This window comes from Glycine soja, chromosome 5 (assembly GCF_004193775.1).
Source record: "Glycine soja cultivar W05 chromosome 5, ASM419377v2, whole genome shotgun sequence".
Classification (NCBI taxonomy): Eukaryota; Viridiplantae; Streptophyta; class Magnoliopsida; order Fabales; family Fabaceae; genus Glycine; species Glycine soja.
In genome coordinates this window covers 15,250,960-15,323,048 of record NC_041006.1, presented here as the reverse complement: position 1 = coordinate 15,323,048, position 72,089 = coordinate 15,250,960, and the positions used below count along the sequence as shown (strand labels likewise).

The following is a 72,089-nucleotide window of genomic DNA, read 5'->3' as shown; positions in this document are numbered from 1 at the left end:
TCCCTCCCTCCTCTCTCTTTTAAGTTTCTCTTCTTCTGCATGTATCACCGTCAACATCTGTCAAGCCCATTTTGAAATTTTTTAACTCATTTAATATATTGTATGTTGCTTCAATGACTTACAAAACTCAATTTTTTTATTTGTTTGTGTTTTTAACATTTGAAAGTATATATTAAACCTGTTTGTGTTTCAACACTTAAAAAAATAACCTTAGCAATTTCTACCAAGGCTTTTATCTACCCAAAAAAAAAAAATTTCCACACTCATTTTTTATAATTTTTTGAACCTAACTATTTTATTGTATGTTTGTGTTTCAAGTTCACTTGGTTGTGTTTTCCCTGTCGAAAAACTAATCTTTGGTTTCTAATTTTTCAAGAAAAAGCAATTTTTTTGGAGTTCTTGGCTCCTATCCCTTTGATTTTTAGTTCAGTTATTTTTCATCTTCAACGTTTGTCAAGACCAATTTCAAAATTAATTTAATTATTTTAATGATCAATGGCTCACAAAATCTAATTTTTTTTTTGTTCATGTTTCAACACTTGAAAGAAAATGTTGCACTATCTTGAATAATGGTTTGCAACCAATGAAGCTAGGCTTCTATTTCTTAACTTATTTCTTTCTCCCCCGACTATGGGTTAATCAATGAATGAGAAGGAATAATAAAATTTCCTAATTTCATGTCAATTTGTCAATGTTTAATCACATTAACAAAAAGTTTATATTTTATCTAAGCTATATATGTCAATTTTTTAATTAATATTAATGTTGCTTTAATTAAAAAAATGATCACATTTCCATGTTTAACGTAATATAATTTTTTTTTTCATATCTGATTCATTGTATCATACTTCAATGACTCATAAAATCCAATTTTTAATTTTAATTTTTTAACTTTATTTAATTCATTGTACATTACTCCAATGTCTCACAAAATCCAATTTTTTGTGTTTTAACATTTGAAAAGAGACACAAGAAGTGATTATTTTTCAGCATTTGAGAAGTGATTTTTGTTTCGTGAAACAAGACTTTTATATATAATTTTTTTACTGAGTTATTGCCTCCTATCTCTTTGTATTACGCTATTGGTTTTTTGAACCTACCTAATCTATTATATTTTTGTGTTTCAGGTTGTACATGTATGTGTTTATCAAATTCAATCTTTCTAACTCCTTTTTTCCCACTTAGAAATTGTTGGACCTTATGGCCTCAATAATCTTAAGAAGGGGTGAATTAATTTCCACTAACAATTTAATAGAAACAACAATCAATTTAATAATATTTTTTAAACATGCAAGGTAAAATTGATTGCAATAAAATAGATGAGATAAGGGAAGAGAGAATGCAAACACAGTTTTATACTGGTTCGGCAAATTCCGTGCCTACATCCAGTACTCAAGCAACCCACTTGAGATTTTCCACTCCCTTTGTAAAAATCCATTTACAAAGTTTGAACCACACAGGGACAACCCATCTCTTGTGTTCAGCATTCCTTACAACTTAAGAGACCCTCTGTCCCTTAATCAATCTCATTGAATAAGAAGAAAGAAAGAAGAATTCTCTCTTGAAGAGAAGGATATTACAATTGAAGTCCATGTAAGAATCCTTATAGATTTTGCAAGTGTTTGGCCAAGGATTTCTTTCGAGAGAGCATTTGACAATGAAGTTCTTTTGGAATCTCTCTCATTGTCTTTTGAGAGGATAAGACATTTTGGACCAGCAAAAACTCTCTCATAAAATTCGTGCCCAAGTCACCTATTTATAGGCCTTTGATGGCCATTCACAAATCCAATGAAAAGATGTGACTGTTGGAAGATTTTCTGAAAACTCTCCACTGGTAATCGATTACAATGTCTGTGTAATCGATTACACAATTATAATTTGAAGGGTCATGACTTTTGAATTTGAATTTTCAACATGTCATCGATTACCATATGTTTGTAATCGATTACCAGCAACGAAACTTCTGAAATTCAAATTCAAAAGTCATGACCCTTCAAATTATAACTGTGTAATCGATTATACAGACATTGTAATCGATTACCAGTGGAGAGTTTTTAGAAAATCTTCCAACAGTCACATCTTTTCATTGGATTTGTGAATGGCCATCAAAGGCCTATAAATAGGTGACTTAGGCACGAATTTTGTTGAGAGAGTTTTTCTGAACTGAAATGTCTTATCCTCTTAAAAAGATTCCTTGGTCAAACACTTGCATATTCAATAAAGAATCTTGATTGATCTTCATTGTACAATTTATCTCTTTCAAGAGAGATTTCTTCTTCTCTTCTTCTTACTTCTGAAAAGGGATTAAGAGACTAAGGGTCTCTTGTTGTAAAGGATTCCTTAACACAAGGGAAGGGTTGTCCCTATGTGGTTCAGACTTTGTAAAAGGAGTTTTACAAAGAGAGTGGAAAATCTCAAGTGGGTTGCTTGAAGACTGGACGTAGGCACGGGAAGTGGCCGAACCAGTATAAAACTGTGTTTGCATTCTCTCTTTCCTTATCTCATCTATTTTATTGCAATCAATTTTACCTTGCATGTTTAAAGAACATTATTAAATTGATTGCTGCTTCTACTTCTGTATTCTAAGCCTATCATTTAGAAGGGGGTTAAAAGGTTGTTAGTAGAAATTAATTCACCCCTTCTTAAGATTATTGAGGCCACAAATTTTCTGAAAAATCTCCACTGGTAATCGATTACAATGTCTGTGTAATCGATTACACAGTTATAATTTGAAGGGTCATGACTTTTGAATTTGAATTTCAGAAGTTTCGTTGCTGGTAATCGATTACAGACATATGGTAATTGCTTACATGTTGAAAATTCAAATTCAAAACCCTTTTCAACAGCTATTTCTCAACCCTGTCTTCTGGTAATTGATTACACTGCCTGGTAATCGATTACTAGAGCCTTGAATGTCTTGAAAGCACTTTGTTTTAAGGCAAGGCTTGATCTTGAGTTAATCTTGAAGCAAGGCTTTGTTTGTTGAAACAATCTTGTATTAATCTTGAAGTCATGCTTATATACCAGTATTAATCTTGTATTATCTCATCTATTTTATTGCAATCAATTTTACCTTGCATGTTTAAAGAACATTATTAAATTGATTGCTGCTTCTACTTCTGTATTCTAAGCCTATCATTTAGAAGGGGGTTAAAAGGTTGTTAGTAGAAATTAATTCACCCCTTCTTAAGATTATTGAGGCCACAAATTTTCTAAAAAATCTCCACTGGTAATCGATTACAATGTCTGTGTAATCTATTACACAGTTATAATTTGAAGGGTCATGACTTTTGAATTTGAATTTCAGAAGTTTTGTTGCTGGTAATCGATTACAGACATATGGTAATTGCTTACATGTTGAAAATTCAAATTCAAAACCCTTTTCAACAGCTATTTCTCAACCCTGTCTTCTGGTAATTGATTACACTGCCTGGTAATCGATTACTAGAGCCTTGAATGTCTTGGAAGCACTTTGTTTTAAGGCAAGGCTTGATCTTGAGTTAATCTTGAAGCAAGGCTTTGTTTGTTGAAGCAATCTTGTATTAATCTTGAAGTCATGCTTATCTTTTGAAGCAACTTTGTTTGATTCTTCTTTTGACATCATCAAAATCATGTATACATACATTCACAGAAATTAACCTTGTAGTTGGAACATTTTACATGAGTCATGACTTAGATTAAACAAGTGTCAAAACTATGTATGTTTATAATTATAAATGTCTTTTATTGTTACTAATTTGATAATTTTTATTAGAGCATGCAAAATATTATTGTGTATTCACGTTAGATCAATTGTTACTTATCTTAATTTGAGTATAACTTATACAATAATTTATAAATTGATAGAACCACATATATTTCTTGGTTTATTTAAGGTGAATGTTTTTCTGCTTTTATATGCAATGAAAATTAATTGTGTATATTAATTTAATAAAGTAAAATAAAATCTATAACCCATAAAGAGGTACGCATTTCATCTCACACATTTTTGCTGATTTTCTCCTTTTACCAAGCTTTTATAAATCTATATTTTGTTCCTAAATACTTAATTATTTGGCCAAGTAACTAATATTTTTTTAAAACTAGCTATCCAAATTTTGAATTTGTAAATTATATCATTAATAATAAACTAATTATTTAAAATGTTTGTAAAAACTAATTATTTCTTTTAAAAAAACAATCAACCAAATTTTTATTTATGGATCATACCTTTTCTTACACACAAACTATTCCTTTTCTTCTATAACCACATATTCCTGGCTCATTTGTTCTTAAGTTATACACTAAATTTTTTCCCATGAAATAACATGTATAACCTATAATTTATAAACTACAATTTATATCCACAACCTATCTATATAACAATATATAAAGGTACTTTTTTATTTTTGGTGTACACAATTGTTTTGTCTCATTTTGTGCCTTTAAAAAGAGGCATGTAACAAACATTTTTTTTATCTATATGTAATTCATGTTAAATATTTTTCAAGCCAAGTATCCAATGTTTTTGAAAGCTATCCATTTTTTAATTTTAAAAATATACCAATTAACAATAAATATTTTTAAAATCGACCATTTTTTTTAAAAAATATTTTCTTAATTATGGGTCCTATCTTTCCTAACACCCAAACTATCACTTTTCTTTTCTATCTACTAATTCCAAATTCTTATCTCATTTGTTCCATTTTGCGTTAACTTACCGGTTTGTAAAAAAAAAAGTTTAACTTATCCAAAAATATTTTCCATCCAATAAATTCAGATTATAAGTAATTCAATTATTCTAATTTTCAGTTTTTAATGATAGGCGCGATGATAATACCAAATATTTTATATAATTTTTGCCAATGCAACTGTTATTGTTAATTTAGTTTTAACAATATTTTTTGAAGGAAAATGTTCTAATTAACATATTGATTCAAATTTCATCATTTGTACACAAGAAAAAAAAGAATAGAATTCAACTGCTCGTCGATAAAAAAATGATATGTTAATTGAGTTTTAAGTAGAAAAAATAATATTTTACAAAAAAATCAGCATTGTTTATAAGTTTTGAAATCAAAAAAAAATCTTTTATACATTTTTTTTCTATTTGTATAAATTTTGAAGTACAAAATTAAATCTAACTTGTATGTAACTAGAAAAAGTTTCTTATGTTTTTATCTATAAAATTTAACAAGATTTTATGTATAAAACTAATGTTTTATCTCATCAAAATTGTTAAAATATGATTTATTTTACTTCAAATTCAAACCAAACTGATTATAATTATTCAATTATCATATTTTTATTTCTTCAACTTGAACTGATGACCTAATCAATTATTTTATATTAAAAAGGATAAATATTTCAACTTTAACAAAAAAAAAGAATGTATTAGCGAAATAGAAATATAATACATAAGTGGGATAAGACCTTTGTTTATGTTAGTAAAATATAATAGTATATATGGGGTGAACAAGAATGCAAACGGAAATATGTTTTCTTTGTCATTATACGCCCAACCCATTTATTCCTCCAGACAAGGGATTTTTTTCATGCACCAAAGAAATTTCTTCTACACTCAACGCTTTTATCTAAATTCCCAAACTAGCCCTACTAACTTTTTCTTCTTCCTTTTTCTTCTTCATACACCGTTCATTCTTTTCTTCATAACCATTCATTGTTGTGAGTTGTGGCCGAACTCCTCCTTCATTGTTGTGTCTAGTTTGGTCGAAGCACATTGTTATGGTGGTTCGTTGGCAAGTGGTGGTTGTGGTGGTGATTGGTGTTGCGGTGTAACGGCGGAGGTACATTTATTTTTTCTGCAACTTTGATCTTTATTCATACAGATTTGCAATCCTTATAAAATTTATGAATTTGCAATCTGTATAAAACTTACGGATTAGCAATTATTATATTTCTTACGAATTAGAAATCCGTATGTTTCTTACGAATTGACAATCCGTAAGGTTCATACTACAATCTGTATGAACCTTACGGATTGTCAATCTGTATGGTTCTTATGGATTGTCAATCTGTATGAAACTTACGGATTGCTATACGGATTAGCAATCCGTAAGTTTCATACGGATTGCAAATATGTATGAATAAAGATTGAAGTTGTAGAAAAAATAAGCGTACCTCTGCCGTTACACTGTAACACCAACCGCCACCACATATTGTCAATTCATATGATTCTTACAAATTGTCAATCTGTATGAATCCTACAGATCGCTAATATGTATGAAGTGTTATACGAATTGTCAATCCGTTAAACTTATACGAATGGTCAATCCGTATAACCTAAAAATATTTTTAATTTTTAAAAAAAGTAATTTTATTGTTTTTTTTTTATAAATTTAGTTATATTATTCATAATATGTTTAATTACCTATCTTTCATAATTTGTACCTTTTAGTCCTTATAGTTTGAAAGTGATATTTGTAGTTCCTATAATTTATATTTTAGTTCTATTTTAGTCATTTTTATTTTAAAAGTGATTTTTTAGTCTTTATAATATGTATTTTAATTATCTTTTAGTTCTTATAGTTTGAAAGAGACCTTTTTAATCCTATAGTTGATATTTTGATTCCCTTTTAGTCCTATTAATTAAAATATGACTAATATTATGAATTACAATTAACTACAAAAATATTAGCAAGTAATTCGTAAGTAATTTATTGCAACATAATTTATAATAAAAAAGTTGGTATTTTATAACTAATTTGTAGCTAATTATATATATATATATATATATATTATGTAGCAAGAACTAAAAGGTAATAAAAAAAGAATTGATATTTTTTTTGTAGCAAGGACCGGATGAGTAATTAAACCTTTATAATATTTGTGTAAATATTATTATGTTAACTACTTTATGCAAGTAAAAAAAAATTATCTTATACATTAGTTTATGCAAGTCTAAATTTTAATATATATGTTTATCAATTTCAATGTATTATATAATTAAATGCAATAAAAAATAATAAAATTGTGTGATAGTAAATGTTAAAAAACATTTATTGATATATCGGCATACTTGTGTAGTGTAGAAGACACAAGTTTAACATGGAAGTTTTTTAAAATAAATAGATTTATTTATAAATAATTATAATTATGTATGATGTCATTAAGGTTCGTTAGTTTGTCATTGAATTTTTTTAAATATTTTGTTAAGATAGACGAAGATCAGTGGATATATGACAGTATAATATCTGAAGAAGTTAATATGAATGAAGAAAATGAAGAGGAACCTGGTGTGTTTCAAAATATTGATTCTTCTGATGCCTTCAATACTTTTCAGGTATTGATATGATTTTGTATTTTGTTAAAGTAAATGAATGTCCCTTGAAGACTAAACATGTATTATCCCGTTTGTAAGCGTTTACTACCTGTGATGATGTTTTGCATTGGGTTCGCTCTATTGTGTATAATATTGGTTTTGTGGCAATGATTATGAGGTCAGACACAAATACATGAAATAGAGGAAGGACCTCATATGTTTTAATTGGTTGTGAAAGGAGTGGAAAATATAGGACACATAAGAAAGATCTAATACGAATGGTTACTGGCAATAGAAAATGTGGGTGTCCCTTTAAGCTGCGAGCGAAACTAGTGGTGAAAGGTGAAGGATGGATGGTGAAGTTAATATGTTGGAGTCATAATCATGCATTGGCTGAGTCATTAGTTGGACATCCATATGTTGGTCGACTAACTAAAGATGAGAAGATTATTATTGGTGATATGACAAAGTCAATGGCCAAACCAAAAAAGTATTCTTCTAACATTGAAGGAGCACAATGCCAATAATTCTACAACAATAAAGCAAGTATACAATGCAAGATATGCATACCATTCTTCTATAAGAGGCAATAATACTGAAATGCACCAACTATTGAAGCTTCTTGAACGAGATCAGTATATTCATTAGCATAGATTGAAGGATGTAGATGTTGCACATGATATATTTTGGATTCATCCTGATGCAGTGAAATTAACCAATGCATGTAATTTAGTATTTCTAATAGATAATACCTACAAAACAAACAGATACAGGCTGTCGTTACTTGATATTGTTACATTTGCCTATTTGGAGGGAGAATGCCTAAACAATGTTGCTTGGGCCTTGAAATGATTTCGAGGTATTTTTCTGAGACGTGATGCACTCCCTGGAGTTATTGTTACCAACAGAGATTTAATATTGATGAATACGGTGAAAATTATTTTTTCTGAGTCAACCAATTTGTTGTGTCGATTTCACATTGATAAGAATGTGAAGGAAAAATGTAAAACCCTTGTGGGTCATAAAAATGCACGACCTTATGTCATGGAAGCATGGGAGAGTCTTGTGGATTGTCCTTTTGAGCAACAGTTTGATGATTACCTTATGAAGTTTGAAATTGTTTGCTCACCATGACTAATGTTTGTTGACTATGTAAAACTAATATGGTTGATTCCCCATAAATGATCACTCTGCAACACACTGAAATTAAGGCATCTTTTGAGACAGATGCACATATGGTTGGACATGTTTTTAAAGTTACCTTATACAAGAAACTACTTGGCATGGTATCAAGGTATGCTTTAAACCAGATTACTGCTGAGTTTGAGCAAGTAAGTTATGTTGGCATTAACAGTTCTCGTTGTGGATGCATAATGAGAACTACTCATGGTCTTCTATGTGCATGTGAGCTAGCTAGATATGTTGTTGGTAGCCAACCACTTGACACAATCCATATGTTTTGGCAGAAGCTAAGTTTTTCATACCAAGGTTTATCTGAGCCCGAAGTCACCATAATTGAAGAGATGGAAGCCATATCCAAGCGGTTTGAAGAGCTTGGTGTATGTGGCAAAGTGACTCTAAAAAGTAAACTTTGGAAAATTGTCTACCTTGATCTAAACTCTATGTGTGCTCCTTCTGAAAAGGTAAAAACAAAAGGTGCTCAAAAGAAACAGATGACCAAACATCAAAGATCTACGAAGCGTGATCCATCTTACTAGGAGTATGTGGATGCATAACAATTTTGTGCAAAATAACAACTCTTCAGTGAAACGGGCTGCATCATCATCTGAACAACCAAAAAGGAACATGCCTATGTTGAAAACATTGTCAATGTCAAAACTGATGATAATTGGGGATATCGTGCAATTGCTGCCTTATTAGGTATGAGTGAAGATTCAAGGTCTTTGGTTCGTAACCATTTGCTGAAAGAACTTGCAAAATGGTTTGATAAGTATATGAACCTACTTGGTGACATAGACAGATTTGAGAAGTTAAAGCAATCGCTACTTGTTGATGGATTATTCATGGTATATAAGTTTTTTGTTACTTTTTGATGGATTAATTTTCTTTAAATAAATCTAATTAAAATTGTTACGTGTAGGTTACCATGGATAAGTGGATGAATATAACTGACATGAGTTATGTGATTGCATCAAGGTATAATGTCATCCTTGTTTCTCTTTCTCTCCAATGAAGTATGACATTTTTTTCTCTTAGAAGTCAACCACAAAGAGATTGTTCTGTACATCGCGTTATATGTATTGGTCATGTATATGACAATCGTTTTGTTTAGGTAAAAGCATGATCATCCTGTTTGTGTATTTTTTATTATAAAATGTGTTGTGATGATTTGAATGTGTATGTGCCTATGTAATAGGTATTTCTAAGAGACAGTTGTCCCTTACCGCCAGCAGCTTTGTTATGGTCAACACATTGTCATTATCATGCAAAACAGTGGCCTACACCTTATATTAGTAGAATGCAACATTATACCAATTTGATGAGGTTGACCACACACTTGTTGATTTAGGAGAAGATTGAACATTTAGTTATTGTTGAGGCAATGTTTGTAACTTACAGACTTGTGAAACAAACATGGATAAGTCATGTAATATGGTAATTAATGTGTCTTTCAATGGACGTTCATATAATTATTCCTTTTACATATTCATCAATTGTGCAAATATTCAGATTAGAAAAAAGGCAACTTTACCAAATATAAAATGAAGAAATAATTATGAGGTTTATGGTTTACGGGGTTTAGGGTTTACTTATTTTAGGGTTAAGGGTTGAGGGTTTAGTTTGTTTGTTGTAAGGGTTTAAAGCTTATGGCTTATGGTTTAGGGTTTAGGCTTTTGTGTTTAGGGTTTATGGTTATGTTTTAGGGTTTACAATTTAGGGTTTACGTAGTGTTGGGATTAGAGTTGACTTATTTTACTATTAGGTTTTAGGGGTTAGTGCTTACTGAATTTAGGGTTTATGGTTGGCTTAGTTTAGAGTTATTGTTTAGGGTTTATGCTTAGTTAGTTTAGGGTTTGTGCATTATGGTTTACATGATTAGGCATTCTATTTAACTAAGGGTTTAGGGTTTACTCATTTTAGGAATTAGGGTTTAACATAATCTATTTAGGTGAAGAACTTAATACTCAAATACTAGATAAACACAAATTAAAACCTTAGTGATAACATACTTGTTCGTCAAATAATAGTAAATATTAAACATTGTTTAGTCATATTGCATTCATATATGCTATACTACTTAATCAATCCTAGCTATCTTCATGTGTCTTGTGTATCCCTCCTTTGTCTCGATCGAACATAAACATTTTGTTATTCAGTGACACAGTTGACAAATCTCAAGCAGTGCTCGGTTAGAGTGTATGCTTTAGTTCTAGCAGTGATCATCCTCATGTTGATCATGTGTTCCAAATTTTCTGCTATCCATTAGCAAGCATCTTATGACGTTGACAACAAGGTAAAAAGTAATTATTGAAAGCATGACACAAAAAATGACTAACAGTGGATTGAAATTATATTATACCACTACATGTTGAGACATATCTACATCAGCAGTTGCAGGTGCAAGTGGTTCTGGTATAACTGCTGCATCGATGGCCTGCTGAGGAGGATCTAGTACAATAAATGTATCATCATGCACCATAGGTGGATGTCTAGGAGGCTCCCCAGGTTGTGTCAGACTCATAAAGGGGTGAGATGTCCTATAGAACTACTCCATGTAGTCTGTTGTACACTGTCCAAGAGCACTATAAATATGTCCAATCGGTGCAAGGTATTCTGAAAAATTGAAGCCATATATCGTCAATCTCCTCTATAGATAAGGATGGAGCAGCAGGGTGTGGAGGAATGATCTGCACATAACCAAATTGTCACACTACCCTCTCTAGTCGGTGTATGACAATAGATGAACCCCATTTGATATGTCCAGAAAATAATGAGATGAACTTAAATTCTCTAAATGAACAGTGGTCACCATAAGGAATCTAGCAGACAACATCTGACGTCAATCCATCCAAGTGCTTATGATACATTGACACTAGTAATGTCTTTCTAGACTTCCATCGACAATCAAGTGGTTTCCTCTCATGATAATCCTCGTCAACAACAATGGAAGCAATTGTAGGCAAATGCCCATAGATCCAACATCACACATATTTAAAAAAAGCAAAAAAATTCTAATCAATAGTAAATATAAGCTAAAAAAAATTAATAACTGGAGGTAAAAGAAATTATAATTACCTATAACAAAGTGATATATCCTGTAAGATGTTTTATCAAATTATTTGACACATCATTCAAATTGTCATACATATGGACCAGTGTAGCCGCTTCCCATGAATAACTTCCAGATTAGTTGAGGTCGCGAAATGCGTTCAAAAATACCACACTAATGTGTGTGACACTCTTGTTAGCAAAGAGTGTGCAACCTACTAGATGCAATAAATATGCTCGAGCTGCTAGGGTCCACTGTTTTGCGTCACATTTGCCATGATAAATGTCTTGCAGCCAGGCTAGGCGAACATATGTCCCTCTACATTGAAATGCCTCATCTCTTGCTTCTTGGGTTCTGACTTCAAGCAACTCAACTAACAAGTCCATGACTTGGTCTACATCAAGAGCATCGAAGGCATGAAAGGCGCTTGTAATGAGTAGATGTAAAAAGGATGCTACATTATCGAGGGTTATAGTCTCCTGTTACTAGTGTCCAGTGAACATGTAATTAGAGAACTTAATCTTGTAGCAACCAACATCCCTTCAATTTCACGTGCAAGCCTTCCAAATTTCTCTACCTTCCTCCCATGAGAGGCCAACTTTAACTCAATATGTTCCTAAAAACAAAATTAAAATTAATTAGTTCAGGTTAAATGATAAATAATAATTCAAATATTATATAATTCAATAAATATTTTATTACTTTTTAAATAACTATTTTAATACTTTTATATATTCATAAATTAATATAGAAATTCTTTTTTAAAATTTTTATACTTCACATCACTAATTCTAATAAACTAAAATATATCATCAAAATCTAAGTGCAATTTTCTTTTTTATTTCTAATAAATGACTACTTCATTATTTTACAAATAAGTATTTTAATACTTTTAGATATTTATAAATAAATGAAGAAATTCTTTATTTTTATACTTCCAAACACTTTTTATATAAATATTTAATATTATTAGTGTAATAATATTGATACGAGTATATCAATAAAAAAACATTTGCCATATACAATGTTATCTTTTCTTGTTTAACTAAATTCTATAATATATTGTTATAAAAAAATTGGAATTTTTGTTATTTCATAATTTTATAAATAACTATTTTAAATATAAAAATTAATTAAATTATTTATTTTGAAAATAATTAAATAAAAATAAAATTTTAAAATAAATTATAAAGTAATAAAAATAAAAAAATTATAAATTTATTTTTAAATAAATAAATTAATTCAAATAATAACTTATTATGAAACAATAAAATAAAAAAACAATTATACAAACTGGGAATCCATATAGATTAACAATCCGTATAATCCATACAGTTTGTCTATTCGTAGGGATTTTATAGATTGTCAATTCGTATGGATGGAAATCCGTAAGAATGTAACGGATTTCCATTTTTTTTTATCAACACATAAAAAATAAACTCAGACAAAGAGACTCATGATGACGACAATAATGGGAGGTGGGGACGGGCGATGCGATGCAAAGGGAGGGATGAACGGAGGAGACTTGACAACGTGGCACAAATGGAGGAAAAAAGAAGATTGAAACAGCAGCATAGACATGGGATGGGTTGGAGGCAGGGAGGAGGAGACTTTTTTAAAATTTTTAAGTAAATGGCAATTTCACCAATTCACTTGACATGTTGGACTTTTTTTTTTTTGGAAGGCAGAAAATATAGTATTATTAATAAGAGCAATAGTACCAGAGGTACTTAAAAGAGAATTACAACAGCAGCTATGCTGCCAGCCTCCCAAAAAGAAAAAACCCATCACAAGTCCCCCCAACAGACCAGACATTCCAAATTAACCAAAGGCCTCCACAAGATTGGAAGACCAATGGTTAAAAGGAATATTAAAATCTTTATCTCTAGCTTTATACCAGGACCAAGCTAGGAATAAGGTGTCCTCCATCACTTTGGAAGATACAAAAGGAATACCCTGAAAAATCAGTAAATTCCTATGCTTCCAAATAGCAAAAGTTAGAGCAATCCACCAACCACACCATCTAGAATGGTGTCTCCCTACATCTAAACCATCACAAAATAAGCTAAAATGGCTTGCTGGAGAAGCAGGGAAAACTCCAGAAACCTGAATCCACCGCAAGGATTCCCACCACAGGCCATTAGTTTGAGAGCAGTGGAAAAAAAGATGTCCTGCCTCCTCCTGCTCGACATGGCAAAGAGGGCAGGTAACTTCCTGCAGGCCCACGTTTCTCCTATGAAGATTAGCTCGAGTGGGGAGCCTATCCTTTAAAAGCCTCCAAGTGAAAATAGCAGCTTTTGGGGGGATATTTAATTTCCAAATAAGCTGAAAACTCCTCCCATCTGAGGCAGCACTATTTAGATTTGACAAAAGTCTATAAGCTGATCTAGTAGAGTACATCCCCGTAGGATCAGCTCTCCACAGTAAGCTATCTTTCAGATGACAGTGGATAGGATAAGCAGTGATCTGTTCCATGAAAACTACAGCTGCTCCCTCCTCATGTTCAAATAAGTGTCTCCTCCAGTTTAGATCCCATCTCCAATTGTTCTGGTAGAAGCTGCCCATGTTTGAAATTAGGTCATTCTATTGCTTACTAATAATGAAGAGCTGAGGATATTTCTGTTCCAAGCTGCAGTCCTCCCCCAACCAATTGTCTTTCCAAAAACGAATTTTATCCCACATCCTGCCTTCCAAGCCATGTTTTGATGAATAATCTTGAAGTCATTGTGCTGATATATCTTCCTGAGGTCCCTCCACCAATGGGAATCCCCACTATGAATTCTGCCATTTTGCAAAGCTGACCATCCTCCATATTTAGAATTTATAACCCTGACCCAGAACTGATTCTGATTAGAATATAAATCCCAAATCCATCTTCCCATAAGAGCTGCATTAAACTTAGACAGATTCTTGATTCCCAAACCCCCTTCCTTCTTGTGAAGACAAATTTCCTCCCATTTGACCCAAGGAATCTTCTTGTGATTATGCTCCCCCCCACATGAAATTCCTTTGCAGAGAAACCAATCTATCTGCTATTCTTTGAGGTAATTTGAAGAAGGATAATAGATAGATTGGTAAAGCATTCAAAACTGAATTTATCAAAGTGACCTTGCCAGCCATAGATAAACTTTTCTGGTTCCATTTAGTGAGTTTAGCTTCAAATTTGCTGATCAAAGGCTGCCAAACCACCTGACTTGAGGATTTGACCCCAATTGGGATGCCCAAGTAATGGAAGGGGATACCCATCTGCCTACAGTTCAGAAACTGAGCAGCTTCAAGATCCCAATTAACAGAATCCCCAAAGACCCCAAACTGGCTTTTAGCATAGTTAATTTTCAGACCAGAGGCCATCTCAAATCCTCTAAGCATTGCCTTCAAAACAAGAACATTTTCCAAGGAAGCTTGACCAATAAAGACAGTATCATCAGCATATTGAAGGATATTAATAGGCTCTTTCTGTTTTCCCACCAAGTAGCTTTTATACAGATTTTTCGAAATGGCCTCTCTCATCAATCCAGTGAGACCTTCACCCACTATATTAAAGAGCAAAGGGGCTAGAGGGTCCCCTTGTCTCAGTCCTCGAGTAGGGGCAAATTCATTAGTAGGGCTACCATTCACTAAAATGGAAATAGTTGCTGATTGAAGGTATGCAGCAATCCATTGCCTCCATTTAGTGCAGAAGCCTAATCTTGACAGCATATAGTCCAAGAAAGACCAAGATACAGAATCATAGGCCTTTTCAAAGTCCACTTTGAAGACCATGACTGGCTTCTTTCTCTTGATAGCTTCCTCCACCACCTCATTAAGTATCAGAATTCCATGAAGGATATGTCTATCCTTTATGAATGCTGATTGCCTTTCATCAACAATGCCGAAAATGACACTCCTCAGCCTATTTGCCAAAAGCTTGGCAATGACTTTGTAGATACACCCAATGAGAGAAATAGGCCTGTAATCGTTTAGAGATTGAGGATGATTTGATTTAGGAATAAGAGCCATGAAGGAAGCATTGCTGCCTCTAGGGAAGCTTCCATGATAGTGGAATTCATCCACAAATCTCTTGAATTCAGGTTTCAGAATATTCCAAAAAGCCTTAATAAAATGAAAATTAAAACCATCGGGACCTGGGCATTTATCTCCCCCACAACTCCAAACAGCTTCTTTAATCTCTTGGTCAGAAAAAGGGGCAATGAGTCCCTCTCTTTGATTCTGGTCAATGGACTGGAAGAATACCCCATCAAGAGTAGGTCTGAAACTCTTGTCTTCAGTAAATCTATGAAGAAAGAAATTAAGAACTTCATCTTTGACCCGGTCAGGCTGTTGGACCCAATTACCATCAATGAAGAGGCCCTGAATAGCATTGTAATTTCTTCTGCAGTTTAAAACTTTGTGAAAATAAGCTGTATTGCTGTCACCTTCCTTAATCCATCTCTCTCTAGACTTCTGTCTCAGCAAAGATTCATAAGCATTGGAAACCTCCCACAGCTTTTGTTGAAAAGATTTCTTGAGTTTAACTTCATCTTGAGATAAAGGTCTATTACCAGCTGTAGTTTCCAATTCATTAAGCTGCTGCCTCAAACTATGGATCTTACTAACATTAACATCAGAATTCACTTTACTCCATTGTTTGATGGTGATCTTAAGGTTTCTCAGCTTGTTTTTAAGAGCAATGCCCCCCCATCCTCCTTGCTGATCCTTAGACCAAGCCTCCTTCACCATCCTTTGATACCCTTTTTGATTAAGCCATGAGTCCAGCACCCTAAAGGGCTTAGGACCCCAATCAACCAGCTTGGTTTTCAAAATTACAGGGCAATGATCTGAGTAATCTCTGTGAAGAACATGCTGGGATGAGTCCGACCATTGGGTTAGCCATTGGTCTGAAACTAGGAATCTGTCAAGTCTACTTTTGGCAGATCCATTGGGCCTAAACCAAGTGAAATTGCCACCAAAACCTCTGATTTCATGAAGATCCATATCTGAGATCCAATCATTAAATTCTGAAATATCAGAAATATCAGCCCCCCTTTGAGAAGATCCAATACGTTCCTCCTGACTCCTAATGCTATTAAAATCCCCAAGGAAGCACCAAACACCATTCGGATTGGCCAACTTCAGCTGTCTTAGTTCCTCCCACAGAATTCTTTTCCCAGGAAGGTCACAAGGAGCTTACACATTGACTATATGAAGTCTCTGATTTTCAGTAACCCATGTTCCATCTAAAAATAAGAAGCTATGGCCTTTAATTGCCCTCTCTACTTGAAAAGCTGAGTTGTTCCATAGACAAAGAAGGCCCCCAGCAGCATGAACAGAGGGTATACTGTCCCAAGAGACACTGGAATCCCCCTACATTGACTGACAAATTATATTTTATCAAATTTGTCCCTTTTTGTTTCTTGAATACAAACAAGATCAATCTTATGAATTAGATTGATTCTCCTTATAGCAGCCCATTTGATCCCCCTTCCCAGCCCTCGACAATTGTATGATAGAATAATCATGAGTGATGGTTCATGATACCCCTCTCGACTGCCACAGCTTTGTCTCTCTGCTCCAACTGAACCATGAAGTCCCTGACCTTTTGAGTTTCCTGACCATAAGTGAGGCCCATATCACCAACTAAAGTCATTTGTTTTTCCAAAGGTGCCTGATTACATATGCTAGTATTCGGTTCCCTGGTGTACTCTTTAGAAGAGGCCTCATAAATTTGAGGAGCTACTTGTATAGGAGGTTCCAGAACAGTTTGGGCCTCATAAATTTGACATGTTGGACTTACAAGAAGTTTAGATGGTGCAGGAAGAAAGTGCCTCCACACAAAACGACCTGGCCCACTAAGGAAATTCACTTGACCCCAAAGAAAATCAAAATAACTTCGCTTCTCCCTCTTCTTCTCTGGTCTCCATCACTTCTACACGCCAGAGTTGTTCCCAACTTCACACCGTTCCGCGATCTCACAATCCCTCCCTCCCTGGATTCCACGCAATTTTTTTCAGATCGATAATCGCGTAAGCAGTAGCAGCAGCAGCAGAAAGCACAATTTCGCGTTTCCTCAAAAGCGCGACCAGGATCTGAATGCGGTGAAGTTGTTTCGGAACGCGATTCATGGAGTGGACGACGCTGCAGCACCTGGATCTTCGCCATGTGGGGCGCGGCGTGAGGCCTCTGCAGCCTCACGCTGCTTCCTTCCATCCTCACCAAGCTCTCGTCGCCGTCGCAATCGGAACCTACATCGTTGGTGTGCCAATTACTCTCTCTCTCTCTTTCTCACTTATTCGATTCCGTGAACTTAGTTCACTTTGCTAATTCGAAATTCGGTTCGTGTAATTGCGTTGTTTGTTATGCTTGTTCGATGCTACTTAACTTGCTCTTGAATTCTTAGTTTCTGAAGGCAATTTTCTGTGTTGATTTGATCCGTGAGATCTGAGCCGATGGTAGTTAACTAGGGTTTTTGCTGTGTTTTTACAAGCACCTAGTTATGAAACTCTCACTCACACATACATATATTACAGTATATATAAGCACCAAGTTATGAACTATGAAGCAGACACTCTCATATAGACATAGGTATATTGCTTGTATGTATAAGCTCTTTTATGATATATTGGTTTATGTCATATTTGCCAATCCTTGCTGTTGATCATCGCATGGATCACCATTGCTTTCAACAGTACGTACATGGATTATCATTAACTAGGGTGTTTGCTGTAGATTCACAATCATCTGGTTATGGACTATGAAGCAGACACTCTCACTCATACGTTTATTATTGTATACATAAGCTCCAAGATTTATAATTTATAATATCTTAGTATATGTCATATGTGCCAATTAAGGTTTTAGACTGCATTGTTTCGTCATGATCCTTGACATTGCAGCCTAAATTGTTGTTGAAGACCAATTTTAAAACCTTGTTGCCAATACTTGTTTGTTACTAAGCCCCTCTGGAACAACGCAGAGCATCATTTCTATTGACATTTTCCTAACAGTGTGTTTGGATAGAGGAATTTAAAATTCTGAGAAATTTTAAATTCTAAGAATTTCAAATACTTCAATTGAAATTCTTTTATTTTTAAAATTTTGTGTTTGGATAAAAAAAGTTAAAATTATGAGGGTGAAAAAAAAATGAAAGAAAAAGAAAGAAAAGATATGATTGTTCTGTTAGTTATGCGTGTTCCTCTATGCTCAGATCCGATCGATATTCCACAATCTCATACGCTGTTTCTTGGAGAAGACTTTAAGAAGAGAATTTCAATTTCTCACCTTTTAGAAGGAAATTGAAATTTCAGATTTTTAGTTGTTTAAAATTCTGTTTTAAAATTCCAAAATTTTAAATTCTTCACAAAAATACATCCAAACAATGAATTCTAAATTACAGAAATTCAAATTCTCTGATAAATTACTTTTCTCAGCTAAAATTCTCTATCCAAACATACTCTAAAAGAAATTGCCAAGGATGCAGTGAGGAGTGGTGGGTTTTGGAGGAAAAGGGGAGGGAGGGCAAATTTTTCATTTCTAATAAATAAATATATTTAGTAATTTTTCTAAAATCAATGAAATAAAATGATAGATTAGTATTTACTTGACGTCAACTAGTAGAACTAGCCATGTACATGTTCATAAAAAAATATTCAAGGACAAAAGCACCCCTGCCACATTCTGTTTTTATAAAAAAATGCTTAAAAGTGTGAGAAACAGGTTCGACCTCTATTTTTAAAATTTTAATGAACCAATGTGACTATGCTGTATCATAACCATGTAATAGTGGAAAGGATTTAAAATTAGGCATGTATGTATGTGTGTGGGAAGCATGTCACCAAAATGTTTTATTTTTAATAAACAAGGAACTAATTAAGAAAGAAGAGAAAGATACAAATGCAGAGGATAAAATATCCTCAAGGAAAAAAGATGTCACAAAAAAAAAATGAAAAATTGCAACATTGGATGCCAATCTCTCTGAGGATCCATCAAAGATACTCCCATATAAAGACTTTAATGGAACACCAAAAAGAAGCTAGAAAACTACTTGATTCGAAATGAACACAATAGAAGACCACTGTCCAGAGAAAATTCTTGAATTTCTTTTCAACAAAATACACCAATGTTCCATTAATCACAGAATTTGCTTAAGGTCCTTGGGACAAACCCAATGTTCACTTAAACACCACACCAAGTTTTCTAGAAAAGGGAAGCTACCAAACAATGCAAGAACGAATTGCAGTCTGCACATTACACAACAATCCGAAGTTAAAGTTAGGGGTCTTTGAATCTGAATTAAATCATTGGTTTTAATCCTATCAAGAACAACAGTCTGAACAAAGGATTCGACCTGGAGGGAGTGCAGGATTTCCTGAAGAACTTATCCAGAGGGAAGGAAGCATTGCTGTGAGATGAAGTGAGAAACTGAAAATAGGATTTGCAAGAAAATAAATCTTAAATGTCTAGAGACCAAATCCTCTTATCTGTTATTAGCAGCTACTGTTAGAAAATACGGGTTTAGTTATCTATCTGTTATTGTCCTTTTTTTTTGTTTAAATTTAGCTAGGGATTCTAATTGATCTATTGTCTATTTGTCTTATGTAAATAAAATGGTTCGCAACATTTAGAAGTCTTGTTTGAGTTTGAGTTGAGTGGACTTATTGTTGTTGCATGATGCATTTCTTTGTGTGTTGACTTGATTTGGGCTCAATTGTTTTACCTGATGGTTTGTTTCAATTTATTGCAGAATTTGATGCATTAACAGGTAGCAAGATTTCTGCTCTTGACATTGGAGCACCTGCAGTGCGAATGTCTTACAGTCCCACTAGTGGGCATACTGTGATTGCAATCCTCCAGGTTGACCATACCTGAACTTTTCACGTGCCATTTTCCTCCCCCCACCCTAAAATAATCCTTTTGCTGTATTTTAATTTTTCAAGACATTTTTCCATAATGAAGGATGTAGTTCTGCAAATGATTGTGGTTTGATCAGAAAACATTAATTTTTCTCGATGAACACAAATGTCTGGAAGATTTTTCTGTAGTTTTGGTACAGGTAGTAATATGCAAATAAAATCCCGAGGGATGTATTGTAGATGGTGCAGACAAACAACAATTTAGGAATTAGGATCTTGCTGAACTGCTGAAGTGTTTTACTTGATGAAGTCCGGAAAAAATATTAAAATTAGGAAGTTTAATTAGAAAAATGCTTATAATTGCTCTTTGATTCTATTATTCTTGTTCATTAAGATACAAAAATGTGTAAACATAAATTCTCTTGTTCAGTTGAACTTTTGTTTTGCTTATTTATTTATTTTTTGCTTGCTAGGTTTTTTCTTTTATAAATTTCATTTGTTTAATTTTCTGTCACTTAGGATATGTCAAGTATAGCTATTGGCTTGCTGTTTCTGTTTTTCTTTTTTAGTTATGCCCCTCAATTGTATTTTGTTTTAGTTTATTAGTTTATATATTATATATATTGTGATTGGGTAGTTCTTTTATCCTTATTATGCTTGTCGGTTGCTTTTACATGTAGGATTGTACAATTCGGTCTTGTGATTTTGACTTAGAGCAAACATGTGTATTGCATTCACCAGAGAAGAAGACAGAGCAAATTTCTTCTGATACAGAAGTTCATATGGCTTTGACCCCACTACAACCTGTTGTGTTTTTTGGGTTTCATAAACGAATGAGTGTGACAGGTTGGCTCTGGTTTATCATATGTGTAGATAAATGTGTTTGTTGTAGTTTGATTACTAATGGTGATGATTTGTGTTAAATATCTGTTTTTGCATAAATGAAGTTGTTGGAACTGTTGAAGGCGGTAGAGCACCCACGAAAATCAAGACAGACTTGAAGAAGCCTATTGTTAACCTTGCTTGTCATCCTCGCCTCCCTGTACTGGTAATGTTTTCAGTGTACTTTTTTTTTATCATGATTACATTTTCCAGTAAGTCCACAAGATGTGTATTTCTGCTGTAAGACATTTCTAGTGTTGAGTCTCTTATGTGAATGAGATACTTCAATCCTATCTTTCTTGAATTTGACTTAATTGTTTTTCCATTCCAGTATGTTGCTTATGCAGAAGGTTTGATTCGAGCATATAATATTCATACCTATGCTGTTCATTACACGCTACAACGTAAGGATGATTTCCTACATATTTTTTTCCTATTGATATGCTTTATATATTTCTTATAAGTACTATTAGTAGTATTATTTGTATTTATATTTAGTGTTTTCTATTCAGTTGACAATACTATAAAGCTTCTTGGTGCTGGTGCATTTGCATTTCATCCAACTCTGGAATGGATTTTTGTTGGGGATCGACAAGGTACACTGCTTGTATGGGATGTATCAACTGAGAGACCTATTATGGTTGGAATGTGAGTGTAATTTACTTATGATCTAGTTTTTTCTTGTATCAACTGAGAGACCTATTATGGTTGGAATGTGAGTGTAATTTACTTATGATCTAGTTTTTTCTTGTACCACGACTGAGACTTGGCATCATTGTCCCCCATGGTTTCTTATTTGTTACTGTACTGTATTTGAGTTTAGGCTTGTTAGTTTGGTTATGCCTGATCATTTATTGTTATTGAAATTTCAGAAAACAAGTTGGCTCACAACCGATAACATCAGTTGCTTGGCTCCCCATGTTGCGTTTACTTGTAACTCTATCTAAGGATGGAAATCTTCATGTTTGGGAAACGCGCGTTACGGTGAATCCTAATGGACCTCCCACACAGGCTAATTTTTTTGAGCCTGCAGGTAGCTATATTGACACTTTTTGTCTTTACCTGGAATACCTGATGACTTCCTGTTGATTTTGATTCTTTTGAATTTTGATAGCTTATGTTAATTATATTGCAGAACATTTCTGCTTCTACTTTTCCTCCCTCATAGTAGTTGTAGAATCTTTTAATAGATAGATAGAGAGGAAAAACTTAGTCATGCTTCATTCTTGTACTATTCTTTTCATAAGTATTTGGCTAATATGTATTACATTATGATGCAGCAATTGAATCAATTGATATCCCTCGCATCCTTTCTCAACAGGGTGGAGAAGCAGTTTATCCATTGCCGCGAATCAAAGCTTTAGAGTTTCATCCAAAATCTAATTTAGCAGCACTAGTGTTTGCAGTTACGTGCTACCTTACTTTGTTTATACCTTGCTTGTCAGTGAATACGGAAGATAATTTTTTTATTTTAACAGAATGCGACAATTGCCGACAATTCAAAAAATAAGGCCAGATACAGTAGAGAAGGGAGAAAGCAGCTTTTTGCAGTTTTACAAAGTGCACGAGGATCTTCAGGTAATTGTTTCATTTTACTAGAATCAACATTAAAGAGCCCTTATAGCATACAACTTATTTCGAAGAAATAATCTGTTTTTTTTTCTTGTGCAAAAAGCTCTCACAAAAAGCTGCCCAAACATTATTTTTGATCCCAAAATAAGCTAATACAAACTCATACTAAGTATGCTACTATATTTGCCATCTAAATAAGCTAAAATTCCGTTATTTGTGTCTGTACTTTGGCCACTATACATCCATCCATCAACACAAAAGCTTGTGTTGTATGAAAGATCTTGAGTTTTAATGTTTGGTATCATGGGGCAACTGATTAACTTCTCTGCTCATTGTCCAATCTAATGTAGAATTTATTACATTTTTTAACTCCACTTTTTGTGGGCATCTTTCATAATCCTCTGTCAATGTCTTTAATTGGTGATTTTGAACAACAACTTTGCAAAATATCTACATGATATTTTAAAGGGAGAGAATGATGAATAATTATGTTACCTAATTTGTAGGATTCTTATCTTGTAAGGAACCTTACTTTATTCTTGGGGATTTTATCTTTTTTTTTTCAGGTAGTTTTCTTGTTCCCGTATTTAATTTAATTAAGATTAGGAGTTAAGTTTCTTTTTTTGGATAGAATTTAGTAAGATAAAAAAGACAAGTGCAAGAGGATAAAAAATCCTTAAGAACTATATCAATCACTATGAAGGATTTGGAGTCTAGTATTAGTATAAATAGGACTTTTTGCTTAGTATTTTGTATCACACCATAATACAGTAATACACCATATCAAGTTAATATTTTTTATTATTCAGTCTCTATTCCCTCCGTTTCTTCCCTCGCTATGTAAATCCTATAATTTTAACATGGAATTATAAGAAAATAGAGAGGGAAAAACTGAGAAAGTAAGTGACAGATTCAGGCAAAATTCTTGAACTTCTGCCATCATTGTTACTCATTTGTTGTAGTTATTGTTGGGCATTGTATCTTCCGTTGTATTCTTTTTACTAGTGTCTCTTGTGTCGTATTTGCATATATTTCCTCTGCTTCCATCCAGCTCTTTAATCAGATATGCTGATGGTAGAGGTGCTATGCAGCATCTGTTTTAAAGGAAAAACTTTCTGCCTTGGGTTCATCTGGAGTGTTGGCGGACCATCAGCTTCAAGCTCAACTACAAGAGCATCATCTTAAAGGGTGAGTTAGAATTTGCAGCTATGTAGAAGAACAGTTGTCAATAGTATCTTATAGGAAACATGATGGTTAGAATCCATCAGGTTAATTATAGTATGCTGCTTGGACTAAGGATCTATTTGGTTTGCTTTTTAATTTTTTTTGGTTTCATGTTTTCATTAATAATTAAACAATGTGTTGCATGGTTTTCACTTTCCTGTTTTCAAAGTTCACTTTGTTTTGTCCATTTCCTCTTTGAAAATAGGAAATAAATTGAACATGGGAAATGAGAATGGAAAACATTTTCTTAAAACCTATTAGGCTTAAATCTCCTACTATTCATGTATCCAAAATGGTTCCTGATACCTATACCTGCATATAGGGTTTAGTTGCTAAATCTAGTAGTTTTAAAGTTGTTGAAATATTCTACAGTAATTAGTGAAATGTGAAATACTGTACTGTACATTAGGTTGATTTGTTTTCTGATTTTTAGAATTTCGGTTTGGCTCTAACTCAGTATCAAAAAGCTAGTTTATGGAGTGAGGGATGCCCCTTATATATGCTAATTTGGTCATATCACCAGTCAATGCGAGATCCTCCCCCTTCATGTCAAAGACTAGACGTCTTGAGCGGGAAGTCTGCAGGACTGAACATTTGTGGGTGGTTCAATATACAGATGACCTGATAGGCCCAATAACCACAAGGATATGCTTTTAGTATTTGGGTTTAGGCCTAACTCAACTTGAAAAGCTAGCTCATGGAGTGAGACTTGTCCCACTTATGTACACTAATTTGGCTATATCACTAGTCAATGTGGGATTTCTATCACCGATCATTTCCATAGATAGGTTGATCCTAAGGGATGATTTTGCTCACCCTACATAAATATTGTACTCATTGTCATGGAAAATCCAATTAGATTAGTTACCTTTCAGTTTAAATTTGGTAGCAGAGCTACTCTGGTTTGATCCTTTATTTCTAACAAGCTTGGTGCATATAATTTATATGCATACCTTTGTTGCATTGGGCCCATAAGTCAATTTTTGTAGACTGTTATTATATAGCTATACTTGTACTGTATTTTTTTTTTTTATTGAGATAGTAATACAATTTCAGTTTGTACAAGCATCTTATGTCATTGTTGACATCTGCACTATTTCTTGCAGCCATGGCCATCTTACAATATCAGACATTGCAAGGAAGGCTTTTCTTTATAGTGTATGTTTCTTGTTTTATTTATTTATTTATTGTTGTATACAAGTTTATTGTTGCATATGGAACTGATCTTCTGCTGATATCAGATTAAGTCTAAGGATAGAGAATAAAGTATCCTCTCAAGAAATAACAAAATAAACTTCTAAAAACTAAGATTGAGTAATTTAATAAGGCTTGCCAATCTCTCCACACGTGTAACATAGAAAACACTCCAAACGGTCCTTGAGCAGAACACCACAGACTCGCCAAGAAAGTAATCCTGTCCCAAATGTTGTGTTGAGATCACAAATTCCTTTGTAGCTATTGTTGAGAAGATATAGAGAGAGAATCAGGACTTGTATTATTGAAGGAAGAAGAAAATACAAAGCTACTGAAATCTCTTACAAGAGCAGTATTTATACTGCCGAGATTAAGTTATAACTGTCAACTGACTATGGCCACCGTCCCCCCCCTCGGAAACTCAATGGGGCTGTTCCAGTTATATGCTGAACCACCAGCTGCTTAGTAAGAACCTTTTCTCGGACAAAAAAGGCATCCAACTCCATATGTTTAGTTCTAGCATGGAGAACTGGATTGTGAGCTAGCTGCACCACACTGGAATCACAAAGCATGACAGGTGTAGAATGAGGAACTGCTAGTTCCTGGAGAAGAGTCTGAATGGACCTAGAAACCACTTTTTGCCTTCTAGACCACCAAGTTAGGACAAACAAAGACAGCTGCACCAGATGTAGATCTTCTGTCATCTGGGACTGAAGCCCGGTCAGAGTCACAAAAGCCTCTAAGAGAAAGATGGTTATTAAGAGAGGTAGGATACAGAATAAGACCAGAATGAAGTGCACCTCAAAATCCTTTTCACAACTGTCCAGTGAGACTCAAGAGGAGAAGCCATAAACTGACATACTTTGTTAACTGCAAAACTAAGTTCAGGGTGAGTGATTGTAACATACTGCAGGGCTCCAACAACAGATCTGTAAAAGGAGGGATCTTGCAGTAAATCAGAGCCATGTTAGAGAGTCTGCAGCTGGAGTTCATAGGAGAATGGGCTTTGCTTCTAGCATATTGGTTTTCTGCAACTGATCTCAAATGTACTTGGACTGAGTCATCAAAAGTGCTCCACTGGATAATGAATGAACCTCAATCCCCAAAAAATAACTTTTGCACCAGTCCAGATGTTGAAGAGCTTGTTTAACTTACTTGGGTTCAGTATGAACAAGAAGCAAGGAAGGATGAATTCTTGGCTGCACTATGCCAGCTTTGGCTCTTGTAACCATAGGATGTACATTGTCTTGTCTGACAGGGGCAGGTTGTGGGGGATTGGGATTTTCAGGTGCAGACAACTGAGGAGGGTCATCAAATGGCACTTTATCAGTATGAACAGAGTCAGAAGAAGCCAAATTGGGGAGACTGTGCAGGATCAAGAGGTTGGGGGAAAACATTATCAGACCTGGAAGCCTCAACAGAAGGTGAAGAGTGAGGAGCCTGAATAGAGGATGAGGAAGAAGGATTAGAATTGAGAGGAGGATGAGAAACTGACTCAATGACAAGTAAGGTGGTTGAAATGAACTCAGTAGATGTAGAACTGGAAGTAGGAGAGGAAAAAAGAGTAGGATAAGGAAACTGATTTTCATTGAAAATAACATCTTTTGAAATGAAAATTCTCCCAGAAGAGGACAAGCACTTATAACCCTTGTGACTGAGGGAATAACCCAAAAACACATTCAGAAGACCTGAACTCAAGTTTATGAGTATTATAAGGGCGCAAGAAGGGAAAACAAGAGCAACCAAACACTCTTAAAAACTGATAATCAGGTTCAGTTTGAAAAAGAATAGTGTAAGGAATGGCAAACTTAAGAGGAGCTGAAGGTAGCCTGTTTATGAGATGCACAGCAGTCTGAAAAGCATGATCCCAAAATGAGGCAGGGATGCATGACTAAGAAGGGAAAGACCCAATTCAACTATGTGATGAGAAGCCAAATTTCTGACTTTTTGATCCAATGAAACCTCCTTAAAGATAAGAGAGATGCTTGAATGCATTTTCCACACAGAAAAATGATCTATTTACATTCAAGAGTATTACAATGATGATTAATGCTGAAGAGCCGGGAGAGCTAAGTGATGAGAGAGAGAGAGAGAGAGACAGAGCGAGACAGTGAGAGAGACAGCGGGTGGGAAAGAGTGAGGTCGAGAAGGGAGAGAAGAGAGAATGAGAGGACGAGAGGTATGGAGGGTCCATGTCTGTTTATCGCCAGGGAAGGGAAAGGAGGTCAACAACGTCGCTTGCGAGTCAACTGGAGAGATCATCGGAATATATCATCGTTTTATTTCACACGTTTTCCTGAAGATACAACAGAAGATGAGCTATGGAAGATATTCAGAAGAGCGGGTGATGTCAGGGAGGTGTTTATTCCCAACAAGAGGAATAGGACCGGAAGAAGGTATGGATTTGTGAGATTCATCGGAGTGGATAACGTCCAACAGTTGGAAAGGCGTTTGGATAACATAGTCATGGGGGGATTAAAGTTATATGTTAACATCCCTAAATTTGAAAGAGGTAGGGGTCGAGTGCAACCACAATCAACAGGGGGACGAGAACACACCAGGCTTGTCGAACAGGGGCGCAGAGAAACTTACCAGGCACAGAAACACACAGCGACGCCGGGCCTGGTACGCGGGTCTTTTGCAGATGTGGTAGCTAGGAGAGAACCACGTATACAGCAGAGGAGGACATCGGCAGTTCAGAATGCTAAAACCAACACTTCGAGATCAGAAGTACATCTCGACAGACCTATGACAGCACCGAAATGGCTACAGGATGCATGGGTGGGAAGGCTAAAAAATCTTGCACTCCTTGACAGAGTAGAGGAGAATATGCTATGGGACTGGGGATTAGACGTAGTGCCGAAATACATCGGCGACGACATGGTACTTCTCCCCGGACTTACCGAAGACAAGGCAAAACAAATGATGGAGGAAGGGAATGCAGGAAGGGAGGTGATGTTCTACTCGGTAGAAAGGTGGAACAAGAAGATGCGTGCTGGGTCTAGACTTACATGGGTGCAATGTTGGGGAGTGCCGCTGGTAGCATGGGACCCAACACACTTAAGGGAGATCGTGACGGCCATAGGCGAGGTAGTGGAAGTAGACGAGGAGATGGAGGATTTGAGGAAGATGGACAGGGCAAGGCTCCTTGTAAGAACACCGTGGAAACCACTGATTCAGCACACGGTGAGCGTCCACATTGAAACGGAGGTGTTCCAGGTACACATAATAGAGGAAAGTGGAAGCAGTCCCAACTGGTGCCATTGCCGGCGGAGCACGATGCTTAGTTCATCGGAGGACATTTGCTCGGAGGAAAGCGAGATGGTTTCGTTATCGGAACTGATGACGGCGAAACCTCAAAGTGGGAGCCAGAAGGTTGAAATGGTGGAGGAGCGGAGGGTAACGTCGGAGGCGGACACAGCGCCGGAGGAGGATAACGGCATGCAAGGACCGACAGCAAGCACCTCCATCCAGTTATTATCCAATGGTCGCATCACAACCAGCGAACCACTGGATAATAACTTGGACTGGGGGATAGAGGAAGAAAGCCGTTGCAGGGTCGGTGGGGAAAGCAACGGGGCAACCAAAAGTCAAATGGGGACGTACGGTGAGGCCAGAGCAGCAGTGGGAGCAGTGACCAGGTGCGATTCAGGGGTAGAGCGGATTATAGGGGCCATAAATCCTGTCGGGAAGGGAAAAGCAAAGCATGAACAAGGAAATAAGAAGGAAGGAGGGTCCGGGACAGATGTAGAGCATATAAACATCCACTCAGCAGTGGCTTGTGACATGGCCCACTACAATTGTGGGCTGGACTTTACTACTCACACCCCCCCCAAATTTCTAACACATCAGGTAGACTATAACCTGAAGGCCCAATCTGCCCAAACACCCCCATTTAGTGTGTATTTTAGGAAAAAATGGCGCAAAAAGCAATCAAATGAAAATGGACCACAGATGACTTCGGGAGAGGTAGTGGAACAGGGGAAAAGAGTAACACAACAGGAAAGCAACAAAGAGGCCCACGAGCAGTCAAATAATTGGCAAGCTGACCCAGATAACATCGAGGTGAATAGGGAATGTATGAGCCAGCAAAATGAAATACAGGACACCAATATAACTAAGGAAGCAGAGACACTTTGGCAGATGACTAGAGAGCTTGGAGTGACGTGCCACAAAGAGAAAATGGATCAGGTTCAGCAGCTGATAGCAATGGAAGAAAGGGACATTAAAGAGTCAGAGAGTTTAGGGGGGATGAGGAAGAGTCAATGAATATTATCACTTACAATGCAAGGGGTCTAGGGAGAGGGGTAAAATGGCCAGCAATAAGAAGGTTGGTAAATAAACAGCATGTTGATATGTTATGCATTCAGGAGACAAAAAAGGAGTTGATAGACAGAGACATATGTCATGCGCTATGGGGGGATCCTGATGTACAATGGGCAGATCAACCAGCAACTCATACGGCTGGCGGCATTCTATGCCTATGGAGTGAAAAAGTTTTTAGGATGGAGAGGAAGATCATTGGGCCAGGATATGTAATGATGTCAGGAAAGTGGATACAAGAAGACCAATCAGTGAATATTGTTAGTGTTTATTCTCCTTGTGATATACAAGGCAAAAGGGTGCTATGGGAGGCAATTAAACAACTGAAATGTCAGCATCATGATGGTTTATGGTGCATTTTAGGGGATTTTAATTGTACCAGAAATCACACAGAGAGATTTGGAACATGCCACAGGAGTTTGGAGAATATTGGGTCTAGAGAATTTAATGGATGGATTGAAGACTTGGAGGTTGACGAACCACCTTGGGTGGGAAGTAAGTTCACCTGGGTACGACCCAATGGATCAGCTAGGAGCAAGTTAGATAGGTTCTTGGTATCTGCAGATTGGCTCACCAAATGGCCTGGAACAACCCAATTCACATTGGAGAGGAACTTTTCAGACCATTGTCCGTTACTACTCAGATCCAGAAATTCTGATTGGGGGCCAAAACCTTTCAGAATAATGGATTGTTGGTTATCGGATGCTTCTTTCAAGAAAACTGTGACGGAGAGCTGGACATCTAACCAGATAAGTGGCTGGGGTGGATACGTTCTAAAACAGAAAATAAAAGCACTCAAGAATAGTCTAAAGGCGTGGAATAGAGACCATTTCGGGGATACTTTCAAAAGATTTAAGAAGATTGAACAAGAACTAAATAAGCTGGAGGAGTCCACATCTGATAGGCACTTATCTCTTCAAGAGGAAGGCATAAGGAAGCAGCTTCAGGAGGACTTATGGGTGGCGGCTCAATCACACGAGTCACTATTAAGGCAGAAGGCAAGAGCTCGGTGGATAAGGGAAGGAGACTGTAATTCGAGGTATTTTCACCTGATGATTAATGCACGCAGAAGACATAACAGCTTGCAAGGGCTGATGATTGATGGGTCATGGATAGAAGAGCCAACAGCAGTTAAAGCTGCAGTAAGGTCGTTCTTTGAAAAGCGCTTCCAAGAATCAGAGTTCCAAAGATATACATTGGAGGGGATACTTTTCCAGTCTATCGATAGCCATCAAAATGATATCATGGTGGGACGTTTCCAGGAAAACGAGGTCAAGAAGGCAGTGTGGGAGTGTGGGTCTGACAAAAGCCCAGGGCCGGACGGGCTGACTTTCAAATTCATAAAGCAATTCTGGCCCATTATCAAGGCTGATTTCCTGCGTTTTTTGGACGAATTCCATGTAAATGGGGTGTTTCCAAAAGGGTTAAATGCATCTTTCATAGCTTTAATCCCCAAAGTCCTAGATCCACAGAGGCTAAATGAATATAGACCTATCTCATTGATAGGGTGCACCTACAAGATTGTTGCCAAGGTGTTGGCGAACAGGTTAAAGAAGGTTATGCCTTTCATCATACACGAAAGGCAATCAGCATTTATAGAAGGCCGGCACATGTTACATAGTGTGATGATTGCTAGTGAGGTGATGGATGAAGCTAAAAGATGTCATAAACCTTGCATAGTCTTCAAAGTGGACTATGAGAAGGCATACGACTCTGTACGGTGGGATTTCTTGTTCTATATGATGAATCGAATGGGTTTTTGCACTAAGTGGATTGCATGGATGGAGGGTTGCCTAAAGTCAGCATCAGTTTCGGTTCTGGTCAACGGTAGTCCTTCAGCCGAGTTTGTGCCTCAGAGGGGACTCAGACAAGGAGACCCATTGTCACCTCTCCTTTTTAATATGGTTGCGGAGGCTCTAAGTGGCATTATGTCACAAGCACTCGAGAAGGGGATGTTTAAGGGATTTATTTGTGGTAAAAACAACGTGGAAATTAGTCTCCTCCAGTATGCGGACGACACAATTTTCTTTGGCGAAGCATCCATGGAAAATGTCCGAGCTATTAAAGCAATGTTGAGGGCTTTTGAACTAGTGTCGGGCCTTAAGATAAACTTTGCTAAAAGCGGTTTTGGTGCTTTCGGAGTGACTGAAATGTGGAAAAGGGAGGCAGCTGAATACCTCAATTGTAGCCTGTTGACACTACCTTTCTCATACCTGGGTGTTCCTATTGGAGCAAATCCGAGAAGATATCAGACATGGGACCCTATCATATCTAAGTGTGAGAGAAAATTAGCGAAGTGGAAGCAAAGACATTTGTCTTTTGGGGGGAGAGTGACTCTCATAAACTCAGTGCTAACTTCTATTCCTATATATTTTCTTTCTTTTTTCAGGGTCCCGCAAAAGGTAGTGGATAAGCTAGTAAGATTGCAGAGAAACTTTTTATGGGGAGGCGATCAACAACAGCGCAAAATAGCATGGATAAAATGGGAAACAGTTTGTCTACCGAAGGAAGAGGGGGGATTGGGAGTAAAGGACATCAATTCTTTTAACGTGTCATTGCTGGGTAAGTGGAATTGGAACTTATTCCAATGTCCGGGGGAGTTGTGGGTTAGGGTGCTGGAGTCAAAGTATGGGGGATGGAGGGGCCTAAGTGAGGGATCGACACAAAGAAATGAATCTATTTGGTGGAGGGATCTAAAGCTCATGGTTCAACATTCGCCACAGGGTGAGTCACTGAAGAACACAATTACATGGAAGGTAGGATGTGGGGACAAGTTCAAGTTTTGGGAGGACAGCTGGATGGAAGGGGAGGTTCCGCTGATTACAAGGTATCCTAGGTTGTATGTGATATCTTCACAGCAAAATCAAAATATACAAAATATGGGGGCTGTTGGAGATAATGGGTGGGAATGGGATTTTAGATGGAGGAGGCCATTATTTGACAATGAAATAGACATGGCGGCAGCATTTTTAAGAGAGATTGAAGATTACAGAATCCAGCCTCAACATCAAGATCAATGGGTGTGGAAGGCGGATCCGAGCGGGCGGTACACAGCTAAATCTGCATATGACGTACTACGAGGGGAGGCGATTCATGAGCAGCAGGACGGAGCTTTTGAGGAGTTGTGGAAGCTTAAGCTTCCTTCAAAAATTACCATATTTGCGTGGAGACTACTAAGAGATAGGCTACCAACAAGATCAAATTTGAGGAGAAAGCAAATTGAGGTCGAAGATCCAATGTGTCCATTCTGCAGTTCAGCTGAGGAGAGCGCTGTCCACCTATTTTTTCATTGTAGAAGGATAATCCCGCTATGGTGGGAATCATTATCATGGGTGAAGTTAGTGGGGGCTTTCCCAAATCATCCAAGGCAACACTTCCTCCAACACATATATGGAGTGACAGAGGGAATGAGAGCAAGTAGATGGAAATGGTGGTGGCTAGCACTGACATGGAGTATTTGGAAGCAAAGGAATAATATGATCTTCTCCAATGGGACTTTTAATGCCAACAGAATACTAGATGAAGCTATTTTCTTAACATGGACATGGCTCATGCAGCTGGAGAAAGATTTTAGTATTCACTACAACCACTGGTCTTCTAATATTAGTGCAGCTTTTTCCAGCAGTCATGTATAGAATTTTTATTTAAGCATACGGATGTAGCATGTAACTCGTTATCAGTTACTGATTCAGACATCTATTTTAATCTCGAGCCTAACACTGATTATTATATTGTATCTTTTAGTACCCCTGGTACTCAATTAATATAATTACTATTTTTGCTGAAAAAAAAAAAACTATGTGATGATGCTTTCTTTCCACTACACCATTTTGGTGATGTGTATGTGAACAAGTCAGCCTATGAACAATCCCCAATTCTGACAAAAAAGAAGAGAAAACTCGAAATTCCCCTCCCCAATCTGTTTGAATGGCTTTAATCTTTTTGTTAAATTGCAATTCAACTAGAGATTTGAACTGTTTAAAGACAGACAAAGCATCAGATTTATTCTTTAAAAAATATATCCAAGTTAACCGTGAATAAGCATTTACAAAGGACGTATAATATCTAAATTGACAATGAGAATTCATAGGAGGAGGACCCCACAGATCACTGTATATTAATTCCAAAGGAGGATTATGCACAGTTTGAGAAAGCTTAGGAAGGAAATCTATGAATCTTGCCCATAAAACAAGAACAAAAGGGCAATTCATCTTTTACAGGAATCTTGAAATTACAATGATTCAGTACAAACTTTAAAGTCTGAGAATTGGGATGTCCTAGCCTAAGGGGCCAAATATACACAGAATTAGGCACAGTGCTATCACATGTAGCTGAAGAAACAGTATTAACACAAGCTGGAGAAGACACAGCAGAGCAGAATTGAAGATTTGGAAACTGATATAATCCATCTGGTCCAACATCTCCTTGTAGAAGGATCCTATTGGAATCCTGAGATTTAACAAAGCAACGATTGGCATGAAATTCAAAGAAAACATGATTATCCTTTGCAAACTTACACTAATCAAATTCTTAGTGATTTGAGGAACAAGAAGCATGTTTTTAAGAACAAGTTTGACATTAGGACTTAAAGGAGAAACAAACTTGGAGTGACCAGAGGCTGAGATATTCAGACCTTTTCCATTACCAATGAAGATCTGATCTGCACCCTCAAAGGGAGAGGTTTGCTGGATATTCTGTGAGTTATTGGTTACATGAAAAGAGGCTCCTGAATCTGGAAACCATGATGAAGAAGCATTGGAATCAGAATTTGCCACCATAGCTTGTGGAGGCCTTGAATTAGAACTCTGAGAATTATGTTTCTGATTTTGACTCTGCTGCGAACTCCAATTGGAGGAGGAATTGTTCCAGTTGCTGTTTTGATTCTGATTCTGACCCCAATTTTGATTGCTACTCCTGTTGTTCCAGTTGTTGTTTTGATTATGATTAGTATTATTTCCATAATTGTTGTTGTTATCACTATTTGCAACTTGATACTGAGGATTGAACCTGTTGTAATAGGTCAGAGCTGTGTGATTATACTTGAAACACACTTGACATTGAACTGAGCTCCGACCACCACGACCACTACCGTGTCCTCCACCGTAACCGCCTCCCCCACGGTTATTATGACCACTAGAACCTTGTGAATCTGAGGAATACTGATTTGTATACACAACATTGGTGTCTGAGTATGAATTCGAGTTGTCACTCTCAGTAGAATGTGACACACTCGTTTGAGTGAGATTAACCGGTTGTGTGAAGACTCAAGCCTTGTATATTTGCGAAGCTGCAGCTCCTGCACAAGAATAAATTCAGCCTCTTTAGTGGTGATTTGAGGGATGTGACTTTCGATCAAAGCAATAACAGAATCAAACTCTTGAGGAAGGCCCAAAATCCGACACAGGACAATTGTCAAGAGTGGTATGACAAAGAGCTGATTGCAGTTGACGAGCTTTCGTCTGAGTTTGATGATGAAAATAGGCATGGATCTTATCCCACTCCTGATATGAGTGAGTAGATCCAAGAACACGAGCAAGAATCGAGCTCGAAAGAGTCAATTGTAGCCAAACAAGCAGAAATTTATCTTGCTCCTGCCACAGCGAAAACGAAGGATTCACACGATCAAGATCACGATCGGCATCTGAAAGGTGTCAAGGAGGAATCCGAGGACTGGCGATGAAACGATTGAGACCAAGAGTGGAAATCGCTGGCTCAACTTGCTGTCGCCAGAGTAGGAAATTCTTATAATTCAACTTTTTGATGATTTGATGCGAAAAATTTGTGGTGACTGAAGAAACAGGAATGTCTTGATTCATCAGAAAGGAGTGAACTGGAATCGTGCTGGAATTATCTCAGAGTAGAACGGAAAATTAGAACTGACTGGAATCTCAGCGGCCGGAGCTTCGCCGGTCGGAACAGCACCTGTGCCGGTGTTAACCGGAGTAGCACCAGGATTTGCGGAAGCCATGAAAAAGGATCAAAAAGCAGGACTGAAATCTCTTACAAGAGCAGTATTTATACTGCTGAGATTCAGTTATAACTGTCAACTGACTAAGGTTAACAGTTAACTAACTATTGTAGAAAAACCAAGGTTAGTTATTCTTATACACTTACAGCTATAGACACTAGAGAGCCACAAAGACAAGCACTACCATAGAAGTTTAGCTTCTTTACAAAAGTCAGATCCTCTAAATTGACGAAGGAGAAAAAAAATTGAAGTCCTTAGGGAAGACCCAATTTTTATAAAAAACCTATTCCAGAGAAAATTTGCTGCAGAACAATGCCAAAAAAAAAAAAACAATAGTTTCGTGTTTCCAAACTAGAACAGCACATTAAACACATTAGGAGACAGAGAAATGAGAGGTCTGCACTTTTGTTTCTTATTAATTCTTTCTGAATGGTACCTTTACATGTTTTTGTAGCATTTTATGGAAGGCCATGCAAAAATTTCTCCTATATCACGCTTGCCTCTTATCACTGTTCTAGATAACAAGCATCATCTGAAGGACTTTCCAGTTTGTGAGGTATGATTCATCTGACAATTTGTTTTGAAACATTTCTTTTTGTTATATTTTCTGTTCAATCAACTGACACCACTTATGTGCCAGCCATTTCATTTGGAGCTAAATTTCTTTAATAAAGCGAACAGAGTTCTTCATTATCCAGTCCGGGCATACTATATGGATGGACTGAACCTTATGGCACATAATCTTTCATCTGGATCTGACAGTATCTACAGGAAGCTATATAATTCGGTAACATAGAGAGTAGTATATTTTTCCAAATATCATGTATTTATTATTTTTGTTGAGACTCTCATTTTACATAATATTAATATGCTGGAGGTATTTATTCATTGTTTGTGAGAATTATGCAAAATTGGAAAATTCAACCTAGTAATGTTTTTCATTAATTTTCTATAGATTCCTGGAAATGTGGAGTACCGTGCAAAATACTTGATACACAGTAAAAAGCAGTGTTTGTTTCTTGTAGTGTATGAATTTAGTGGTGCTACAAATGAAGTTGTGCTTTACTGGGAAAATAGTGATGCACAGGTAGCAAACAGTAAAAGCAGCACAGTAAAAGGTATTTCTATCTGGTGTATATTTTTTTCAGTCAGGTTTCAGTCATGTGTTGTGTTAACAACTCAAGTAACTGTCTTGTAGGTCGAGATGCAGCATTTATTGGCCCCAATGAAAATCAGTTTGCTATACTTGATGATGACAAAACAGGATTGGGTGTGTATACTCTACCAGGAGGGGCCTCTCAAGAAGCTAAGGACAACGATAAAGTTTTTGAAGAAAATCCAACTGCTACTGCAGAGACTAGTGTTGGTTCAATTCGTGGCCCGATGCCATTTATGTTTGAAACTGAAGTTGATCGCATCTTTTCTACTCCATTAGGTGATTAAATATATGAATTCACATGTGTATATATTTATCTATTTATTTGCAGACACACACTAGTCACTTCTTAAGATTAGCATTATTTTGTCAGTAGCATAAAGTATTGAAAATGGTTTCTCTGAATGTAGATTCATCTTTGATGTTTGCTTCTCATGGGAACCAAATTGGAATAGTAAAGTTCATACAAGGGTACCGCCTATCAACTTCAACTGCCAATGGCCATTACATATCAACCAATAGTGAGGGGAAAAAGTCAATTAAGTTGAAAAGAAACGAGATTGTACTTCAGGTATCATTTAGAAGTGTGCTTTTTAATTATTAGAAAATTGCACACTTCTGCATCTGCGAAGTTAAATGAAATAGTTGGAAGATGAGTAAAAGAAAGAGGGAAATGGATTGTTTGGTGTTCTTCATGTTGGTGAAGATTGGTTTGCCCCAAGGATATTCAGAAAAAGTGTTAATTTTATAACTTTTTGGCTCCAATAGAGATGCTAAAAGGCTTTCCTGTTGTGCTCAATTTGTAGTTGTGCTGGGTATTTGGTTGGAAAAAAGTGGTAGAATTTTCACTGGTTGATTGTGTACCTTTGGAAATCACTTGGGGTAGAACATTGCACTTAACTTCTTTTTGTGTTATGCTAAAGGACTTTTTAAGGTGGGTGTCTTTGATAGATCTTTAGAGAGATTGGTGTGCAATGTTACATGTTTCCTATTCCCCCCCCCCCCGGTTTTATCCGAACAAATTTGGAGGGTTGTTGTGTGTGTATAATTTTTTTGACAATTTATATATATAACCATGTTAGAAAGCTGCTTTAATTGTGATCACCCATAGGTTGGAAAGGGCTACTTACGGAGGGGCTGACTAGAAAGGCAAGTTGAGCGTCGTAGAGTGTAGTCACCAAGATGCGGCTCTTAGGTGTGTTTAGTCCCACATCGACTATAGATATACTTAAATAGAGCTTATAAAGCTTGGGCAATCCCTCACCTTATAAGCCGATTTGTGTGGGGTTGAATTAGGCTCTAAACCCAAAATTCTAAGATGGTATCAAAGTCTAATGTTGAGTTAGTCACCTATATTGCTGGCTTACCATGCTCTTGGTTGCTAGGTGAGGACTACCCAATTATAAGGACTACATTGGCCATATCTCTAATTGGTGTGTGGATCTCAACACATTTAATTTTTATTTGTAAGATGAGGGCAACAAGGATCTAATATATTTAGAGCTTTTTCTATCCTCCCTGCCCCTAAAAATGAAAAACTTTTTGATCCTTCATTCTTGCTTCCAATGATTATAGGGTTCCTTGTTTGTGGGAAATATTATCAAATAGCTCTACACTGGTTCTGCTATGTGCTAACTATGTGCTAATTCAAGTTTCTTCAAATTGATAGGTGCACTGGCAAGAAACTCTTAGGGGACATGTTGCTGGAATTTTAACAACACAGCGAGTCCTTATTGTTTCGGCAGCCCTTGATATACTTGCTGGCACTTCTGCAAATTTTGACAAGGGACTTCCTTCAATATCCTTTATACTTGTTTCTCTATAAAATCAACAAAACATTTATTTACACTAATGAACTTATTGGTTTAAATGAGGGGATGGGACGAAAATAAATCATCCCAATATTGAAGGGGAGGGTTTCTTGGCCCCTCATTTTTGCTGCCTCTGCTCCAAACTTTTAAACCAAAGGATTTCTGTCAAATTCCTCCCCTCCGTTCCATTCCCCTCCAACCATACTGTATTTAAGTTTCTTTTGTCACATATATTCTCTTTTTGGAAACCATAATTCATACTCACTTTAGATCTCTATTGTGGGTTGGGCCGGCCCTCCTTTTTTCTACTGCTACTGCAATCAGTATACTTGGTTGGGATGGAAAAGTTAGGTCTATCCTCTCAATCAGTATGCCTTATGCAGGTAATTTTCTTGATGCATACTGAGATGTTGTAATATCTTAACCATACATTATTTCAGAGATGCATTATGTTTTTTTCAACTACTGTACATTTTTTTGCACTGTCCTACTGATCTATTTATATGAGTTTCTCTTGCAGTCTTGGTTGGTTCTTTGAATGATCGATTGTTGCTTGCTAATCCTACGGAAATAAATCCCAGACAGAAGAAGAGGGTTGAGATTAAAAGCTGTCTTGTTGGTCTTCTTGAACCAATTCTTATTGGATTTGCCACAATGCAGCTAAGTTTTGAACAGAAGCTTGACTTGTCAGAAATATTATACCAAATAACGTCGAGGTTTCCTTCCTTTCTACCTTTAACCTTTTAGAAAAATTCAACTTATGCTTATGTAGTAGAGATATTTAGGGATTTTTACCTAACAGGTGCAATTTGATGTGAATATTTCTAGTTTGCTGAAGTTAGCGAATATTACCCAAAGTGGTTTAAAATAAATAGTTGCTTAATGCAAGTCATGGCTGCATGACATAACTTGGTGTTAGTAATTTTTATATTTATTGTTGAAGTCATAGATAAAAGTCATGGCTTAGGTACCGTCTCTCTCTCAATATTATTACATGAAAATCGTGACCGTGAGCCAATACTACCGTTAGTTTCTTTTCTTCTTCTTTTTTGGTTATACTGTTTTGTGTAAGTTATGTGGCCCAGCGCTGCAATATAAGGGGGTGTTTGGTTTGGTTGTTTTCTGTTTTCATTTTCACTGGAAACAGAAAATGGTGATGGAAATGTGTTTAGTTGGATTTCTGTTTTCATTTTCAGTGAAAATATTTTCCCTAACGAACCAAAAACTGAAAATAATAAAATCTCGTTTTCAGTTGAAACCAGGAACCTTATTTTGGGTAAAATGAAAACGCGGTGGCAAGGAATGTAATTTTAAGCAAATCTAAAAATACATTTCCTTTTGAAAACGCATTTTCAGTGTTTTTATTTCTTGAAAGCAGAAAACAAGAAGTCAAACCAAACATGTTTTCAGAATTCTAATCTTTTGAAAATGAAAACAGTTTTCAGAAAATGAAAACAGGAAATGAAAGAAGAAAATGAAAATGCAAACCAAATACACCCTAATATACTCTACCTTGTTATATACATAGTTCCAAATTGGAAATAGATATTAGATACTCACATGTCATGTAGGTACCACTCCCTGTAATCTGAATTATTATGCAATTAACCACTATATGGCAGCTCTTGAAGGAGGCATCCGTCCACAAAGCATTCCACTCACAATGTTCATCGGCAAAAACACCTCTTCTTTTCCTTGCATATTAATGTTATGACATCATTGATATTAAGTGGATCTCATCAAATGCATTGTTAATATATATGAAGTGGTTGACCATTATTCTTCCATATGTACTTTAGTTGGTCTAAATATACCATGTTTCCATAAAACCCACCTAACCTCAATGTCATTCATAATGTTGATATGTGAGGTAAAGAGTGTTTGGCCCAATGAGTATCCTGAGTTGAATGGCCTGTGGATGAGACACGGTAACTGTCATTTAGGGCCTTTCATGTTCTGTTTTTTCACTTGAGAACTCATTATTTGGTATGTCCTGGCATTGCACCCAACAATATATATCTTGGAAAGAGCAGATTTTGGTGGTTCTTTAAGAAAAATGCCTCATTATTTACTTTAATATTGCTATTAGAGTATTATAAGGAGCTGCAGTTATTCAACTGCAGTCACATCTAGCTTCTAGTCGAAGTTAGTTAGTTAGTTAGTCAATTCTGTTAGACTCTAACAAAATTGTCTATATATACTCTTTGTAAATCCGAAGTTACTTGAGTTAGTAAATGATATTTTACTTCATTTCTTCTTTCTCTCTCTCTCACTCTCTTAGACTAGAAGCTCTATGATGGTATCCAGAGCTTAGTCGATCATCAATGGTGACAAACTCTATCTCTTCTTCTTCTGCTTCCGCTTTTCCGAATTCGATCTCACAGAAGGTTGATGATTCAAATTTCTTACTATGGCAACAACAAATTGAACCTGTCATCAAGTCACATAAACTTCAAAGGTTCATCGCAAATCCACAAATTCCCTTACGATTCCTTACTGAAGCAGATCGTGATGTTGGAGTTGAGAATCCTGCATACGAGGCGTGGGAACAGCAAGACCAGGTTCTTCTTGCCTGGTTGCAATCAACTCTGTCCACATCGATCTTATCTCGGATCATTGGATGCGTCCATTCCTACGAGGTTTGGGAATGGATCCATGATTATTTCCCCAAACAAACGTGAGCCAGAGCAAGGCAACTTCGAACTGAGTTGCGCGCAACGATCCTTGAAGATAAGTCCATGCACGAGTTTCTGCTTAGGATCAAAGCAATTTCTGATGCACTCGCCTTTGTCAGAAGTCCAATTTCTCTACAGGAACAAATTGATGCTATACTTGAAGGACTTTTGCAAGATTACCATTCAGTAATCTCAGTTATAGAAAGTAAATTTCAACTGCTTCCTATTGAAGAAGTTGAAGCACTGTTGCTAGCTCATGAAGCTCGATTGCTGAGGTTTCGAAAACATACTTCTGAATCACCTTCGATTGATCTTACTCAGGTGAACCCTAACTTCTCTTCATTGTTTGGTTCTGATTCTTATGCAGCATCGAACAAGTCCTCACAACAGTATCATTTGTTTGGTCGTGGAAATTTTAACCGCGGCAGCCGTTGTGGTGGTGGCGGTGGCGGTCGTGGCCGTGGAGGAGGACACTTTGCAAATTTTCAATGTCAAGTATGTTACAAATATGGTCATACTGCATCTGTCTGTCACTATAGGTTTGATCAGGGCTATCAACCCAATCCTTCACTCACTCTACGCGATCCTTCAAATCAAGGAAATACTCAGACTAACAACTTTTGTCAAAATCAGTATTCTAGTCATGGAAATGGTTCTGGTCAAAATAACTATGGACAGAACAATGGGTTTAGATCATCAAATTCATGGAGTCAAGGTACCAATCAGAACAGGTCAATGCAAAACAATCAGAATCAACAGCCTCCAAGTGCAATGGTTGCAAACTTTAATTTTAACTCAGACTGGTACCCCAACTACTTGGATACAAGATTCAGGTGCCTCATTTCATGTGACTGGGGAATCACAGAACATACAGCAACTCAGTCCCTTTGAAGGTCCAGACCAAATTTATATTGGCAATGGACAAGGTTTGCCTATTCATTCCACTGGTTCTTCCACTTTCATTTCTCCTATCAATTCTAAAGTGTCTCTATCCCCCTCTAGCAATTCAGTTGCTAGTCCTACTTCTGTTGATCCTACAGCTGATTCAAATTCCAATTCTAGTCCTCCTATCAATGCTGATTTTAGTCCTACTATTGAACCTGAGGTTCCCAGTCCTATTTTTGAAGCTGGATCCACTTCTGTGCAAGACAATTCCCCTCAGTCATCAGATTTGTCTCCCTCTGAAGCACCACACAGTGCAGCATTGGAAAATGTTCCTGTAGTTAATTCTCATCCGATGCAGACCAGATCAAAGTCTGGAATTCATTTACCTAGAGTTAATCCAACTCTGTTACTTGCTCACTGTGAACCCAAGTCTGTAAAGCAACCTTTGGCTGATTCAAATTGGTTTACTGCAATGAAACAAGAATATGAGGCACTGATAAATAACATGACCTGGGATTTGGTTTCCCTTCCACCCTATAGGAAAGCAGTGGGTTGCAAATGGGTGTTCAGAGTAAAAGAAAATGCAGATGGGACTGTCAATAGATAGAAAGCTAGACTAGTAGCAAAAGGATTTCATCAAGTGGCTGGTTCTGATTTAATAAAACTTTTTTCCCGTCATCAAACTTTTTTTTTTTCCCGTCATCAAACTTGTTACAATAAGGTTGATTCTAACCTTGGCTCTAACCAATTAGTGGGAACTCTTTCAACTTGATGTTAACAGTGCCTTCTTAAATGGTTTTCTAGAGGAAACCATCTATATGCGGCAACCCCCTGGATTTGAAAACCCCAATACCTCTCTTCTTTGTAAATTGAATAAGGCTCTATATGGGCTTAAGGAAGCACCAAGACAATGGTTTGATAGACTAAAATCTACTCTCTTGCATCTTGGTTTTTCTACAAGCAAGTGTCACCCATCTCTCTTTGTTTTCAAAGATACCTCTCATATCATTTATCTTTTGGTGTATTTTGATGATATTATAATCACTGGCAGTTCTGTCAACCTAGTCCAGCAATTTACTGTCAAACTTCACTCTAATTTTTCCCTTAAACAACTTGGGAAACTGGATTATTTTTTGGGAGTTGAAGTCAAGACCCTAACTGATGGCTCTATTCTTCTAACCCAAAGCAAATATATAAAAGAGATCTTATACAGAAAACTAAAATGGCTGAGGCCCATCCTATTGCTTTCCCAATGGTTTCTGGATGCAAGGTCACTAAAACAGGAGCAGACCTCTTCTCAGATCCTACTCTTTATAGATCAGTAGTTGGAGCTCTCCAAAACTCCACTATAACCAGACCTGAGCTAAGTTTTGCTGTAAACAAAGTCTGTCAATTCATGGCCAATCCTCTTGAAACTCACTGGACATCAGTGAAAAGAATTCTCAGGTTTCTAAAAGGCTCTTTACACCCTGGCCTACTTCTCAAAGCTGCTACTTCAGGAATTCCCATTCCTATTAAGGCCCTTTGTGATGCAGATTAGGCTTCTGACCCTGATGATCATAGATCTACTTCAGGAGCTGCTATTTATTTTGGTCCAGCAGATTGTTGCAAGATCAAGTACTGAAGCTGAGTATTGAAGCCTAGCCCAAGCTACAGCTGAAGTAGCGTGGATTCAAACTCTACTGATTGAACTCTCTGTTCCTTTCACTACTCCAACAATCTTCTGTGATAATCAAAGTGCTGTTGCCATCACTCATAACCCTGTTCTTCACTCCAGGACAAAGCACATGGAGATTGATATTTTCTTTGTTCAGGAGAAAGTTCTAGCTAAGAAACTGCAAGCCTACCACATTCCTATCATTGATCAATGGGCAGATGCCTTGCCAAAAGCTCTCTCTCCAACCGGATTTCTTTTCTTGAGATCCAAACTCAGTGTCCTTGAGCCTCCAAAGACTCAACCCCATTGAGCTTGAGGAGGAGGGGGGTATTAGAGTATTATAAGGAGCTGCAGTTATTCAACTGCAGTCTCATCTAGCTTCTAGTAGAAGTTAGTTAGTTAGTTAGTCAGTTCTGTTAGATTCTGTAACAGAATTGTCTATAGATAGATACACTATGTAAATCTGAAGTTACTTGAGTCTAGGTTATCAAACTCGTGAGAGTTCCATAGACTCGACTACTAGACTCAACTCGTAAACTGATAAGAGTTCACTTTGTATAAAAATAATAACAAAATATCTATAAATAACATATTAATTAAACATTTCAACAATATAATAAAGCAAAATAATAAATCATAAATTTCACAATACTTAAATAACCAAGTCTAGTAATGCATTACTACTAGCTAATCACTTGCAGATGTTATAGTAGTGGTAGATCATTCTCATCGAGAGTTTGATGTTATTAGAGAACAAGGGTTTGATGTTATTAAAGGTGAAATTTTTTTTATTCGGGAATAACACACTAAGTGAAGGTATGTTGAACACTAAACAGATAGAAAACAACCCAAAATGATTTACATTTTGGTATAATTTTTTTAACTTGCCGACTCATTGACTCGGTGGTAAACTCGAGAGTCTACTGAGTTTACTTAGAGTTTACAGAGTCTGCTCAAAGTCTACTAAAAAGAGAGTTTACACATGAGTTAACTCGCGGAGGATAAGTGGACTCGTAAACTCACTAAGAGTTAGCGAGTTAACTCGAGAGTTTGATAACCATGACTTGAGTTAGTAAATGATATTTTACTTCTTCATTTTTCCTCTCTCTCTCTCTCTCTCTCATTCTCTTAGACTAGAAACTCTATGAATTGCAGGAAATCAATCCTGAAATATTATGAGAATTACAGACCTTATAATTGGAAGGATTGTGGTCAACTATACTGTTTTTATTGTCATTCCTGTATTTTTGGGATTCCTAGTTAATTCAGGAAATTTCCCATTTATCATATTTATTTCCTTGCATTGCAATATAATGTATTTCTGATCATACAAAATAAGAACAGAGATGGAATAATTTTCTTCGTATTCTGCTCTAAAATGTTCTTACAGTTTGTGACTTGCCTATCCCTGTATTCTATGATGCACCCAATCCAGAGTTTTTTGCCCCTCCAAACCACACTGATAACTTCATATAATTTATTACTTTGATCTGTGCGGATATGCTGCTTGGGTTATCTGAGATCCATTGGGTATAAAAGCAAGGTTTTAGACTTCAAGAACACTTTTAATAAATTTATATTAAAGCTGGTATTGCTGACACTGTAAATTTTTATCTGAGTGAAGGTTTGACAGTATGCGCATAACACCAAGGTCTCTGGATATTCTTGCTAGAGGATCTCCTGTTTGTGGAGATTTAGCTGTGGCTTTATCACAATCAGGACCACAGTTCACTCAAGTAAGCAACATAAATGCCTTGTTCTTGACATTTTAGTTTTGGTTTTTCTGAACTTCTGAGCATTTGAATATTTTGATCTTAGGTGATGCGAGGTGTTTATGCTGTGAAAGCTCTTCATTTTTCCACTGCTTTAAATATTTTGAAAGATGAATTTCTGCGTTCCAGAGATTATCCAAAATGTCCTCCGACATCTCATTTATTTCATCGATTCAGGCAGTTGGGTTATGCCTGTATCAGGTAGGCAAAATAGGAAATTTGATTGTGCTTTTGATATTGTCATTGTACATATAGAATTCATTGAACTACAATGCATATTCAATTTATTGTTAATTTGCTTAAACTATAACTTTCTTGATGATTTTAATCTTTGTTAATATGTTAGGGCTTTACTTTTGTTGGAATATTTGAAAAATATCTGAAAATGTTTCATATTTTCTTGATTATATCTTTGACAGTCTAGGTTAAAGGTAAGTATCTATGCTCAGTGTATCATCATGTAAATATGGTAAATTGTAATTAGGAAAATTATTTCTCTCTATTATATTTGTTATATAAAGAGTCCATTTTGTGGTTGAGACATGATTTTCAACTTATGCTTCTTTTTTTCCTATTCAATCCATCCATTTGCTACCTGTAGATGAGTAGCATTATGCTTACATGTAAATAATGCTTATGTCGTTAAAGATCAGTGTTATTTTCCTATAATTTTATGGCTCTTCATGTGTTGACTGAATCTATGACATGTATTTTTCTTCTGAATATTGGAACTTGGAGCTCCCACAATTGATGCTTTGGCATGTGGATGATACTGTAGTTATTTGAATGGCATGATCTACAAGTTTGTTACTTTTCTAATTGAAGGTCACTTGCAGGTTTGGTCAATTTGATAGTGCAAAGGAAACATTTGAAGTTATAGCAGACAATGAAAGTATGCTTGATCTGTTTATATGCCACCTTAATCCCAGTGCCATGCGGCGTCTTGCTCAAAAATTGGAAGAAGAAGGTCTTGATTCGGAATTGAGGAGATATTGTGATAGGATATTACGTGCTCGATCTACTGGATGGACCCAAGGTATATTTGCCAACTTTGCTGCTGAGAGTATGGTTCCAAAAGGACCAGAATGGGGTGGTGGAAACTGGGAAATTAAAACACCTACTGCTGTGAAGGATATACCTCAGTGGGAGCTTGCTGCAGAGGTGACACCATACATGAAAACTGATGATGGTACAATTCCATCCATTATTGTAGATCATATTGGTGTGTATTTAGGCTCAATCAAAGGAAGGGGCAATATTGTAGAGGTGAGGGAAGATAGTTTGGTTAAGGCTTTCATGCCTACAGGTAATGAGAATAAAGTAAATGGTCTTGAAGCATCTTCAGTTAAATCTATATCTAATCAGTCGAATGTGGTTGGTAATACCAAAGGTGATTCATTGATGGGTCTGGAAAGCCTTAACCAACACCTTGCCAGTTCCTCTGCTGATGAACAGGCCAAAGCAGAAGAAGAATTTAAGAAATCCATGTATGGAGCTGCTGCTGATGGAAGCAGTAGTGATGAAGAAGGAGTATCCAAGATAAAAAAATTACGCATAAAAATACGAGACAAGCCAATTGCCTCTTCTACTGTGGATGTGAATAAGATTAAGGAAGCCACTAGACAGTTTAAACTTGGTGAAGGGTTAGCTCCACCAATGAGAAGCAGGTCCTCATCTGGTGGAAGCCAGGATCTTGGTCAGATATTATCCCTTCCACCACCAACTACAGGATCGGCTTCTTCCACTGTTTCAACTCCTGGTGACCTTTTTGGTACAGATGCGTTGACTCAATCAGAACCCATTTCACAGCCAACTACTGGGGCTGTGGGTGGGGGACTTAAGGCAGGACCTATTCCCGAGGATTTCTTTCAGAATACAATTCCATCCCTTCAAGTGGCTCAATCATTACCTCCTGCAGGAACTTTTCTCTCCAAATACACTCCAGGGGTGGAAATTAGCAAGACAACTCCTAATCAGGTTAGTGCTTCTGAAGCTAACGTTGGTCTTCAAGGTGGTGTTTCACCTCAAACCATTCAGCAACCTGCTGTTCCAATTGAGTCCATAGGACTTCCTGATGGTGGTGTCCCACCGCAATCCTCAGCTCAGGCTGTGGTCATGCCCCAGTCTCAGTTACAAGCTTCTCAGGCTCAAATTTCTAGCCAACCTCTAGATCTTAGCATACTTGGAGTACCTAATTCTGCCGATTCAGGAAAGCCGCCTCAAACTGGTTCTCAACAGATTGCTGTGCATCCTGGACAGGTATAAATAAATAAATACATGTGTGTGAATGGTTTGAGGTTATATGGTTCTCTACATATTTTTCCATTATTTTCTGTGGGTGTTAAGGGAAGAATGTGGGAAGCAATGCAAGAATTAGATGTTCTGGATTGAACTTGCATCAAAATATAACAAAAAGGAATGCATCCTTTTTTTATGACAATTTTGTGGATGCTAGAGAAGAAATTAGGACGACAATTTGCCTGAGAAAAGATCCTGACATAGATAGTGTACTTATGAACAAGATAGGTTTATTTCTTCTGTTAATGACAACTAGGAAATTGGCTTTTTACTTAACCTGCTGGGCATATATATTGTTTCACCATTGTTCCCAATCTCATCTCATGGATCGTATGTTAGGTTCCCCGTGGAGCTGCTGCTTCAGTATGTTTCAAGACTGGACTTGCTCACCTTGAGCAAAATAATCTTTCAGATGCATTGTCTTGCTTTGATGAAGCTTTTCTTGCCTTGGCTAAGGAACAATCTCGTGGAATTGATATAAAAGCTCAAGCAACAATCTGTGCTCAATACAAGATTGCAGTCACTCTTCTTCGGGTACTATAACTATTATTCAATTTTAAGCATAAGTAGAATGGACATCTTTCAAGAAAAGTAACTGTGTTAAGCTTTAATTCAGTTTGTCAATTTTGCCCACCCCTAGGGCCATATGCTACTGTATCACAGAAACTGTGTTATGACTTAAGAAGTCTTGCATGCTGTCAATATTTGTTTTGTGCTGTAAGAGATGTCAGCTGACTCTTGATGTTGGATAACTGAAGTCCTACATTGAGCAAATAAAGTGTATATAATTGGTTTGAATCTTTTGGATGATATACCTCCTATGCTTGATACACATTCAGCCCAATCCACTCACCACCTATTAGGCCCGTACTACACATTCTAACACCTAAGATAGCAAGTGGTACAGAGACAAGAAAACTGGTGATGTCTGCTACTTTGTTCATCTGAATATATGCAAAGTAAATGTCATGTTTTTTCCTTGTTAATATGGGAAACATGGGCTCTTCTTTTTATTTCTTTTGATTTGACATCACAAAATATTGGTTTTCTCTGTTTAGATTTGAACCTCCAAAATCTGCATTTCCTTCATTATTGCAGGAAATTGGACGTCTGCAAAAAGTCCATGGTCCAAGTGCAATAAGTGCAAAAGATGAGATGGCAAGACTGTCACGTCATCTCGGTTCGTTGCCTCTTCTAGCTAAGCATAGAATAAATTGCATTCGAACTGCCATCAAAAGAAACATGGATGTCCAAAATTATGCCTATTCAAAGCAAATGCTGGAACTACTATTGTCTAAAGCACCTCCAAGCAAGCAGGATGAATTTAGAAGCCTGATTGACCTGTGTGTTCAGAGGGGTTTGACTAACAAGTCCATTGATCCTTTGGAAGATCCCTCGCAATTCTGTTCTGCCACCTTAAGCAGGTTGTCAACCATTGGATACGATGTCTGTGATCTCTGCGGAGCCAAATTTTCAGCTGTGACTGTGCCTGGATGCATCGTCTGCGGAATGGGAAGCATCAAGAGATCAGATGCTCTTGCAGGAGCAGGACCAGTTCCTTCTCCGTTCGGTTGAGTCTCAAAGATGGGTCTTAATCCTTGCGCTCTATATAACCTTTGCTACTCTAATGTTGTAAAGGGAGACAACTTTGTAGAGAAAGTATACAAGAGAATGAAGGGATTATAGGGTAACAAATATTGCACCACTTCTAGAGAGATTATAGGGTTTATCACATACTGCTTGAGTTTTGATTGCGATTGTGATGGTTGTCTGTGATTACAGAATATGTTGCTCTCCTGTATGTTTGTAATTTTGTAATTATATTCTGCTTTTGCCATGATAGAAACACGAAATTGCAGAGCATAATTGTATTTCGTATATAGTTGTTTTGCGTCATCATATTTCTTTCTTCTGAATCAGTATTCAGCTATGCATTTGCTTCACGTAGGGTTTTATTTCATGTGCATAAAAGTATATAACAATAATTTAATGAGGAAAGAGTATATAAATTAGTCTTATAAGAAAAAATTAATTCATGTTACAAAGTACTTTTTTTATGTACAATGACGGCAATAAAGATGGAACTTAGGTCATCATATACATTTATATAAACCACATATTTTACAATACTTATTACATATGATCTCTTAAAAAAAAAAAAAACACTTCCGCTTCTGATAATAGCAATTAGCATGTCTTAGAGTTTGAATCCTAAAGTTTCTCGTTAGCATAGAAATGAAAACTATAAAATCTTACATCATATTATATAATTTAATCTGATCCTGGACTCAATTTTCTTATCTAAGGTCTTGAGTTCGAATTTTGCGGATAGATAAAAACGTTGTTAAAAGGAATTTTTTTATTAAAGATGATCGGTTAGTTATAGGTAAAATCAATGAGATGAATATTTTATACCAATAATATGATTATATAAAAAAATATTTATAATTTAACAGAATTAACTCTTTTGTTACTTTCAATTTGAGGAATCTCTTCTGTTACGAGCTAATATGGATGATTGATTTTTACGTTATAGATATACTAATTGTGCTACTTTACTGTTACGCTGTAGCAAACTAAGAAATAAGTGGCTGCAAATGCATAAGTGCCTGCATTTATGTAAATGTGGTTTATAGAATTACAAGTAGTTATGAACCTAAGCGGCACTTCTCTATTTAATGTTTATAGCTGTATTGCCTTTTGGTCCCATGGTGTTAAAAAAGCAATATATACGATTATTATGAATCGCAAAACGTTTGCTGCCAAATGAATGTCTAATAAACCTCCATCTCTATGTATATTTCCTAAAAGCATAACTACCCAATTGCATAACCTAAATGCCAAAACCCATTCCCAAATGAAAAACATCACATGCTTTGGCTTATGTACTTTCGGTGTGAACCACCCAATTTAAAAAAAAAAAAAAAAAAACCCACCACACCAAAGATGATAAAGTAAAACCTCTCATAACTTATTGGTGCAAAAGCAACCTGAAACTGAAATCATAGGGCATCATTAGTACCATTTGTGAAAGAGAATCTCTTCCCCTTCTTTCAAGGCATTCAATTGCTTGCTTTCTCATTTCATCAGGAAGTTGGAGGCACACCCAATCCAATAAAGATTCCAAGTCCTTTGCAAAGTCCAATAAATACCAGTCCAACAACTTGGGGATTATTAACTTGTTTGTTTCTGTAATGCCAACAGAAGCCTGTAAATAGTCCCTCTTTGCTGCTTCTAACTCTTCATCAACTTGTGATGCTGTATAAACTCTCACCTATTAAAAACCAAAAAGGAGTTGGTATGTGACATTGGTTATGAAAACAAAAATAAAAAGCTTTTTATTAAAAAAGAGAATGTTTATTATATTGGAAATAGAAAAAACATTTAACTCGTGCTTTTTTGAGAAATGACAATTTTTTTTTAATAAAGATGTACTTAATGTTTCTACACTGATGAGCAAGTTCCTAACTCATAAGTTATCTTTTTGTCCCAAAATAAGTATTATATTTGAAAAAAAAAATTATTTCAAAATAAGTGTCATTTTAAATATAATATTAATTATTTTTTTCCACTAATACTTTTAATAAGTATCACTTTAACTTTTTAATGTAATATTAATAATAAAGTTAATTTTATAAAATTATTATTTTTTTCATTTATTTATTAGTTTTTTTATCTTTATAAAATAACAAATAAAGTATTTTCTTAATATACCATGGTAGCAATGAGGATCTAATCTAAATTCTTATGTATTTACCATTCTACTTCAATCCCACCACTAGGTGGTCCCTAGTAGTTCTCAAGTTGCTAACTATAAAGTCTACTAATCGATTAGTGATTCAAAATAACAATATCAATTACAATACCCAACATCGTTATTTATCCTAACAGTAAAAAATGTAAAAGTGGAATCTGAAAAACATTCTAGTCTTTTATTTGTCGTGCTATGATGCTCTCAAATGTCTCCCAGATTAACCCAAATTTTCATTCTTTGTTCCTGTCTGCAATGTGGAATTAATTTCAAATTTCTCACAATCAAACTAACACCCCTGATAATGTTAAGCTGTACAAAAGAATTTCCAATCCAAATTGATTCAAGAAAAATTGGGTGCGGAACAAATTTTTTTTTTTTTTTGCACAGCAAAAATAGATGTATTAATAATAGGTCAGTATTAGCTATACTGACAAAACCAAATAGATACAAAGGCAGAATCTGCCAAACCCAACTAAAAAACCAGCACAGAAGCTGGGAACCCTGCAGAGAAACATTCCTACGACATTTCCTCCTTCAATCTGACAGACCACTGATTAAAATGAGTGTGAAAATCTTGCTCCATACATCTTAACCATGACCAAGTGTGGAATAGAGCCTCATCCATGACTTTTTGGGGGCTGAAAATCTGGTTTTTGAATATCAGAGAATTTCTGTGCTTCCAAATAGTCATGGATAAAGCTATCCATAGCACTTGCCATCTTTTCTCAACTAAGGTTTTCCCACTCCAAAAACAGAATTGCAAAAAGTGATATCTAGGTTCTAATGGGAAAGGACCCACTCTATTGACCCAACCCAGGATTTCCCACCATAGATTTCTAGTTTTAATACAAGAAAACATGACATGACCTACAGATTCCTCTTCCATATCACAGAGAGGACAATTAAAAGAAATCAACTCCACATGTCTCCTCCTTAGATTATCCTTGGTAGGTAATCTATTCTTGAAAATTCTCCAGGCAAACGCAATTGCTCTTGGTGGAATTTTTAAACTCCAAATGATCTTGGAAGCGTTGTCTTCAGAAGCTTGTCTGTCCTCAGCCTTCAGAAGAGTGTAAGCTGACTTTGTTGTGTAAGAACCACCAGGATCAGCCCTCCATAAAAGAAGATCCCTAGATGAAGGTTGTATATGAACATGCTCAATATCTGCCATGAACTCTACTGCTGAACCAATTTCATGCTCAAACAAATTTCTCCTCCACTGAAATTGCCATTCCCATCTGTTATCAACTAGGAGACCCATTGAGTTGATTGAATGATTCTGCTGAGTACTGATCTGGTACAACGCTGGGTATTTGGCTTGTAAAGTTAGGTCTCCTTCTCTCCATTTATCCTTCCAAAAGCTGATCCTGACCCCATCACCCACCTTCCACCTCATGTTATTGATGAGGCTACTATGGTTATGCTGCTGCTGGAATATAGCTTTTAGATCCTTCCACCAAGGAGAGCAGTCTGCACTGTTTCTTCCTGAACATAAAGCATTCCACCCACCATATTTAGACATCAAAACTCTAGCCCAAAGCTGATTCTAGTTATTAGCCAGGTCCCATCCCCATTTACCAATCAAGGCCTCATTAAACTTGGGTAAATCTTTGATCCCCAGCCCTCCTTTATTCTTGGGAAGACAAACAATATCCCAACTTACCCATGGTATCTTGGCTGTCTCTTTACCACCCCCCCACAAAAAGTTCCTCTGAATAGAAACTACCTTATGGATCACTTTTTTAGGGATTCTAAAAAAAGAGAGAAGGTAGATAGGGAGGGCTGTTAGGACAGAATTGATGAGAGTTATCCTGCCTCCCATAGAAAGACATCTCTGCTTCCATTTTGCAAGCTTAGCTTCATATTTGTTGATGAGAGGTTGCCATACATTCCAGCTTCTAGAGCTCGACCCCACAGGAATTCCAAGGTAAGAAAAAGGGAACTGCAGCTGACCACAATTCAGAAACCGAGCTGCCTCCCTACACCAAGTTTCAGATTTGCCCATACAACCAAATTGGCTTTTAGCATAGTTGATCTTGAGACCAGATGCCATCTCAAAGATTCTCAAGATAGATTTCATAACTCTAACATTAGCAGTAGTTGCAGAACCAAAGAACAAGGTATCATCTGCATATTGCAGAATATTAACCTCTTCCTTTTTGCTCCCCACTTGATAGCCGCAGAACAGATTCTTAGATATGGCAGTCCTTATCAATCCAGCGAGGCCCTCAGCTACTATGTTAAAAAGGAAAGGTGCAAGGGGATCTCCCTGCCTTAAACCTCTCTCAGGCACAAACTCTGTGGTGGGGTTGCCATTAATTAAAATAGAGATGGTTGCATTAGACAAGCAGCCATAGATCCAATTTCTCCATCTATCACAGAAACCCATTCTCACCATCATATAATTTAAAAAACCCCAAGAAACTGAGTCATAAGCTTTTTCAAAGTCAACTTTAAAGACCATGCAAGATTTGTTTTTGGATTTGGCTTCAGCTATAATCTCATTAGCAATCAACACTCCATGAAGGATGTGCCTTCCTTTCATGAAAGCAGTTTGTCTTTCATCAATGAGATGATGTATGACATGAGCAAGCCTATTAGCCAATATTTTAGACAGAATTTTATAGACACACCCTATGAGGGATATAGGTCTATAATCATTAATGGATTAGGGGTTATGAATCTTGGGGATGAGGGCTATGAAGGAAGCATTGCCTCCTTTGGGGAATCTTCCATTGATGTAGAACTCATCCAGGAATCTGCAAACATCAGGTTTTAGGATTTCCCAAAATTTCTTAATGAAGTTGAAGTTCAAGCCATCCGGGCCAGGGCTTTTATCTCCTCCACAAGCCCACACTGCTGCTTTGATCTCCATTTTAGAAAATCTGGCGACAAGGCTGTCATTCTGTCCTTGGTCAAGGGAAGGGAATTGAATCCCATCCAGAGTTGGCCTATGATGGTTCTGTTCTGAGAATCTCTCTTTGAAATGTGAGAGAACTACCCTCTTAATTCTGCTGGGGTCATGGATCCATTCTCCCTCCACGAGCAAGCCTTGAAAAGCATTTACCCTCCTTCTATGGTTAATCAATCTATGAAAATAACCTGAGTTTGAATCCCCTTCTTTTATCCACTTCACTCTAGATTTCTGCCTCATCATAGATTCATAAGCTGTAGCTGCTGCCCATAGCTGTTCCTGCAAGGATTTTTTGAGCTCCATTTCAGCTTGAGACATATTTGACCCATTGACTCCAGCCTCCAAAGCATTGAGATCCTTCTTTAGATTTTGGATTTTAGCAGATGTGACACCACCATTTTGAAGACTCCATTGCCTTATATGAGTCTTGATGAGCTTTAATTTCTGTTTGAGAGCAAAACCTCCCCAACCACTAAGATGATAATTACTCCAGCTGTGAACTACCAAATTCTGAAAGCTTTTTTCCTGCAGCCACCAATCCATTACCTTGAAAGGTTTAGGACCCCAATCATTGGCTCTAGACCTTAAAAGGATGGGACAGTGATCCGAGAAGTCTTTATCCAACACGAATTGAGTAGAATCTGGCCATTGGGACAGCCACTCGTCAGAAAGAAGAAATATGTCCAATCTGCTCATGACAACCCCATTGGGTCGACACCAAGTGAAGAATCTCCCAACAGACCTAACCTCCTCAACCTCCATATCCGAAATCCAAGAATTAAACTCAGTGATGCTGGTAGAGCTCCCCACTGATTGGGATGCAGTCGTTCTCTCATGTTGGTATCTTATGGAATTAAAATCACCCAGAATGCACCAAAGGTGGACATGAGAAGAGGATTTAAGGTGTTTTATCTCATTCCACTGCTCTCTCTTGCCTTGTAAATCACAAGGAGCATAGACATTGATGATGCCAACCCTTATATCTTCTTTAGACCACGTGCCTTCTAACAAAATAAATCCTTTACCAACCACCCTTTTATCCACAACAAAAGACTCATTATTCCAGATACTCAGCAAACCTCCTACTGCATTGATGGAGGGGACAAATTCCCAAGTGACATTTCCATCCCCCCACATATATTGGCAAAGACTTTTATCAAAGAACTCCCTTTTAGTTTCCTGTATACATAGAACATCAACGTTATTGGCCATGGTTAGCTTTCTAATTGCTGACCTCTTGACTCCACTACCCAGCCCTCTAGAGTTGAGAGACAAAATATTCATGGTTCAGGTTGCTCCATTCCCATCACTACTGCTGCTGATTTAAGGGAAATGCTGCTATTAATAACACCATGTTTCCTCTTCTCCTTACAGGTGTTTCTATCATCACAGGCCACACCCAACTCTCTAGCTATCTCCCTATGGAAATCCTCTTCAGACTCAGAGTCACTGTTAATGAAGCTGTTATTGGAGGCAAGGGTTTGTGAGGAGCTATCTTGCTTAGAGGTCCTCCCAACAAATTCTGAGGACTGAAGAATCACCTCCTCCCCATTTTTAAAAAGATTACTCCCAAGGTCCTTAGTCCACGAAGCAGGGGCAGCCTTATAACTTCCCGTATAACAATTTTCATGGGCCACATGGTTTACTGTAGCAGACCCCTTTCTTCTAACATACACCTTGAAGGTTGAAGGGGTCTGGTTACCTTTGGAACTTGGGCTGATATTGATGAGGCCCAAATTATGGTCCACGGCTCCCTCCCTCAAACTTGGGGAAAGCTTTTCAAAAGGGCATGTGGGGTTTGACCCGTGTTTGACCCCTAAAAAGGCTTTGGGGCTAGTGACTGAGGGTTCATTCCTTTGTACCCAAGGGGTATTGACTTCTAATAAATTCTCTTGGCTTTTCCCATCAACGTTCACTTCCAGAAAAGGCAACTGCTGCTGGCTATGACAGAGCATCCTAGAGTCTATCCTCCCTTCCCCACGAAAGTCCGGGATTAGGGGGCCGTTGCTGTCCTGTTGTCCCACGCAGGCAGGTGTCGAGCGCCCAGACGCTGCCAGAGGCACGTGACGGCCTGAAGGTGACACGTCAGCACCTGGCGGGGTCTCACACTGATGGCGACTGGGAGAGAAGCCTGAGTTCCTCCGTCTCCGGCGACGTTCCACCATGCACAGCCGCGTCCTAGTGGACGACCCACCGACGGAGCTGACGGAGAAGCTTCCGGGAGAAAATCTATTTGGCCCATGAATATGTGGCTCAGTATCGGAATCTACTATGGCCGTAGAAAAAGGTGACGGCGAAAACCGGACCTCGTCCTCAACCCGCTGTCCTCTTCCCCAGCCAGCCTCAAACTCCTCTCGCACATATAAGGAGTATTGGATTTCGTCCACCATAACCAGCACCGAACGATCTATGGGCGGTTTTTCATTCGTCCGAACTAAGACCCGCGCCATGTCTAAATGCGTCCTATCCTCCGTCGCCGTATCGAGCTCGATGAGTTCCCTGCAGATCGATACAATACTTGCTAGATTCTCTGCGTCCCAAACAGTCAAGGGCACCCCCCAAATACAAAGCCATGTTAGCCTGTATGAAGGCAACATCTCCGGCTTCCATCTCTGCACAGAGAAGAAAGGAGACCCTCCATGCTTTTGTTCTTTGAGATTGAGCCCGTTAACCGTTTCTTCTTCCAGGTCATAGAGAATAACCATATCGTCGCCCCAATACGCAGTCTTCACCTCCACCCCGAGCATTCCCTGTAGCTCCTCCTCCACCCTATCGACAATACCCTTATTTTTTAAATGGCCCACCCAAGCCTTGTCCAGCCATTTGGTTTTTTCTTTGGTCGTCTGGATTTTTACGGGCCCTGTGTTCACCGTTGTTGACCCATTTGCAGACGTGGGTCCTTGCCTGTCCTCCCCTTCCTTGTTACGATTTTTGACCACCTCCACATATGATCTCAGTTTCGTGCCCATAGGCACCTGATTGCTCTTCAGTTCAGGCGTGTCGAACTCCTTCGGTGTTGAATCTGTTGTATGATAAAGACCTGCCATTGACTTATGTACCCTGTTACCTCCCCTCTGGTATTTAGGCTTGTTAACAAACATCTTAATCCCCTGTATGTATATGTTGTTGCCAAGAATTCTCTCCAACCTATCCCCATCCTCTACCCCTTTGAAATGCACAAAACCATATCTATGGCCTTGTTTGTTCCTCTTCTGTGGTATGAAAACCTCCCACACTTTTCCCCATTCCTGAAAAATCTTCCACAGGTCTTTTTCACGGACCTCCTCAGGGAATCGGGAAAAGTAGAATGAGGTTACATCCAACTTCTCCCTCCACGAAGATGCTTGCGTTACTCTCGCAGTGGTCTTGTGAGAGGCTTTCAGCTCCTCTATATTCCTTCGGACAACGGGAAAGTTCTTCGAAGGTGCCTTTCTTCTACTTTTCACTGGAATCCACTTTCCTTCCTGTAGATTGTCTCGACTCCGGCTGCGGGCGTTGACTTTGTCATCTACTCTCCCTCCATGATTATCCCTTAAACCAGGTCGTCCTCTTTGCTGTCCTTTTGCTGTCCAGGTCTCTCGCTCTCTCTGGTTCTCTCTCTCTCTCTCTGTCTCTCTCACTCTCCCTCGCTGTGTCTCACTCGCTCGCCTTCTATCTGTCTCTCTCACTCGTCCACTTTCTCTCTCTCTCTCTCTCTATATGTCTCTCTCTCATCTCTCTGTTTTAAGAATATATGAACTTTAACAATTGGGTGCGGAACACATGAGATTGGTAACATTCTAAAATGGTAGCTATAGCTCAAAAATAATTAATTGGTGTAAACATAATAAAATAATAGTGTCTGCTAAAGTGAGATAGAAAAACATACTGCAGGTGAAGACCAGCTTCCACAGGAAAGTGCAAATGTTACTAAGGGCTCAGACCATTCCAGACCAAATATGCCTGGTGCTTTAACCTCGTCATTTTTTGCAGCTTTTGGACAGGTCTGTTGCAGGAAGCCAATTAAGGGATTAATTTTAACATCTTATTAGGACATTGCAGTATAAAGCACAATAAGAACTTCAACTTTATTTTTGTCTAAACTCTAAATTCAAAAGAAAGGACAAGATTATTGCACTTACAAACTTGAGGTGATAAGGCAGTCTCAAGATAAAATGCTCTATTGTGATTGCATTGAGCAACTGGCCTCCCACTACAATCGTTGCCTGACACAATGCATTTCCATATCTTAGTTAACTTGGACCTTGATTTAGAGATATATATTGATATTGATACATGCTTAAATAATGTTTTAGAACTAAATTTGAAATTGCCTATAGCATTACATTAATTTAGCCTTTTAACCAATTTCATAGGGACAATCTGAACATGGTTTAATGTCAGATATAGCTAACATTAGAATCTATTATAGGATGGGAAGGGACACATGGCCAGATTGAGTCTAATGATTTGTTTTGTTTTATTTTTTTATTATTTTCTTTCTGTTTATTGGATTTTGTGGCTAATAACCATAGGGTTCAGGGTTAGTACTTTTTAGCAGCATATAACAATCACTGCAAGTTAGACAGGAGGACCAGCAATGCTTCTACTGCTTTGAATATTCTTGTTTAACAACATCATCATCATCAACAACAACAATAATAATATTAATAATAATAATCATCGTACCTTCTGCATTAATGCTACAACCATTTCTGGACTCTCAGGTATGCCATGCTCTAAATATGCCTACAACATTGAAAGCAAAGTTTTAATGTGTTGACTCACAGCATATAAAGTCCCTTCAAGTGTTGCATTGTAATGAGATGTAGTAAATCAGTGGAGAAAGGTGTCTTACATTCATCATGCAGGAATTGTAAGTGTTTATCCAGAATGCAAGTTTTTCCTGATGAGTAAGACCCTTTAAGTTAAGAGAGGCTAGTTTCCCAAGTAGGAACCTGAATTTGTCAGCAAGATTAGATAGGTACTAATGGTATCATCAACCAAAGCAGTTAATAACCGTCTATAACTACTTACTTTAATCTGTGGATCAGAAACACTGCATTTGTTGTTCGGTTCATATCAACAGTGGTAGCTATAACTTCACATGAACTTTTATATGGACCGACTTCTCTTGTTTTGGATTCTGAACAGATACCATAAGGATCACAGGATTGATCCTTTTCCTTGCTGCATTGGTTGAAAGCTGATACAGAACGTGAAGCTGTTTTTGATTCCCCAAATTTGTCCTTGGATGTACCAATTCTCACAAATATGCAACACAAGCACTTGACAATATCCTCAGAAACTCTATTGGGTGTGCTATCAATTTCTGACACCTTATCATCTGAAGAACTTGAAGAACTTTGAGCCCTTTCATGATCTGCTAATCTCCAATCCAGCTGGAAAATCAAAAACAAAAAAGAATGTTATTGAATGGGCAGCACAATCATATCAAAGACTAAATACATGTTTGGTTCAGCTTATTTTGAAGAAATATTCACTTATATTGTTAGCTCGAAGAAATAAGCAGTTCCAGGGATATAAAGTTTGCTTAGTGATGAAGCAAGAAGGGAGGGCAGGAGAGGTCGTGACTCGTGAGTTCGAATTCTCCCACTAACAAAAACTAACAATTAACAACTAACATTTGTCAATAAAAAGAAAAGAAAAGAAAAGAAATAAATAAGCAGTTCCAAACACACACTAACTAGAATCTCCACTCAAATTACCTGTAACTTCAAGTGATCCATGCACTTCTCAGGCGATTCTTGCTTGAGTGGAGATTTCTTTATTGCAGTAACAACTTTGGTTGTTTTCTTCTCTGGTGATTGCTTATCCTTCACAAAGTTACCAAACGATCGATTCTCTTTTCCCCTCCCATCTTCTGGGATAGATGAGAATGAATCTTGTTTTCTGTGCAGTTGCTTCCCGTGGACTAGTTTCCCGGTGTGGTCGTTGCCAGTGTCAGAGGAGAACATTAGCTTTCTGCTGGAAGCACTTCTGGCAAGAGAAGGCTGAGGCTTACCCATCATAGTTGAATTGAACTCACTTTGAGACATGGATTTTGATCTCTGATGCTTGGAACTCCTTATGGTGTTTTGGTCAATAGGGTCATTCAAATTCTCTGCATTTCTCTTTGAGGAAATGTACACCGCTTCCTGATATAAACCTTGTCTAAAATTCACAACCTGCTCTTCAAGTCTTACCACCTCCTCTTCCAACACTGCTACTTCAGCCAAAAGCTCCAATGTCTGAAACAAATACTCACACACACACACTCCTCATTACTCTCCTTGTATCCATAAATCAAAACAACAACAATAAAAATTATAAGAACAAAAATTCAATTCAATTCCTTAGGTACTTTTGGTACCCTTATTCAATTAGAATTAGAATTAGAATTTTACCTCATTAACTTGTGTTGATGTTTAATGCAAAACTTTATTATGCTGATTATTGAAGTGAAACTTCAATTCAAATTATTAAATAATATAAAAAATACTTAAAAAATTATATCTATATTTTAATAATAATAAAAGAAAGTTATGCAAATACTATTATTCAACCATCAGGACTTGGGTCTAGCCGAAGACTAATATGACGAACCAATGTTCAAATTTCTACCGAGAAAAGCACTCACAATGCTTCGATCAAGATTGATACAGTGAATGAGTGAATTAACTCATTGCCTCAAACTCCTGTGTGATTGAACAACAAAACATGCAAGAGGGAGAGAGACTAACATATGGAGGAAGATAAGGAGGAAGACGGGGTAGAGATCCCAAGGGCCTTGTGAATGCTCTTTCTAATGCTCTATGAACATTCTCCTCATGTCTGAGCTTCCTCTTCAACTTATCTACCTGCATTTTCCACCAACCTTGAAAACATGAACCACTAGTGATTTTGCAGAACGAACCAAAACCATGAATGAAAAGAACAAAAAGGAACACAACGTTGTAATAATAACATGGTTTGAGGAAGATTCAAAGTACATCTTGGATCAAAGCCATTTTCCTTTCTCGATTGGACCGACGCCCGTTCTTGTGCCCACCACCCATTGCTCTCTTCCCTCCTCCAGTTTCCATCTTCCCCTGCTTTCCGAATTCACCAATAAACAAAAAATCATTCTCACAAAATAAAACTCAATTTTCTTCAATCGCCAAAAAAGAACCATAAAGTGAAACATTTCAAATAAAGAACTAAATTATTCGTTTCGTGAGAGAAGCTCAACGACCCAGTTTAGATTTGGAAAAGCACACACCTTTAAGCTTTAACCAGCTCTTAGTTTATGCTTCAAAATCAAGCTTTGTTTTCAAAATTTAAAAAAAGAAAAAAAGAAGAAGAAGTTACTTTCATAGGAGTATCATTTAAAGGAGGTTTCATTGAGTGAAGAGTGGTGCGTGCTCTGGTATTCATTGTGGCTCGTTCAACTTTCTCTTTCTCGCGAAACGCGGAAGAGTGAAGAAAAGTGCAATATCTGCTTCAGAAAAAAAAAGTTACTTACGAAATTGCAAAAGCGGGAAGTGTTATGAATGAATGAGACAGAAGAAGGTTTTCATACAAACGATTGAGGGAGCGGGAAGTGAAGAAAATGCAGAGTGCAAAAAGAAAGGTTTTTATGGTTTTGTGCGTATTGATAATATTAACAATAATATTGTTGGTTCTGGTGTTGGTGTTGTGATGACAAATCTCGAAAAGAGTTAAAGACAGTAACAACAAAAGCTCAGAGAAATAGAAGAAGAAGCAAAACGACGAGGTTGAGGTTGTCCAGTTTCTGGCTTCCTAGTAGTAAAGCCTTCTTTCTTCCACTTGGTTTCAGTACCTACCACCAACCAACCTCTTTTTCACTCAAATTAACCATCAAATATCAAATAAATAGACAAACAAATAAAGAAAATAACAATCTTAATCTAAACCAATTAATAGTATTTTTCTACTATTGCAATGTAATCCTTTATTTGCAACAGTTTTGTAAGTGTAACATCACATAAATGTTATTTTTATTTCTTTTAAGTAATGTAACATGTCATCTAATAACAAATTATGATATATACTAGGTTTGTTAATTTTTATAATAATTATCTTAAATTTATATCATAAAATTTTTTATTAATTTCTGTAATTTTTTTTACGTTCATATACATACAAGTTAAACTTTTCTTGACAACAATTTATGTTTTAGTCTTAGTGAAATTTCTTGATAACCCTTAATTAATTATGCATGCAGATTTTTGTTTTATTTTAGGTATTGTTTTGATCTTAAGATTCTTGTGTACAAAAAAACTATGTTAAAAACTGTCAAATTCTTAAATAAATTTTAATATTTTAGAATATTAGTCTTTGATTCTCTGTCAAGAAATATCCTTAATAATAATTTTGATTATATATATATATATATATATATATATATATATATATATATATATATATATATATATATATATATATATTATCTTGATTTGTAATAGGAATATTTAATACTTTGGGAGCATTCTTTGAGAGTGGGCATGGAATTTGATGCATTGTGAACAGTAATGCAGATATTGTGTTTGTGTGAGAGAGAGATAATGGAAAAGGGAGAGAGAGATGTATGTGATTGCGTGTGAAGGATGCACTTTTTGCCTTTCGCATTGTGTGTGAATTGTGAAAGTGAGGGTGACAACCCGCTTTCATAATGAATTAACGTGCAACCCACCTTTTCCCCTTATTCTCTCTCTCCCTCTCTTTCTTTGTTTTGCCAGTTTCTCCTCCTCTCTTTTCTTTTTCATCGCGTTCTATCTCACATTCCCCACATTAAGTGGCACTCATAAATTCTAAATATTAATAATAGTGTACTCTATTCACTTTCTTGTTCTCCTTATGTTTCACTTTGTTTTGGAGCAGGTTTGATTCAACTTAATATACTTAAATGATTAGTTGTTATAAATCTGTATTACTATTTTCCACCCATATATCAATAATTTTCACCAAAGAAATTCTTCACTAATCACCATTTTATTATATTTATTTATTGGTATACAATTAAAGCAAGCAAATAACTAAATTGAGAAACATAGTGAATTCCTTAGCCATTGAAATACAAGTTAATAATTATCAATGTCAAGTCAATTTTTTTTTTTACCATGATATTGATATAAAATAATTTTTGTTAGAAATAATGATTAATCTTTGTTGGGACCATGAGTGTACATAAAATAGGTATTCTTCTTCTAACATAGTTTATTTTATATTCAAGGACCAATTAAAATGCGAATTCTGAATCACTTAGTTAAGAGACATAAATCATTATTACTTATATTAAAATTATTATTGTTATCAAAGTTTAAAATTACTTAAACAAATTTTTAATTTTGGACATTTTTTATTTATTTATTTTCACTTTTCGTGCTGAAAGGTGAAAATTCCCTACTTTCACTTTAGCTATGTTAAAAAAACAATAATTTCAAGGAAATAAAGGAGAAACAAGTGAATGAAAGAATTGAGTGAGCTTTGTCGGGGCATGTGATAACAACTAAACTTTCAAAGGCATCGTCCTTAAGTACCACTAGCCAAAAAGTCTAGAGGGACCATCAAGTAAATAATTTATTCAATTAAAATGTCCATATTAATTAATCATAAGCAGATCATTAATGAAGCTGATACATGCATATCCATTTCCTTATTGATATCCTGGATCGGCTTGATACCTTATTCAAAAGCATTAACTAAAATGCCTTTTGAAGTAAGCAAGCCAACGTGCTATTTAATAAGAGAAGAGTTTTTTATTATACACTTTTTCACTACACTACAAATTCATAGTAATCAATCCCGATTAGAGAAAGATGTAAGTTAAAAAATAAAGCACATTTTTTATTCATAAGTTATTTTGCTACTAAAAGTTTTTGGTATCATTTAGTATATTTTTATTTAATGATAAATTACGAGTCAAACCTAGGACTAACTTTCTCTGACGCATACTGTTTTTGTTTTTATCTTACCTCTCTATATTATAAGTAATCAATTCATTCGATAATATATAAATGTAAAATGCAATTTTAACGATCGATCACTATATATATATATATATATATAATTCGCAATTAATAGTGATAGGAATGTAGAATTGAATTGAATTTGGTGGATTAATTTATTTAACCCGCCAAAATGAATTGAGATGAGTATTGTGAGTCAATTTTTTAATCTATGAATCCAATAGGTCAAGAAGAGATGCATCAAGTTGGGTTGACCCACTAGGTTGAATTGTTTGGTTAAACATTTTTTGTTAGATATAATGTTTTGTGAATTACTATAATCATAAATTTCATGTTAATTTTTTTTTGTTATGAACTATATATTTATTTAACTCATGATTAACACAAGAAGAAATCTCTAAAGGATGGATGACTATTAAGATTCACCTTGAGAAGATTTATGACTTACAGTCTTGTGTCTTTCTTCATAAACACTTATAAGAGAAAAAATAAAAAGAATTAAATAATTTTTTTATTAATTAAATTTAACTTATGCATAAGTTAAAAATCAACTTTTGAAGAGTTTATATGAAAGAATTCTTACAAATTAACTTATACATAAATTAATTTTAACTTATAAAAAAATTATTTCATTTTTTTTATTTTTCCCCTATAAATACTTATTAAGAAATTATCCACCCTATCCATCTTCTTTGAATAGTGAAGCCTTGAAGAGTTTTACTCCGAACATAGGTATTTGCAAGGAAAATCCCTTATCTCCCTATTTGTCACTCCCAATTTATTATCCTAGCTATGGGATATTCTTCCTGCACTAGTCATTCTTTCTTCTACCCTTGGCAAATAATGTGAAATACCAAATTTGTTATTCACTTAAAAGTTGAAATACACCATCCCTCTCCATTGTGTACCCATGTTCATTTGTGTGTCTCTTCTCTTCTTTTGCGAGTCTCTCCTCCTCCTCGTGTTGTATTTAATTTATGCTTCCTCTGTGAATCTCTTCTCCTCCTCCGTGAGTGTCTTTTCCTCCACCGCTATGAGTATCGATGTGTCATTGATGATAAGTTTGTTTTTTTTTTTATCGTGTTTTATCCATATGAATTGACAATCCCAATAAATCATGCAAAATGGTATACGGATTGTCAAACCGTATAAGTTATACTTTTATATATTTTAATTATTTTATAAATAATTATTTTATTACTTTATATATTTTAAAATCAATGTATAAATTAAATTTTTTTTATTTAACTATTTTATAAATAACTATTTTAATACTTTTAAATAAATTTAATTATTTAAAAGTATTAAAATAGTTATTTATAAAATAATTAAATAATAAAATTTGGAAATTTTTATAATGTAATTTTTTGAAAATTTAGTTAAATAACAAAAATAGGTAATATTGTTTAAGAAAAATGTTATTTATTAATATATTTATATAAATATTATTAAAGATTGTCAATCTTATAGACCATACAGATTGTCAATTTTATAGGAAGAAAAAAATATGTTGGATGTAAAAAGAATAATGTTAAAATTATAAAAAATACACTGGGTGTAAAAAAAAAAATGACAGATGAAAAAAAATCCCCTAACTATTCTTGGAGATGTATTTTTTTATTTCCTCGTGTCTCTAGTTTTTAATGTCATGATTCCCCCCAGAAAAATATGGCCCTTAATTTCTGCTCAAATGTATGATTTTTATTTATTTAACTTATCATTTCAACCAATAATTAAAACCCAACCACTTTATTTCCATAAGCCTTTCGTATCAAATCTGTTCGTACCATATAACAAATTAAAATTGCAAAAGAATAATCTGCCATTCTTGATATATTGAATTGTTTTTTATTTATTTTTATAACTGATATATTGAATTGTTTATTACCTTGCACGTAGTAAGTGAAATATCAGGAGCCAATCTATTTAATTTTAATGTCCTATATATCTTATATTCCCCAATGCGAAATTGCAAATAATTTCTGGATCCGATTGGAGACATGTGATTAAGATTGGAAACATGATTAAGAAGCAAGCAACGTGGTCACTAAATCTGCTTGGATGCTGCAATATTTTTTGCATTTGAAATTATTAATACAATCCACAATTAATTAATATTAATATTATGGATTAATTATATGCATGATCTGGCACAAATTGTTTCTTGCTTCTGGAAATGTTGTGTCTGGTTATCGTTCACCTGTACTTGTTCACCAACCTTGCTACAACTAGAAAAAAAAAAACTAAAAAACTATCAACGACACTTATTAGATAGGAAATTGAAATAATAGAATAATAATAAAAAATGCTAATGCATGTAATAGACTACTTCCAGGAACACATGCATACATCTATTTTAGTTTTGTAGCTGATATAAACTACTACCCATTTAGGAAATTAAAATAAACAATATTTGGATACCAATGTCTCCTGACCATAGTTTATGGGTGGAATCAGGTAGAAGTTAGGGAAACAAATATAACTTAGATAAATTTATACTAAATAATCTATATTGACTATTCTTTTTATTAAAAAATCACAATTAATTATGTTATAAAAATTTATTTAAGTAAATTTTGATGAATGCCGGTTACAACTTAATATTTAATTTGCTTTTTCAAAGTTTATAAAATGGTGTTTAGACTCATAAATTAATTTAAAAATAGACTCATACACTCAAAGTAGATTGAAGACTCATGTAATAAATAATGACAAGAAAAACAAACTTGAGATGAGAGAAAAAAATATATGTGAAAAATAGTAAAAAGAAAAATAATTATTGGTATGTCTCAAAATTTAAGTTGTTCCTTATGTAATATTCATAAATTTAACTTATAGGTAAAGGTTAATAACAAATAGTAGTACCATTTAATTCCTCAAACCAATTATTACCAATTTAAAAGTAAGGATAATAAAATTATTTGATTATAATATAAATTTTATAATCTTTAAATATATTATAAAAGAAAAAATATTTAAAAGAAAATAAATAACACTCAAATATTTAGAAAGTTTCGGCTACAATTCCATTAGAAAAAAATAGAATTTTTACATTAGCTCACAACTAGTCTAGCATATTATTGAAAACAACTTAATTATCTTAAAATCCTTTTTTGGCACTAGTTTTTTTTTTTTTATAATTGACCCCAAAACAACTCCATATTTAATAACAAATAGAATTTAGACAACTATCTTATTTTAAATTTCATAATTAATGAATTTATTATTTTTTCTCTCTCGTGTAATTTATGTATAAAGCTAAAATTTCATATTAATTTAGTTCCATTTTTCTTTCATGTTATATATATATATATATATATATATATATATATATATATATATATATATATATATAAAACTTCATTGCGGAACTTATAAATATGATACTTGTAAATCTTTTCCAATATTTACATTATAATTTTCAATTAAAAATTTTAGATAAAGAGTATTGTTGTTAATTAAAAATTATAAAAATTAAAATTACAAAATTTTGATTATCACACACACACATGTCCTATACTCTTTATTATTTTAAATTTTTAATATAAGAGTAAATTTTATTGAAACAGAAACGAATTTCTTAGTAATTGAAAATTTAGTAACTAATCTAACAACTAAAATATTAGTCTTTAAGTAATTGGTTAAAATGAAAAATAAAATATTATTGAACGATTATTTTTTATATATTTCAATCATATTAAATAAATAAAAATTAAGTTAAAATAAATAAGAACAGTGTATCTAAAGTGAATATATTGTATAAAATTTTTAATTAATTAAACAATAATTATTAAGATTTTAATATTTTTATAATTTATTAACTTTGAAGTACTTTTTCAATTAACAATTACATTCTTTATTTATAATCTTAATTAACAATTATAATGAAGATATTGGGAAAAAAATTAAAGTATTAATGTATTATACTTATAAGTTGTATTAATAAAATAAAATAAAATGTGTTATAAAGAAAGATATTATAGGACATATGTTATAGGTATCATGTATAAAATTTTAACTTCACACATAAATGACATGAGAGAGAAAAAATAATACATTAAATATGATAATAATTACATTAATGATAAAATATTTAGAATAACACAAATTGTTTAAATTATATTGATTATAAAAGATGGGGTTGTTTACCCCCTCCCTCCCCCCATTTTTTATGTGGAATAAATTAAAGAGACTGTTTCTTTATATGTAAATATTAGTTTGTTAGATTTTTGTTAAAAATGTCAGTGGGAGATTTAAACATGTGAACTTTCCCCTCTTCCTTCTCCCTTTGCCCTTAAGTCCCTTTTTCTAACCATTAGGTCATTCTTATATCTCTTTCTTTGTTGCACTAGTGTGGGATTCTTTTTTGCACTAGTGACCATAGTTTTAATAACCAAACCGACTCGATCGGTTTGGTTGGGTCAAGTCTCTTGTGATATTGGTCATGTCATTGACTTGGATTGTTTCTATCCAATCCAGTTTGACTTGGTCAGTTCTATAGTTGAATTAATAACCTAATTTGGTTGATCTAATGAATCGTTTTGGTTGAACTGGTTGACCCAATATTAATTATTTTTTAAGAATATAAAATTTAATGAAAATGCAAAAAATATGGTACACTTAAGAATTGAACAAAGACTTGAAAATTATTTTATGGATCAACTTACTACAAAACTATCATGATTAATTATTAATTTATGACACAATTAATATAGATATTTATATTTTATATTACTTTCACTGATATGTGTGGTTCAACTATTGATCCACTAGTTTGATCAAAATCCAAGTGTCTCAACTAGGTTGTCGACTGGTCCAAATTTTGAAACGTTGTAGTAATAGTCAATGGCATAACTTATCTCACCATGACATAACCAGATATATGTTTTCTTGTTAGTGTTGTAAATTAGTTCCTTAAGTTTTTTAGTGAAAGTCAATGGCAAATTGTTTGAATTCTTTGATACATTATAAAAGGTCACTTAGAAAAGGGACTTGTTTACACTATTAGAGGATGAACTTATATTGTTAGGGGTACTCAAATGCAAATTGGGTAAGTAATGCAAGTGATGGGCGATACACTTCAGGTTACCATATTTTCATGGTGTTTATGGTGGAAATTTGTTTTAATAATTGAAAATAAATAAATTGATCTTCCACTCTTGATTTTAATCAACCACAAACAACTTAGTTTATTTAGTGGGACAAAATTGTAATTATGAGTTCTTTTTGGTGAAACAAATAATCAATATGACTTTCAACTAATGGAAGTATGAGATAAATTGAACAAACATAAATTCTTAACAAAATAATGTATTACTATCGAAAATACTCATTTTGATGATTATAATTTGTTATAGATGTGATTTTCAATAATCAATAAATTAACATATTATAGATCAAAAATACATTTTTATCAATATCACAAAAGTAGTTTTCTAGTAAATTTATAGTTTTTTGATAATATAGATGCTTTCTGAAACAAGTAAATGTAATCAATTTTGATTAAAAAGAATAAATTACAATGAAATTAAATCAAAAGACTTGTAAAATAAAGTGTTTTAAAAGTAAATCAAATTGAAATGAAAGATAATGTAAAAGTTGCAGGAAAGTAAAGTGCTAATGAAATGTAAATTGAATTGAAATGCAAGACAATGTAAAAGTTGCAGAAAAGTAAAAAACAAGTAAAGAAGTATGGGTTTAGAGAGTAAATGGAAATTGGAAGGAGTATAGAATTTGGAGAAGAAATGTAGAAGAAGAGAATTGCATGAAACATAGATCATAGAAAATAAATGATAAGAAATTGTAGATCGCATCAAAGTATGGGTTTGAACATATACTTTGTCCTAGTAACCAGTAGCCATTTTCCTTGTGCGGCATGTTGGTGTAAAGGTTTCTATGTGATCTTTATAACCTAGAAAAAATGTCTATTGTTGTGCTTATTTATAGTTTAATTCAAGTCAACGGTCAATTTACAAGATTCATACAAGTGTACAACTTATTCAAATTAACTATATATGATGTTGACACCTATATCTTCGCGATCTCTATCGGAAAACTGTTAATAACCATCGTTGTATACTTGATCAAAACAACATGCCTTCAATGATCCTTTCTTTACTCTTTTTGAGGAACATATAAATTCAATAACTTGTCTTTAGAGATAGTCTTCATCTTCTAAGTTTTGCCTTGATTTACCTTCAAACCAAATCAATTTGTATCCTTTTTTATGGTCATCATAACATGATCACCTCAGTATCATGTTCTTTCATTCCATTTAATCCCAATACTTAGAAAACTTTACTTACACCCCCAACACATGGGTGGTAAACCTATCTCATGGAAGAGTAATACACAAAGTGTTAATTCTAGATAAAGTACAGAATTACAATATTGAGCGATGACTCAACCACATGCAACTCTTACGGATAACAATTTGTAAACCAAAAGTGCAAGGTGGACTTGGTTTTAGAAGCCTTTGCACTCTTAACCAAGCCTTTTCCCATAAAATTTGGTTGGAACATTATTGAGGAGCCTAGTGCCGTATGAGTTTGTGTTATCAAGGATAAGTATAATTGTGGAGCCTCCATGGTTCCTCAAATCAAGATCCATCAAAAGCATCCCATATTTGGAAGGGTTTGGCCAATAACTGGAGCACACTACTTGCAATCTAACTTGGTCTTTAAATAGTGATAATACTATTCGGTTTTGGAAAGATAGTTGGATCCCTGACATCCACTCCCTTGAATCCATGACGTTGGATAACATTCCTAGTCATGAGTAGAATTATCTTGTTTCAGCTTATGGATCCAGGGATGATTGGAGATGGAATGTGCTTAATATTCTCCTACCACCTAACGTATACTCTTTGATTGCTTCGGTTAGTCATTGATGCATTGCATTTTAAACCATTCATGCATATAATTTCACTTAGAAAATGTTGCATATTCTTATATTTAGGACTCATTTATCTTGCATTTGAATTGATTTTCATTTCTTTTTTGAACCAGTTACGCTTTTGGTATTATCATGTTTCAAGGTTGTATCTTGAGTTCCAAGACATCAAATCAAGGAGAAAGATGCATGGTGACACCAAAAATTGAAGTTAAGAACATATAGACACTTGAAGATTACAAGAAAAGTACAATCGGGTCACCTAGCATATTTCATGGCCATGACATCCAAAGTCATGGTTATGATTATGTTGATCTCCACTGACATATGTCACAATCGTGACATTAAGAATCATGGTTGTGCCTTGATCTAACTTATAGTTTCACATTTTGATAGCAAAATGTCATGAACATGACATTTTAGGTCATGGCCATAACCTACGTCAAGTTTAAAATCTTCTCTTTTGCGATTTTGATTGTAATTTGGGCCTAAATCTTTATCTTTTCCTTAACCCATTCTCTTTAAATTGAGCATTTTAATTAGGATCAGTGACTCAAATTTGGATTAGCTTAAAGTTTAGAGAGAGAGAATGGAGGATCATCTTCATCTTGAACTCTGTTTTGGTTTGGTATGTCTTTTATTTTCTGTTGTTTTTATGATCATGAATGAGTAGTCATTTTGTTATAGGATTGGGGCTTAGCCCTTGAAAACTATTGATGCTTAATTGATTTATCTTATGTTCTTTTTTTTTTCTCATCTTGACTTCTCTTCTATTGATTTTATCTATGCAAAGTGTTTGGCCACCATTTTTCATAATCATGGATGCTCAAGGAAGATCTAAGA

General features: G+C 35.6%; 3 protein-coding genes across 7 annotated transcripts; 1 reads left to right on the top strand and 2 right to left on the bottom strand.

Moving 5' to 3' along the window:
* Positions 1–13,313: 13,313 nt before the first annotated feature.
* LOC114411169 lies at positions 13,314–14,057 on the bottom strand. Its single transcript, XM_028374924.1, has one exon. It carries the CDS (start codon positions 14,055–14,057, stop codon positions 13,314–13,316), a length of 744 nt encoding a protein of 247 aa, XP_028230725.1.
* A 3,264-nt stretch (positions 14,058–17,321) lies between these two features.
* Positions 17,322–49,653, top strand: LOC114412358. 3 transcript variants are annotated; one of them, XM_028376206.1, is made up of 24 exons: positions 17,322–17,724; positions 20,212–20,321; positions 21,001–21,166; positions 21,268–21,368; positions 21,534–21,606; positions 21,715–21,850; positions 22,075–22,235; positions 22,483–22,607; positions 22,681–22,780; positions 23,866–23,962; positions 25,105–25,156; positions 35,938–36,039; positions 36,124–36,270; positions 36,439–36,601; positions 36,682–36,918; positions 37,050–37,210; positions 38,309–38,437; positions 38,716–38,833; positions 38,971–39,166; positions 45,292–45,403; positions 45,486–45,640; positions 46,276–47,698; positions 48,077–48,271; positions 48,836–49,653. In XM_028376206.1, exons 1-24 carry the CDS (start codon positions 17,592–17,594, stop codon positions 49,310–49,312), a joined length of 4,869 nt encoding a protein of 1,622 aa, XP_028232007.1. In that variant the 5' UTR covers positions 17,322–17,591; the 3' UTR covers positions 49,313–49,653. The 3 variants fall into 3 exon arrangements, with proteins under 3 accessions (XP_028232007.1, XP_028232008.1, XP_028232009.1); XM_028376207.1 differs by lacking the exons at positions 17,322–17,724; positions 20,212–20,321; positions 21,001–21,166; positions 21,268–21,368 and having other exon boundaries at positions 21,528–21,606; positions 21,715–21,798; XM_028376208.1 differs by lacking the exons at positions 17,322–17,724; positions 20,212–20,321; positions 21,001–21,166; ... (1 more) ...; positions 21,534–21,606; positions 21,715–21,850 and adding an exon at positions 21,887–21,917.
* A 796-nt stretch (positions 49,654–50,449) lies between these two features.
* Positions 50,450–62,238, bottom strand: LOC114412359. Of its 3 annotated transcripts, XM_028376209.1 has the most exons (11): positions 61,946–62,238; positions 61,735–61,861; positions 61,377–61,478; positions 61,128–61,244; positions 60,114–60,635; positions 59,422–59,786; positions 59,243–59,342; positions 59,074–59,133; positions 58,527–58,610; positions 58,274–58,390; positions 50,450–51,011 (listed from the first exon to the last, which is right to left on the bottom strand). In XM_028376209.1, the coding sequence occupies exons 2-11, from the start codon at positions 61,798–61,800 to the stop codon at positions 50,709–50,711; spliced, it is 1,836 nt and encodes a 611-aa protein (XP_028232010.1). In that variant the 5' UTR covers positions 61,801–61,861; positions 61,946–62,238; the 3' UTR covers positions 50,450–50,708. The 3 variants fall into 3 exon arrangements, with proteins under 3 accessions (XP_028232010.1, XP_028232012.1, XP_028232013.1); XM_028376211.1 differs by having other exon boundaries at positions 61,377–61,475; positions 61,735–62,238; XM_028376212.1 differs by lacking the exon at positions 61,735–61,861 and having other exon boundaries at positions 61,377–61,475; positions 61,889–62,237.
* Between the last annotated feature and the right edge of the window lie 9,851 nt (positions 62,239–72,089).

Excerpts from the sequence above, each read along its gene's own strand:
- LOC114412359 (XM_028376209.1), bottom strand. The coding sequence starts at position 61,800 with ATGAATACCAGAGCACGCACCACTCTTCACTCAATGAAACCTCCTTTA. Across the intron at positions 59,787-60,113 it reads TGGATCACTTGAAGTTACAG|CTGGATTGGAGATTAGCAGA; the intron begins GTAATTTGAGTG and ends TTGATTTTCCAG. Across the intron at positions 58,391-58,526 it reads TGCCTTATCACCTCAAGTTT|ACCTGTCCAAAAGCTGCAAA; the intron begins GTAAGTGCAATA and ends TTCCTGCAACAG.
- LOC114412358 (XM_028376206.1), top strand. The coding sequence starts at position 17,592 with ATGGAGTGGACGACGCTGCAGCACCTGGATCTTCGCCATGTGGGGCGC. Across the intron at positions 21,167-21,267 it reads TAAACGAATGAGTGTGACAG|TTGTTGGAACTGTTGAAGGC; the intron begins GTTGGCTCTGGT and ends GCATAAATGAAG. Across the intron at positions 48,272-48,835 it reads TTGCAGTCACTCTTCTTCGG|GAAATTGGACGTCTGCAAAA; the intron begins GTACTATAACTA and ends TCATTATTGCAG.
- LOC114411169 (XM_028374924.1), bottom strand. The coding sequence starts at position 14,057 with ATGGGCAGCTTCTACCAGAACAATTGGAGATGGGATCTAAACTGGAGG.